This window comes from Phalacrocorax carbo, chromosome 1 (genome assembly GCF_963921805.1).
Source record: "Phalacrocorax carbo chromosome 1, bPhaCar2.1, whole genome shotgun sequence".
NCBI classification, from domain to species: domain Eukaryota; kingdom Metazoa; phylum Chordata; class Aves; order Suliformes; family Phalacrocoracidae; genus Phalacrocorax; species Phalacrocorax carbo.
This window is the reverse complement of record NC_087513.1, coordinates 211,211,607-211,283,695: the sequence shown is the minus strand read 5'-3', so window position 1 is coordinate 211,283,695 and position 72,089 is coordinate 211,211,607. Positions and strand designations below refer to the sequence as shown.

The 72,089-nt window shown below is 42.6% G+C and overlaps 1 long non-coding RNA gene across 2 annotated transcripts; it reads left to right on the top strand.

The window, feature by feature from the left end:
- The first annotated feature begins 13,961 nt into the window (after window positions 1-13,961).
- LOC135311577 (uncharacterized) lies at window positions 13,962-36,897 on the top strand. 2 transcript variants are annotated; one of them, XR_010371236.1, is made up of 4 exons: window positions 13,962-14,065; window positions 20,206-20,369; window positions 20,599-20,728; window positions 36,141-36,897. It is a non-coding gene; the product is annotated as an uncharacterized LOC135311577 (long non-coding RNA). The 2 variants fall into 2 exon arrangements; XR_010371235.1 differs by lacking the exon at window positions 13,962-14,065 and having other exon boundaries at window positions 18,845-20,369.
- The last annotated feature ends 35,192 nt before the right edge of the window (window positions 36,898-72,089 follow it).

Here is a 72,089-nt window from a genome sequence, read left to right as displayed (position 1 = left end):
CAGAGGGACAGAATCATAGAATGCCCTGAGCTGGAAGGGACCCACAAGGATCATTGAGTCCAACTCCTGTCCCTGCACAGGACAACCCAAATTCACACCATGTCTCTGAGGACATTGTCCAAGTGCTTCTTGAATATCGCCAGGCTGGTGCCGTGATGCCTCCCTGGGGAGCCTGTTCCAGGGCCCCACCACCCTCTGGGGGAAGAACCTTTCCCTAATACCCAACCTAACCCCTCCCGGCACATCTCCCTGCCATCCCCTCGGGTCCTGTCATCGGTCACCAGAGAGAAGAGATCAGCACCTGCCCCTCCTCCTCCCCTTGGGAGGGAGCTGCAGAGCGCCATGAGGGCTGCCCTCGGCCTCCTCTGCTCCAGGCTGAACAAACCAAGTGACTTCAGCCGCCCCTTGTACACTTTGTCCTCTAAACCCTTCACCAACTTCCTGTCAACCAGAGCCCCCAGGTCCCTCTCTGCAGAGCTGCTCTCCAGCCTCTTGTTCCCCAGGCTGTCTGTACAGCCAGGGTTGCCCCGGGTGTGAACTCCGGCACTTGCTCTTGTTACACTTCATAGATACAGAGTTGCATTGTGTACTGGATATTTTCTCCCAAGACTTGCTTTTTCTTGAATTATTTTTAGTCTCCAGTGTTGAACTGCAATATAGAACTGTAACTTAATTCTTTTTCTTCTTTAACATCTAAACCCCAATGACTGCTGTTTTTATTCTTATCACCATTTCATACCCAGCCTGTCTTCTGAGGATTTACCAGTGAGTTTTGGTGTGGTAGTCTGTATTTCTCATGTTGGTTTAGTTGTTTTTACCTTATAAGCAATTGTGTTTTAAGTTTTGTAAATACAGTTTGGAAGAAAATAAATATACTTGGAAAAAACTAACTCTGATCTCGTAAAAGTTGAAGTAGTCAAACCCTTTCTCTAAATAAAGTTTAGAGTGACATCTTGTGGTAACATTGATTTCAAATATACGCGTCTGTTGGCATCATTTTCTTTTGTCCACAGTAAGCGTAGTGTTTTGTGTTTCAGCATGTTATGGGTTGCTTAGCAGAAGTGTGTAATGATTTCTGAGCGTCACTAGGGCTTTTGTGAGATCAGAGACAACATTGCCGTGTGGTGTAAGAGTCCTAAGATACGCTTTATCTTTTACTGCATCAAGTTATCCCATGAATACCTGAGTTCCCAGTGTTTTGAACTCCAATTTGAGATATTTTAATGTTCTTCCAGCCATTGGCTATCTTTTGGAATTGCTCAAAAAGTTTCAACTAGCCATGATGACAAGGCAAGCAGGAGAACAACATCTCTCAGCAACATCTCTTTGTGCAAATTCATTAGCTGTCCAAAGATTTGCTTAGTTTTAGGTAAAAACAAATATGTCCAGGAAGCTAGCATGGAGGATTTTTCAACGTAGAAATGAGTAAGCCCATTTAAGATCCGTATTGCAGTCATGTGTACGCTCTCTACCTGTGGATCAACCTCCAAGGTAAATGCACCACCACCAAACCTCATCCAAATGCCTAGCACGTGCTCAGACTACAGTTTTGTGCCGTGTATCTAAACAAAATACAAATCTCTTCAGTGCAAGGTGGGGATGTAGAATGGTTTTGTGCTCAGAAACTTAAGGGATTTGGGAAAGCATGTAAGAATTGCTTTCCCTTTCAGGAAGCCCTCTGCAGAAGTGTGGGAGTAGTGGCTCTGCAGAGAGCTATTGTCAGGGCAAGAAAAGTACTGCCTGGTACGGTCTCTCTCAAATCAGCCATATGAAGGTCTGTTCCCGTTCCTCGACACTGAAGAGGAGAAAGATGCTAATATTCTGCTAGGTCAAGTTCTAACTCTACAAAATGGTAACTAAGTTACCATAGTGCCCAACAGGCAGGTTGAATGCCTGGCTGCAAAATTAACTGTTCACTGAAAGACACTTGACCTTTCTAAGAAATAAATTATTTTTAGAGGAATGGATTCATTAATGCATGTCAAACAGACAGTCCCTCTACCCCTGCTCTGTGGCACGTCACTCATAACGTATGGTCCCAGGCCTGCTGTCATGTGTTGGGAATATGGGAGACCTGATTCAGGAAAGAATTCTGTGTTTGAGTAATTTGGGTTTTTGTTGGAGGTGGTGTGGTCATATGAGAGTGCCAGCATTGGACAGTTGACTCGGCCATGTTGGACACCTTCAAGAGTTGGCTGGACAGGGTGCTGGGCCATCTTGTTTAGACTGTGCTCTTCCTAGAAAGGTTGGACTAGATGATCCCTGAGGTCCCTTCCAACCTGGGATTCTGTGATTCTGTGAAATGATTCAGGTGATGTGCTGGCAATGTTAAGGATTTTTAGGTTTGTGGTAAAGCACACAAGGAACGTGATACTGAAGAAGCCCGACTCAATGATCCTAAAAGGGCCATCTGGTGACCTCATTTATTAATTTGATGGAAAAATAAAGATGGGATGTTTTCAAATAAGATGAATGTTTGGGTGACCTGCCAGAATTGTTTCTACTTAATGACGAAGTACAAATTAAGCTGTTAATATAATCCTAATACTGAAACTGGAAGCGCTGATGTAGATTTGGTGTAAAACTAAACCAGTAATTTGGATAGCCTATCAGAATGGGCTAGCTGGTGAAATTTCTCAAATATAGCTTAGGAAAAGCCTGTAAAAATTATATTTGAAGTACACAAAGTGTGTTTAAATTACGTATTTACAGGGCTAACTCTGGAGATTTCCTTGACAAAATGCCCCCACCCATTGCAATGGGGAATACTGAAATAGTAAAGAAACGTATAGTTAGGTACCAAACTAATGCCAAACTTGTTTAAATGCCCTCTCTGTCATGACAAGAAACAACTAGTGGTGATGTTTCACGGTAAAGGAAAGCCGTCTGCTATTCCTGTTTGGTTTCTGCTGCACAGACAGCAACGTCTCTGTGGCCGTTTTTGAATGGCTGCTTGGCAAATGTTGTCTTGTTATGAATCTGAATCTTCTCTCATAGTTTTCATCTGCCCGAGCAAGAACTTAGTCATCACGCTGAGAGAGCTAGATATTAAGTAGTTGATGTGCTGTGAGACCATAAAGATATTTCCCATTTGCTACCATGTCTGTGTCGCCATTTATACGTGAGAGACATTGTGCAAACCACAGTTTTCCCCAAAACTGTGAATTCCAGGTGGTGAAGTCTCTGCCACATACAACCCGTTGATGCAACTACCAAGAGAAATGGGGCAGAAGCCCAGAGCCAGCCGGTGACCATTGCTCCTGAGTACTGTACTCCATACTTGGTGGGATGTGTCGAAAATAAGGTTGCATCATTTAGACAGTGTTTGGCTGGGAGGAATAGCTGTTTGAGGGCTTAATTATCAAATCCTCTGAACTCCAACTAGCTATTCATGTCTGGTTTCAGCAGTATAAAGTCAAATTCTTACTGCGCTGTGATCACTTAAGTCCCCTGCTCATTTTACCAGAATAAAAGCAAGATTCTACCAATTCTGGCCCAGATTTTGTGCCAGTGTTTCCCTCTCTGCAGCTCAGAGGTTACAGGCTGACTGCAGATCCTCCAGTATTATAGCCACAACAAATTTAAATTTAAAACAGAGGTGGCTGAAGGAGAACAAAGTCACCCACGGAGTCTGGGGGCCGCTGCTTTAAGTAATTGCTGTCTACCCATGTAAATCCCTCTGGTTTTCTTTTGGGTTAAGTATTCCTTACTTCTTCTCTAAAATGCTTGTTTAATATTCATGTGTGTTGTTAAAGAGCTGCTGCATCCTGCTCAAGAGCGGAAAGGGGGAATGAATTCCAGTAGCAAACAAAGTGATACTTAAATATATCCCTTGCCTACTTCAAAGCAGCAGTATGGGAGTTAATTAATATTTATCAAATGCATGATAGTTCTTGGATGAGAGGCACTATGGTTGTGCAAAGCATTATTTGTTTATTTAAAGCCCTTTTTCCTAGCCATTTTGACAAATTTCTAAATGCACTTGAGAGCCGTCACACAAAACTTGCTATAAGGCTGGCTTGGTTTCTCTTCCCATCTTTGGATGGGAACAGAGTCAGCACAGACTTTCCAAAAGTATCATAATTGCAGAAATATAGGTGCTCTACTTAACCTGAGAAAAATGCTCTTCACTTAGTTGCATGCATGGGATTTTGCAGTAGATGGTAATAAAAAAAGCTTGTATTAACACAATGCAATAGAGGGAGACCTTGTTAGATTTTATTACATTTTCTGCTTGGTAATTTATTACGATTAGAAAGCCTAATTTTTTTGCTTATCTTGTAATTATAGCAAGGTGTTTATGAGCAGGAGCCCCAGCTGCTTTTCTGTATAGAGTCTCATTAGATGAAGAATTAGAAAGCCCTTTTAGACTGTTAATTTTTGCTCTCAACATAAAGTGGAAAAAGCATTCTAAAATGGATGTATTTTGTGAGGTTCATAGGTGGATATCTGAGTTTACAACAAGGACAACCGATCTGAGAGATTTAGATGGTCTTCAGAGCAGTGCCTCTTTATTTTGACCACACCTTCACAGCCCTCATCTGGAATAGGGAGATAACTAATATTCCCCATTTCATCAAAAAGAAGTTTTAGGTGTCTGTGTGTACAGTGCTCCCTAACCCTGCATCTGGGTACAGTTCAGTGTCTCCATTCAACACCTATGCAGCATCCCAGTACGTGTGTCTGGTGAGAATGAGACTTCTAATGTCCAGGTCTCAATAACACAGAAGCTCCTGGAGGAGTCCTATCCTTGTGGTGTGGTGCCCAGCTGACCGTGGCTCTGCTGGGGCTTTGTTTACAGATTGCAAAACCCAGCTGGTCTGAACAAAGGCTTCAGTGACTGACCCAAGACCTCGTAAGACACTTGTGACTGAACACGGAGTTTAACTGGGGGATCCAAAGCTTACGTTATACCACGAGATCATCCAGATTTACACTGTCAGGCTCAAGTTGTAATGGAAAGCATTCATAGAATAGAATAATAGAATCATAGAATAGAATCATAGAATCATAGAATGTCTCGAGTTGGAGGGGACCTTTAGAGGCCATCTAGTCCAACCCCCTGCAGTGAGCAGGGACATCTTCAGCTAGATCAGGTTGCTCAGAGCCCCGTCCAACCTGACCTGGAATGTTTCCAGGGATGGGGCATCGACCACCTCTCTGGGCAACCTGGGCCAGTGCTTCACCACCTTCATTGTAAAAAATTTCTTCCTTATATCCAGTCTGAAATCTCCCCTCTTTTAGTTTAAAACCATCACCCCTTGTCCTATTGCTTCAGGCCTTGCTAAAAAGATTGTCCCCATCTTCCCTATAGTCCCCCTTCAGGCACTGAAAGGCCACAATAAGGTCTCCCCGCAGCCTTCTCTTCTCCAGGCTGAACAGCCCCAGCTCTCCCAGCCCGGCCTCGCAGCAGAGGGGCTCCAGCCCTCAGATCATTTTTGTGGCCTCCTCTGGACCCGCTCCAACAGCCCCGTGTCCTTCCTGTGCTGAGGACCCCAGAGCTGGAGGAAGTGCTGCAGGGGGGTCTCTCCAGAGTGGAGCAGAGGGGCAGAATCCCCTCCCTCACCCTGCTGGCCATGTTTCTTTTGATGCAGCCCAGGATACGGTTGGCCTTCTGGGCTGTGAGCACACATTGCTGGCTCACGTCCAGCTTTTCATCCCCCAGAACCCCTGAGTCCTTCTCTTCAGGGCTGCTCTCAATCCCTTCATCCCCTAGCCTGTATCAATACCAGGGGTTGCCCTGACCCAGGTGCAGGACCTTACACTTGGCCTTGTTGAACCTCATGAGATTTGCACAAGCCCACCTCTCCAGCTTGTCCAGGTCTCTCTGGATGACATCCCGTCCTTCTGGCATGTCAGCTGCACCGCTCAGCTTGGTGTCATCTGCAGACCTGCTGAGGGTACAGTCGCTCCCACTGTCTATGTCACTGATGAAGATATTAAATAGTACTGGTCTCACTACAGACCCCTGAGGGGACACCACTTGTCACCAGTCTCCATCTGGACATTGAGCCATTGACCACTACCCTCTGGATGCGACCATCCGGCCAGTTCCTTATCCAGCGAACAGCCCACCCATCAAATCCGTATCTCTCCAGTTTAGAGAGAAGGATGCTGCGGAGCACCGTCTCAAAGGCCTTACAGAAGTCCAGATAGATGACATCTGTAGCTCTTCCCTTGTCCACTGATGTAGTCAGTCCATCATAGAAGGCCACTAGGTTGATCAGGCAGGACATTGTCTGACTCATTTCTTTTGGAGAGAATTTAGACCCAGTCAAGGCCCTATTCTTGTTTGGTTTTACCATCTTCGCTATGGAAGGTGGGGTAGGATATCCACCTAGAGCAAGAGTGGGTCAGAAAATGGCAAGCAGTAATTAGAAATTGGAACATATGAAAATATGAGGGGACAATGAGCTTTTATTGGTGTACAAATTATTAATAAATATGTGGTTTTGTGCTTTTGCATTGTTTGTGGTAAATTGTTATTTTTACAAATATGTTAATTACTAGAAATTATTTGTCTTACAGTTTGGACAAATGTATGTCTATCTGTGGATGGAGCTGCAATCTATGACACTTTTTACTGCCAGTCTTGCTCATAACACGCAATCTGAGTGATTATGATTGAATTAACCAGCGTCATGGACTCTAATGCAATAAGGATCAATATTTTAATGGGAATACAAAATTGAAAACAGGTATTTTATTAGTATTCTACTAAACTTGCTGTTATCCCAACCACCTGCGGGTGAGGGTCCACTGATTTTGTTTAGTTCCCAGTCTTCTCTGAGCTGAGCTAGGAGCAGAGGTCAGCCTCGATGACTGTAACCTATAGTTGTGCATTATCCACAGGCCAAAAGAACCTTCAGGGTGGGATTCAGTCCCTAATTGGGTTTGCCTTTGGAATGAAGGTTATACCCCTGAATATAAGGGTATAATTCTCTGTGGGCATTGGAAAGAGGTGGTGCCTTTGAAAGCGGGAGATCCTGTTTGCCTGAGCTGAGATGACCTGGTTAGATTGGCTGAATTGCGTACTAAGAATTCAGACAAAGCAGAACAATAACAACAGCAAACATAGACGAACAGTGAAAACAACTACTGCTTTAAAACATGCTTTAAAAAAAATATCTGTTTCTGGGTGGAGCTGGCATTGTTTCTGAAACATCCTTATTTTTCTGAATGGTCACTCCTGAAGGAGAAGGAACCATCTTTACCTGGGAGGTGGTATCTAGTTGTGCAATGGATTTTTTGCATCAGTTTCAATATTCCTTACTTAAAGAATCTGAGCTGGAGACATACAAAGCACCAGGGCAAGAAAATCTGTCCTGTGAATGGTGCAAAGGTTGCATCTCAGAGGGAAGGATAAGATCTCCCAAGAGCTTTGTTGGTGATTCCTGGGGATTAAGTGAGGTGTCTTGGTGACAACATAAGAATCCCAGTTGATACTCCACACAAATTAAAATATATGCCTCTTTCATTGACTACTTGTCTGGGGCTGTAACAATTGTTAGAGTAACCTAAAAACAGGACTGTAAATATTGGATAAGGACATCCACTACTTTAATGAGATAAAGTCACTGCCAGGGCTCTGGGGGAGGTAAGGGACAGGTGCTATTTGTTTAGTTTTGCTAGGTGTTTTGTTTATCATGCAAGACATTTTGGCTTGGGACTTACTGCCAAACAGTCTTCCTGTTGGAGCGCCTTTCTATTATCTCTTATGTCACTCATGACCTTTTCTGTCAAGATCATTTCTTCCTTTGGAATTTTCACTTGAAGGAGAAAATCAATAGAACCAGTTAGTAAATTTAAAAAAGAGATTGTGAATTATCTTCTTCACTTCACTTCACTACATTTTCACCTTTGGCTTCTGCAATCGAGATGGAAAGGTGGGATTTGTGCCTTTTTGAGGGAAGTACCTCTTCATTGACATATTGCTCCTCAGCCCCAGGATGTTAAGTGTCTCCTGAAGTACCAGGGTGCTGTGGGATTTCCTTTGGCATTTGCCTACAGAATTGGGCTTTTCTGGTGTAGCATTAGGTTATATTGTGAAGGTCCCTGTAATAAGGCCATGCAGCCAGAGAACTGCTGGGTTTCCCTCCTTGTACCTGGTTTTCTTGCAGGTTGGCTTTACTTTCACTAAAGAGAGGTCTGAGAAATGAACTCCAACAGCCTTTTGTCAAACACCAGATTTGTATTTTTGCTTGTAGCTTTGTATATTGATTTTCAGGTGGTGAGGAAATGGATCTCTGCAGAAATAGGGATGAGGTTGTGAGGCACAATACAGTAATAGTGCTGTAATGATGTTATGCCAGGTATATTTTGCATTAAAATAGGGTGTTGGCATTAAATCAAGACGTCTAGGTAAACAAAAGGGCCACTTCTAAACTTTTGCTAAGCAGTGTGGGTGGTAAGTAAAGGATTAGAGATGAAGACACAGGAATGCTAGGGCATGTGTACTCAATACTTAATGGGATAAACACATTTTCAAAGTGGATTAAAAATTTGAATGGACTAATAAATAACTTGTAATAAGAATTGTGTCATATGTCCAGCGGAGAGCTACCAAGATGATCAGGGGGCTGGAGCATCACCCTTGTGAGGAAAGGCTGAGAGACCTGGGTTTGTTCAGCCTGAAGAAGACAAGACTGCGGGGGATTTCATCGATACCTATAAATATCTAGAGGGTGGGTGTCAGGACGATGGGACTGGTCTCTTTTCAGTGGCGCCCAACGACACGACAAAGGGCAATGGGCACAAGTTGGAACACAGGAAGTTCCACCTCAATATGAAGAAAAAACTCCTTTCCTGTGCAGGTGCCAGAGGAGGGGCACAGGCTGCCCAGGGAGGCTGTGAGGTCCCTTCCCTGGAGACATTCAAACCCCGCATGGATGCATTCCTGTGCCCCCTGCTCTGGGTGTGCCTGCTCAAGCAGGAGGGTTGGACAAGATGATCTCCAGAGGTCCCTTCCAACCCCTGCCATTCTGGGATCCTGTGATATGGTTACACCAGGTTTGTGAGATAACCTGTGCAGGCAAAATGCTCTCATCCAGCACCACTTTTAAGGATAAATATAAGAACTGAATGATTTTTCAGTCAAAATTCCTATTCTGCAAGCTTTGTACTCAAATGTGAACTGCAAGTTTCTTGAAGAACCTTCTTTTGAAACAGGACTTGTATCATCGTGGAAGGCAAACATATGCTAAGGCCTGCTGAAACGATAGGAGATATGGATGTTCCTGCATTAAAATCTTCTCTTCACAGTTAGGATTGTTGTTCATTCAAATTGTCAAATTCCTCCAGCTTCTTCAGTGCCAGTCCTCATCTGTTTGAAAACTACTAGTACAAAAATAGTCATGATGAAAATTAAAATGTTATAGCTTGAGGTAGTGGCTCTACCAGACCTCTTCTTTTTGCTGCAAAAGAGCCTGAGAGAATATTAGAATTCGAAAAAGAGGGCATCCCCTTCATTGCCGTCCCTGAAAATCACTGGACATGAGGGACATGGTAGTCATCTAACTCACTGATCATCACATATTGCCATATACTAGAACTGTGCCACAAACTGCAATGCTTTTTCCCAAATCAGAAGCTATTTGACAAGTGTTGGGCAAAGAACAAAGGGCGGGGGGGGGGGGGGGGGGGGCTTCACTAAACAATAGATTTACAATAATTCTTGTCTAAAACACAGCATTTTGCTTTGAAGTACAATTTCCACAGTCCAGTCCAGCAAAAAGACTTGGAGAATTTACTGTGCATAGATTATAATCTTAAAGGCTCTCAATGACACTGTGAGTGAATTTGAAATCTTTGGTGGGTGACTGCACAGCTGAGGGTGATGGGGAATCTCTTCTCCCTCTGAACCGGATAATGTTCTTATAAAAACAGCATCCAGTAGAGTGGTGTAGATCTCATGTGCAAGCAATATGCACAAGTGCTAGGACTGAACAGATGGCTCACAAATGCAGAAGAAGCTACAGTCAGCAAATTCTCAGTAGTTCGCTTCAAGTATGGTTACGTGGCAAGGTCACTGCAAGGCAAGCAGGGGTATGGATTTACAGCAAGTTAACTAATTGCCCCTGTGCACGCTCTCACTGTCCAATAAACGACTCTCTGAGAACATACTGACAGCTGAAATATATTTGGAAATGTCTTTATTAGTGAATAAACCTGGGAACAGGCATGTTTCCACACAGGAAGATTCAATTATCTATACTGTAAAAATGCTTGCATGGTTTCTTACAGGGTTTTGACCCATCCAACCATCATTCTCCCAAACAGTTCACAGCCCAGGGATCATCTCCATAAACCGGTGCATGTAGCTGCTTAGTTCTGGATATTAGGAGAGTTTTAAAGTATGAATCCAAGCTTAGTGCTAGAAGATGGTCCCAAGCATGTGTCGTTTACATGGCACAGCTTGTGCATTCAAGGTATTGGGAGACATCTCACAAGCATTGTCAGAATATACTTTCAGACACTTCTTCAGATGTTGCAGATTGTCCCCATTGATTTAATTCAAATGTGTCATATTTCATCTACCCTAAATAATTTGCCTGATAGCAGGCATCCAAAACCTTGTTTTCATAGCTAAATTTGATTTTAGTGTATCCAAGTAGATCCACTGGCCTGTTGACCTCTCTGGATGAATATCATGTTGTCTGTGAAGAAGCGTGGTTAACTGCTGGTCTATGAATACAAAATCAGGCTCACATATTCTTCACAACTACATGAAAACCAAAATCTTTGGAAAGATGTTATTAATCTTTGAAAAGAAATGGAGGCTCATAGTCTAAGTAGAGCTAAGCCTTGACACAGCCCAGAAAGCCAACTGTATCCTGGGCTGCATCAAAAGAAACATGCCCAGCAGGGCGAGGGAGGGGGTTTTGCCCCTCTGCTCCACTCTGGAGAGACCCCCCTGCAGCACTGCCTCCACCTCTGGGCTCCTCAGCACGGGATGGATGCAGGGCTGTTGGAGTGGGTCCAGAGGGGGCACAGAAATGCTCCGAGGGCTGAAGCCCCTCTGCTGCGAGGCCGGGCTGGGAGAGTTGGGGTTGTTCAGCCTGGAGAAGAGAAGGCTGCGGGGAGACCTTATTGCGGCCTTTCAGTGCCTGAAGGGGGACTATAGGGAAGATGGGGACAATCTTTTTAGCAAGGCCTGTAGCAATAGGACAAGGGGTGATGGTTTTAAACTAAAAGAGGGGTTATTTCAGACTGGATATAAGAAAGAAACTTTTTATGATGAAGGTGGTGAAACACTGGCCCAGGTTGCCCAGAGAGGCGGCAGATGCCCCATCCCTGGAAACATTCCAGGTCAGGTTGGACGGGGCTCTGAGCAACCTGATCTAGCTGAAGATGTCCCTGCTCACTGCAGGGGGTTGGACAAGATGGCCTCTAAAGGTCCCTTCCAACCCAAACCATTCCATGATTCTATGATGTGAATATTGGCCATATTCACCATGAGAAAGCTCTCTGGATTGCTCTGGTTTCATTCCCTGAATGAAAACCTCTTGTTGTGCAAACCTCTCCTTCCCTGTCAATCCAGTGGGTGAATAATTTTGACAGCCACTGTTCTTTTCTGATCAAAGGATGTAGTGAACGGCAGATCTTTAGACATGGAACCTCATCTTGACAAAATCTCCTTCTACACCACCTTCTTTTCAATATTGTAAAAAACTTATTTTTACCTAAAAATCAAATCTTTCCTGACTGTGTTATCTCTGGTTCATTGATCTGAGAAACATCAATTATTTCTCTTAAACACAAATACTGTCAATAGGGATTTTCTACGTGCCATGCAAAAGTTCAGCATTTAACTGTGCAACATTTTACAAGACAGTTTTAGTGTTCTATAACATTTTGATGATCTTTCCTCTGCTTATTTGCTGTGTTGAGAACAAACATGAGAACTGGCTTTCTCACAGCATCTGCACCACTAGACAACTTGAATTATTTTAAGGAAGTAAAATCTTCCCATTTGAAACAGCAGTAAAAGTCCACTTTGTCACAGCAGTATCACAACGATGAATTTTCAAGGGCAGAGCTTTGATTAATGACAGCTGCAGTTTGGATCTCACTGATGGTGAATTTGTACCTCCTTCCAGACAGCTGCACACTTACTGCAAGTATCTAACTAGACATATTTATTATGCCAGTTTGGTTAAATAGTTGTATAAATTAAGCATATGGATACTTGTATAATTTGCATATGCAGCATGTGACTGTATTATGCGAAGTAGGCTTCTAAGAGAAGAACGTCCATAATTCAGCTGAGATACTCCTATTTTGTTAAATTAAGGAGGTCCCTGATTAGGTTCCGTAGAAGGGAAATCCCTGTCGGTAAAGGGTCCTGGGGGTGAAGGGGTGCAGTTTTCCACTATTCAGGAGCACAGAATCTCATTAATACACTTAAAGCTGTCCAGTGTTTTCACGTGCCCTTCCAAAATGCTGAATTTAGCAAAATTTTCGCAAATTTTGGGTGAGCATGGCAAACCATAAAGCAAGCATACTGCCTTTAAATAAGCTTTTTGCTATTAAATGTCCTCTTTTTTTATAAATGTGAAGGACTAGTCAGCATTTGTACTGCTGAAGTTGTGCAGGTTTGCAGCTGTAAGTGTTAAATAGGATACTGTGTCAGCTGGGTAGGAGTAAAGCTGCAATGAGACTCCTAAATGACTGGTTTCACCTGTAGCCGGTACTGTAATGTCATTAAGCTGGTGGTTGTGCAGTGACTGTTGGGAACTTGCATTTTGCATACGAGCAAAGCTGTAGAGAAGTCATCAATATGATCCATAACCCAAATCCTGGCTATTGTATTGTACAACTATTACAACAACTGTAAGTTGGACGTCATGATGTTAAGTTTGCCTTTTTCCACTTCATGCCCAGGCATCTCCTGCAAAGTACAAGCTCCCATCTCCATTTCTATTACTCTCCTCTACCCATTCCTTTAAATATTAGCATTTTAAAGCTATCCATATGTAAATTATTTGCTATTTTATACATATGACAGAAGTTAGTATAATAAGGTTGGTTTTACACCTTGGCAGATACCAAACAGGCTTCAGGTCTTTGCTGTGCTCCATCCCCTGACCTTGCCTCTGTCTGAGCAAGATTTCCAGCCCTGCTTGGCATGACCATACTTGCCTCCTGCTTGCCCCAGTGCTTCCCCCACCACGCACTGTTACGTGCAGTGTAAATCCCAATTTTTCCTCCAATACCTTGAGGAGACAGGGTGAGAGTCTGACCCCACGGAAGGAACCTCCCCTTAAATATTTTGTGACCATATTCAGCAGTGTTACAATGCAGAGAGAGATGCACAGAGCAATTTATGGCTTCAGAATTAATTCCTATTATGAGTTACTACTGACAGGGAAGGTACAAAGAGTACGTGGCTCAAACATGCCTTTTTTGTTTTGGGACTGCAGTGATGGGGCAGTGAAATCCTACCAGGTGGTTCTAGAGGCTCACGTGCTGCCGCAGTGAACAGGAAGTTTTTGAGCTGGACAAAATGCCCGGCTCCCCCATCATCAGCAGGTTCAGATACATCAGTGCCATTTCTCCTTTTTTCCTTCGTGCACTATTAAGTGCATTCTCTTCACAAGCCAATAACTCCAAGTGTGTGGCAGTGTCTAAAATGAAAAGAAACATTTTCTTTCCTATTGTTTATTGGTCTTTCTATGTACACAATACAATACTGTCCTTAGGGCAAGTAATTACTGCAGCTGATGGAGTTCTTGTGTGGGGGGGTTACTCTCGAGGGGAACATTTCTAGCATATGAATTTATTTTTTCTTGCTTGACAAGGTATGGGAACAGCGAGTAAGACTTGTCACCAGGTGGCACCATTAAACTAAGTTATGTTTCTGCTAAGGTGAATGCAATGAAGTTTATGTTCAAAAGGAATTTAGTAGAAAGGTTGCTCTTTGCACCTTTCTTCAGAGTCTAAGTAAATACACAGCACAAAGAATAGGTCAAATTCCTCTTCTGCTCACTGGCATGTTTCAAATTATTTCATGCATTTGCAGCGTTATAATGTGGAGAAGAATTTTTGCACACTTCGTGTACGATAAGTAAAATGCACGCCTATAATTCTCCATAAAACACCTTCCTGCTTATGTATTTTGCAATATATTGCACATCTGGTGCATCAAAAAGCTGCATTTTCCCTAGTGAAATCCCAGAACAGGACCAGGGAATTCTCATAGGGAAATGTTTGTGTCTAAAGACGGTTTTAACATTTTTAGACTATTTCTGTGAACGCAAACAATACGAAATCAATTTTCCATTGCTTACTAGTGAGTAGCACCGTAGCTGTTACACATACCGAGCAGATGATGAGTCCCATCGCCGCTTGCTCTTCAGAAGCGGTGGTGGTGGTCCCTGTCCGTGTCAGGACTGCTGCAGCCTGTATCTGCTTGTGTTGCTTCTCGATACTCGCAGCATGGTGTAGCTGTCCTCTGAAGCAAAGAACAAAACTTTTCACCTAGCAGACATTTAAATAGCTTGATTCAAAAAGGTAGAGTTTCTTTTGATGGGGTTGGACTCCTTTCTAAATGGATTTGGTGAATTTTATGAGCTTGATCCGAAGATGGTAAACATTATTGCGATTTTCTTTTTTGAACAATGATATTAACCTAGTGACAGGAGTCTAGGGTGACTCTTGGGAAACAGGAAATTCTTGTTCTTCTTTTAATCAGGAATTAAATATACACAAACCATCAGCTATTCTTTCTCAATGTGCTGGAATGCTTAAAGTGAGCAGTGCTTTAGCTAGCAACCTTTGGCATTCTTTAAAGCACGGTTGTAGGATGCAGCTTGTAGTTCCTCTTAGCTCATAAAAGTAAGCAGGAAAACAGAGATTTATACTTAGGAAGATTATTTCATAAAATTTTTATTAAAGTAAAGCCATGAAATGGATATTGTTCATGTGAACTGTGAATGGTAAGGTCACATTAAAACAATAGGTTGATTATACTAGAACGTATGCTCTGGTTTCAGTGATTTCTGGGCATCACTAGGTAGGATTCTATTGTACTAAATTGCAAGTCATGCTGTAATTTAATTCATACATATTTTATGTGTTTTCTTGCCTTTACTTTTTTCTCTGGTCAGCTGTGAAAGTCAATGATTATGCAGTCTTTGTGTCAGCATCCAGCCCTTCTGTGCACGGTTGAACAGAGGCAGTAGACTCTCCGTTCTTGGAGACATTAAAAACCTGACTGGACATGGCTCTGAGGAACTTGCTTTAGTTAACCCTGCTTGAGCAGGGAGGTTTCTGTGTCTATCAGAAGAAAGGTCTTGGCAAACAAAACTTCTGAATTTCTCTAATTAAGCCTGCAAAATGCCCTTGTGGAAACTGCAGAATTGTTCTCAGGTAGACTCGTAGCTCATAGCAATAAGAGCAATATTCAGAGCATTTGGAAAGAACAGTTTGCTTGAGATTTCCATTACCATGCAGTTTTCTACTATTTGCCCATTGCAACACAACAGAGAATGTAAATGCCTATTTATCTTCATCCCCTAACAAAGCAGAAAATGTGCATGATTACCTAGTGAATAGAAAGCAGAAAGCTTCAGCAATACTTTAAGTACCTTAAAAAAAGAAGTGCCATTAAGCATCTTGCAAAAATATTGTCAGTTATAAAGAATCCTCTGTGTACAAACACACCTTTCCAAGTTTCAGTGTGCTGACTCAGCGGACATTTTACCTAGCAGCAATAATAGTGTTATTACAATGCTGGTCTAAGGAAGCAAGTGAGGCAGGGTTTGTAGAGAGAACAAGATCAGGCAAGTAGGGTTTTCTTATACTGAAGAGGAGCCTGGAAGAGTGCCCCTTTAATTCTGATTATATTGGTGTATGTAATAAAGGCAAACTGAAACAGTGACATTATCAAATGCATCTGTGGTCCAATGTTACATTTTTTCACTTTTTGAAAGATCCAAATAGTTTATCAGGAAACAGGGATATCACTCTTGAGCCGTGATATTGCACTCGTCTATGTTTTTCCAGTTTCTCTCACTTATAAATGGAGACATGGACATGGGAGCAAAAGGGAAATGAATCTGATGTGTGGATAAAACTCTTTATGAAGGATGCTGCCTTCAGTAGAATACTCAGCACCATAAACCCTAAATTCCACAATAACATAAATCCTAAACATAAATCCTAAATTCATTGGTGATATAAAACACATACTTTAACCCAATTCTTTTAACTATTTTCCTGTTTGGTTATTTATTTATTTATTTATTTTATTTTTGGATATCCTCTTTATTTATTTTTCTGTATTTTTTCACGTCTTTTTGTGGTTTAATTTGGCTTGCTTATTTTTTTTTTTTTTTTTTAATTTCCTGTGGTCAGAAACAGGTCATTGATTTTGTGCAGGGGCCTTGTCTCGATTTCCAGCAAGGACCCGAATGTTTTCTTGGGTGTGATATTTCAGGCAGCTGCCTGTATTTATAACTGATTCTGATCCTGACAGCTTTAAATTATTGCTGTTTGCTTGCCTGCAAGCCTTCACTGAAACTTAAATTCTTACACAAGCCCTGATATGTCAAGAAAACTGTGGGAAAAGCTTGTGAAGAAAGCAATTTATCCATCACTGACAGTCTAGCAGTGCATGACAATCTTTCAAGGGCTGGTCAATAGTGAACTGTGGCAGTGGCAGCTTCATTAGGCATGATTTCAGGTCAAGGTGTCTGTGTGACCCATAGACCTCCTATATGCCTTCTACAAGTATATCTGCATATGTATAGACAACCCATGGACAGTTTATATCTCTTCTTCTGTTAAGAGTCTGCATATAGGTTATTTTTCATATGTTACTCATCTAAAATCTAGAAGAACTGACAGGTGATTGCTTTAACTGAAATGGAGGAGATCTGATTTAAACTAACCATGACTTTAAATAGGGGGTTTTCAGGATCTGAATTAAATTTTTCATGAGGTTTGTTTTTTTTTTTAAAATAAATCTGAAATAACCAAATTTATTTGTAAATGCCATTCATATTCGGCAAACACTGCTGGCTGAAAAAGAATCACAATCATAGACTATCTCGAGTTGGAAGGGACCCATAAGGATCATCAAGTCCAAATCCCTGCTCCTCACAGGACTACCTAAAGCTAAATCATATGACTAAGAGCATCATCCAGATGCTCCTTGAACTCTGACAGGCTTGGCTCTGTGACCACTAGAAGAAGGAAATTTTACAAAGATTTTTAAAGTAATTGTTTTCTAAATCTGGCATTTTGCTTCCCAATAGAATGCAGCTCAATAGGGTTTAAAAAATTTACACCCCACCAGCCCAGATATAACAGAAACATCAATTCTGAAAGCAGAAGTGTTCTTCCATTTTAAGGTCAGATGAAGCCGTGAATTATGCACAAAATAAGTAGTAATCTACTTTCCTAAGAAACCAGAGCTTATGGGTCTATAAGGGTAGGGTATGTGTGTTTGTATTTCCCCTCCTCTCCTTCCTATGCCATTCTTAACATCTGATCAATTTTAACCAATTTAGACTAAAAATTTGCAGCCTGGGAGGTCTCCTGAAAGGGTGCTGCCATTGGCCAGATCTTATAGATGAAGAACTCAAGTTCAGGAGAAGAAGATGCCAGATTTGTTCAGGCACTCAGACATCTGCACACATTATCTAGGTCATCCGATGGGATTTTTAAAGGCTTCCACCACTTCTACCTGTATTTTGAAGTCTGGCCTGAGAGGACTAGTCCAAATATTATTAATGGAGTCTAAAGAAAGAAAACCATAGCCGTTGGATTATCCTTCCTTTTAAATTTTATAACCAGCTCTTCTTTGGTCATACCTCTGTGCTGGACCTGCTCCCTGCCATGCTGGTGGGAAATGGGAGAACCGGTCGGCCATTCTGGTTCATGTTGTCAGGTTTTTCTCCTCTCCCTGATGCATCCTTCCAGAGTCGTTCCCACCCCAGATATCAGCACCAGTGAGCCCATTCAACTGTGGACATTACGTCCCCCGGCAGTACTGCTCAGCGGGTACTTCAGTCCTGCTCTGGCAAATCCCTTGGGAATTTATGTCTCCTCCCCAAGATGTGTCTGTGTGCTAACCAGGGGAGCTTTTTATGTGCCCTTTTATTTCCTATTGTGCACTAGAGAGCACCATTTTAGAGGGTTGTTTTAATGCTGAAAGAAAGTGGACTCTGAAAAGATTTTGGTTTCTTTTCCAAATTCCTATGGGAAAATATAAAGGCATTTTATATATCACTGAACTAGGCAGTAGCTGACAAATAGTTTCCCATTTGGGAGAATGGAGATCTATGTACCCACTTGCTTTCGATACGTGTTACTGACTGAGCTACAAAGTGAATAGTGCAGGTTTTCCATTCCGCCTGCCTTCTGAAATGTGAATTTTCAGTCATGTCCTTCACTTTAAGTTAATTAATCCAACTTCACTGAATTCAGTCAACTGCTCTACACTTTCTCCAAGCAAGATAAAATGCAACAATGTCTGACTTATGCTTGTTTACAAAATTTTTTATATAGGTGTAAATTATATATTTGCATGTTTCTCTGCTTTGTTTTACCAGCTACACATCAGAGATATCCAAGAACTTTCTGGAAGAACAAACTCCTTAAATTTTCACAGGCTCTGTGACTCTAAACCCTTGTATCATTGGCTTGCTCTGATTTTTAATCAATTAAGAGCCTAAATCAAATTTGAAAAGGATACTGATCATCCAGATGGCTCTGAAAGCATTTTTCCATGGCCATAGCTAAAGGACCTTACAGTATAATGTAAGGAAAGACAGTGTATCAGAGGCAGGGTCTAAAGAAGATGCACAGAAAGGTGGGCATAGTGGTGTTTGGCCACATTTTCACAAAATCCAAATAAATCTAGGCTTATAAATATGCCAAAGAGCTATGTCTTCCTCATGGAAGTGAATCATTGGTTTTGAGTGTTAAGAAATGAAATTCCAACTCAGACACAGTTGTACACAACTATTTTAGTGCGGTTACAGAGACTGACTGTGTATTGAGAAGGGACAATGCTAAGTCAGTCTCTGTTCTGCTGGTGGTATTGCTCGTACCCCTGAAAACTGCGTCCTGGCCTCCTGCCCAGGAGCTTGTTCGTCAGAAAACTCCTCTGAATTTGATTCTTTCCTGTGCCAACAGATATCCTTTTGACCAAGAAGAATGTTCTGCCATCCTTAAACTGTTAACTTGTGAGATGGAATAGCCAAATCAGTGTGTTTGCATAAGTCCCCTTCTTTACAGCCGGAAGCTGTTTGCTTGCTTCCCCGTCAGGATGACTGCTTCTCACCTGGTCTCCACCCTGTTTGTTCTGTTTTACTTGTAGCTCTGCTACAAATTAAAATTTCCTTGAGTTTAGCTCTGAATCACTTGAATATTCAAACCTTTCCAGGTGTAGTTTACAGGGAAGGTCAACACTATAACTGAAAATAAATTAGTCGGGCAGAAGCGCCTGTGTCTCTGTCTCTGCATGGGTGCAGGCGTCGTGCTGGTGTGGGTGGCTGACGTGCTGCCTGGGTAGGAGCCAGGGCCAGGTAAGCGCGTTCAATGGAACAAGTCCCTCTCAATATGGGATTTGTTAGTGTACCCCTAACTATGATCCTGTGCTTGCTGTATAGGTAGCAAGTGAATAATTCTATAGAAGCTTGGTAACAACAATCAGATCTGTACAGCTGTGGATGCTTTCTGTGCATAGTGTTTGTCTGACTGCTTTTTTCCCTCAGACTTCTCTCCCCCTACTACATCTGTTCCCAAGACATTTTGTTTGGTCAACACAGACCTATGAAATGAGAGGGGAGAAATTTTACAGTGGTGTTAGTTGGTTCTAACTTTCAAACGTGTAATATTCAAAGGAAATACGACACTTAAGCATCTCCCTTTTTAAACAACCTGCCTTTAGCTGAAACACTGGTGATTCTTCATGAAGAAGCCTAGAGGATGAATACAAATAAGGAGAATAGAAAAATCCTGGGAAATAAGAGGCACTTCTTTTCATTCCTGTTGCCTACTTCTGCAAATTGGTTAAATTAGGATCTAAGTAAGCCTAAAAGACAGGATATCAGAAAGAAAATAAAACACATCCAAAATACACTCTTACATTAACAGAACAATACCCTGAAAGGGAAATCCTGAAGATAGTTGCATCTATGCTTTTTGCAAGATGGTGATAAAAAAGCAAAAGAAATCTCTTCATTTTCAAGATAGCCTCGCAAAGAAAACACCCAGACATGGAACCGTCTCCCACCCTCCACTGCCAGCGGCTGTTGCGTACGATGTCCTTGGATGCCCAAAAGATTAGGCAGTCTAGTCCATCTGGCCCATGTAACAGGGATCCAAGACATTTCTCCATCTACAAACTTAAGCTCACGGTAAGTGCATTCTTTTACTAAGTTGCACAATATTTTCATAATAAACAGTGTTGGAGCCTTTTTTTTTTTTGTAATTACGCTAACACACAAAGTTGTTAGTTTGTGTCTGCCAGTTGTTATGAATTTGTTAAATGATGGAAAGGCTGTAACACAGTGTAAGAGAGATATATTCATGAAGACTATGTATCATGAAGTGCAAGAATTGATATTCCTTTCTCTTCTTTTTCAGCTCTCTGCAAATGAAGAGGACAAATTGAAACTTATAGTCTGAGAAAATTAATAGGGACATCTGTCTCTTGAGGGGGCAAAATTGTGGACCAGCCCTCTCATGTGGCAATGTGTTACGAGCAACAAAAAAGGTATGATTTAAAATGCCTTCATGTTCTCAGTATGAACAGACAGAACACGTGCCAGTTGGAATTTTACATCCAGAGTTTTTTTTCATAAATTAGACACCAAAAGCAAAAAAACAGATTTAATTTATGTCTTGATGGTCTCAATATATTCACCAATATATTCTCTGGAAGTTTCTTCTGCGGTATTTTTATTCATTTAATGAAATGATAGCCTTTGTATGGCAAGCACATTTTCCTTCTCTCCTGAGGTAAACGCACCTCTACTCCCAATTACTAAATCTCAGTTACAATTCATTTAGAGCAGAAAGTCAGAAATTAGATGAAGTTTCAGCATCTTGGTGATCATTCGGTCAGGGATAGATTGGGCAAAGAATAAGGGCAAACTTTGACAGCTGGAAAGGCATCTGACTGTGAGCTGCAACATGGGAAAGATCAACTCAAAGACCTGAAACCAAACAAGTATTTTGCACTTGACTGGTGTGAAATTTGTGTTCATGTTTTGGTCTTGTTCCACAGACATTAAATGAGACTTTACATTTGTGGTGGCACATAGTCAAAATAGCTCTTGGCCAGCTGGATACCACATGCCTTTCTTGAATTCAGAGGATTATTACACTGGATCATTAAACTTCTAATTTAACACTCAGTATACCTGAAGAAAGTATTTTCTTCTCTTGGTGCTATGTCCTTTTTGCATTTTTCTTAGTGTGAGCTTAATAACTAAGCCTTATCTTCCCCTTAAGAAGAAAAAACTACTTTTAATCTAATGGAAAACATGTATTCTTGAGAAATCAGAATTCTGTCATCCTAAACACATTGTCATCAACACTGAAGTTTAAGTTTGATCACCCTTGGATTCCGAATTACTGAAGGTATTCGACACCAATATGTTTTCTCTAGAGACCAAAGAAGGTGGAATATTCTTCACTGGGCTTTTCTTGCTGACCTCTTACAAGATGTCTAGTCTTTACGGCCAGGAAACAGCGGTTCATGAGATGTCTGTACCAGCACTTACCCACAGGCTGTTAGTAGGGTACAGCAACTGTTTCTTAAGTTCTTCTATATCCTTCTGAAGTGTAAGGCTGGCATTTTCTGGATGTGTCCCTGTGTAGGCACGTTTATAGCTTTGCTAGTTTCCCAGCTGAATTTCTGCTCAAACTGGGTTGACAGAAGCGGGCATGAAGCATGTACACTTTAGAGCACTCCTCATACTCTTCTTTACCTCTAGATGTAGTAGCCTGTCATTGTGAAGGGACTCCATTACTCTTGGCAGAGGAATTAGCCTGTGCAAGAAAAGGGCCAAATTCTCAGTAATGAAAAAGATGTGTGTATGGAATGGGAGAGTGACATGAAGATTTCAGGGGCTCAGGTAGGTGTTGCTAGAAAGTCATGGGAGCTTGGGAAGAGTTTGAAAATAGGATTGGGATGTATGGAGATGGAGAAGGTTTGCAGTGCAAAGAGGCTATCGGGACACTCTCACAAAACTCATATAACGCTTTTGTGGTTTAGCTGTGCTCTCTATTGTCTTCTTACATGTCAAAGAGCCTTCCTACTTACCATGTCATTTTACAATCCTTGTTTCTTTCCTATAGCACTAAAGGTGTCCCAGTGCCTCAGGTTACATCACTAGGAGAAGAATGCCCTCAGATAAAGTGAAAGTAAACTGGTTACTTAAGACCAAATGGATTATATAGAAGTTAATATTTCTACAAATGAAGTGAACAAGTGAAAAACAGATTTACTCTTCTTACACTCAGATTAAATCAGAAAGGTCTCTGTCTCCCTTTATCTTACAGACTTGCTCTAAATGCTTTCCTGATGCACACCTTCTAAGGAATTCTTTTATCTGTGCATGTCTTACACTTCAGGTTTACATGCATCAAAGGGAACCTATCCCTGGGAGAAAGCATTAGCTTATCAGGGCTGATCTTAGCAAGTCCCTCAAAGGATCTGAATGGCATTAATCTTTACCCTCAACATATGTACTTCTTTTTCCCTCAGACTTATTCAGTATATTTTCAGTCATTTAGCTAAAATGCGGGGTCTTCATATCTTAGACCAAGTATCATCTCCTGCAATATACTGGCTATTCAATAGCTCATTGACTTAATGAAGATCACTTTCTCTCTGATTCTTTGTCTCCATCCATGGAACTTTATATTTTATATTTGATTATGTTGTATTTTATATCTGTGTATCATGATACAAAATATGCTTGGTATAAACTTCTAAAAGGTGCAGAGGTATGAAGGTCACTGAGACCAGTTAGGATAGTAATTAAACTGTTTAGATAGAATCATAGGTTTGGGAGAATTAAGCCTTCTTAACTTTATTCTTCTATGTAATAGCAACAGGTAGGAGTAAGATCGGGAGAGATTCCCAAGGAAGTACTGTCAGAGTCTTGCTGAAGGGTACCAAGAAATCAGAGAAGAAAGGGCAGAGGAATCACAGAGTCACAGAATCACAGAACGGCAGGTGTTGGAAGGGACCATGTCCAAGCGGGGTGTGTATGTCTCCAGGGAAGGGACCCCACAGCCTCCCTGGGCAGCCTGTGCCCCTGCTCTGGCACCCGCACAGGAAAGGAGTTTTTTCTTCATATTGCGGTGGAACTTCCTGTGTTCCAACTTGTGCCCATTGTCCCTTGGCCTGTCGTTGGGCACCACTGAAAAGAGTCCAGTCCCATCGTCCTGACACCCACCCTCTAGATATTTATAGGTATTGATGAAATCCCCCCTCAGTCTTCTCTTTTCCAGGCTGAACAAACCCAGGTCTCTCAGCCTTTCCTCATAAGGGAGATGCTCCAGCCCCCTGACCATCTAGGTAGCTCTCTGCTGGACTTGCTCAAGCAGTTCTGTGTCCTTCTGAAACTGGGGGGCCCAAAACTGGACACAGTACTCCAAATGTGGCCTCAGTGGGGCTGAGTAGAGGGGGAGGGTAACCTCTCTTGATCTGCTGGCCACACTCCTTTTAATGCACCCCTGGATAGTTTTGGCCTTCTTGGCCACAAGGGCCCAGTACTGGCTCATGGTCACCTTGCTGTCCACTAGCACTCCTAGGTCCTTCTCAGTGGAGCCACTTTCCAGTAGTTCAGCCCCCAGCCTGTACTGGTGCGTGGGGTTGTTCCTCCCCAGGGGCAGGACCTTGCACTTGCTCTTGTTGAATTTCATGAGGTTCCCCTCAGCCCAGCTCTCCAGCCTGTCCAGGTCTCGCTGGATGGCAGCACAGCCTGCTGGTGTATCAGCCACTCGTCCTAGCTGGGTATCATCAGCGAACTTGCTGAGGTTACACTCTGTCCCTTCATCCAGGTCACTGATGAATACGTTGAACAGGACTGGACCCAGCACAGACCCCTGGGGAGCACCACTAGTGACAGGCCTCCATCCAGACTCTGCTCCATTGATCACAACCCTCTGAGTTCTGTTGTTGAGCCAGTTCTGTGTCCTCCTCACTGTCCACTCATCCAGCCCACACTTCCCTAGCTTGCCTGTGAGGATGCTATGGAAGACAGTGTCAAATGCCTTACTGCAGTCAAGATAGACAACATCCACTGCTCTCCCTTCATTGACCCAGCCAGTCACGCCATCGTAGAATGCTATCAGGTTGGTCAAGCATGATCTCCCCTTGGTGAATCCATGTTGACTGTTTCTGATAACCTTCTTGTCCTCTACATGCCTGGAGATGACCTCCAGGATGAACTGCTCCATCATCTTTCTGGGGATGGAGGTGAGGCTGACTGGCCTATAGTTTCCCAGGTCCTCCTTCTTTCCCTTTTGAAGATTGGAGTGACAGGAAGAACTCAAAGAAGGCGGCAGGGCAAAAAGTTAAAGGAGATCGCCTGAGGAAACTGATTTAAAAATCAGCTCACTGAGAAGGGGAAGAAAACATGCCCAAAAAAGAAAAAAAGAAGAAAGGTGAAAAGGAGAAAAGCATAGAAAGTGAAGGAGAGAAATGTCATAAGGTTAAACCTTTGAAGTGGAATGTCCAGGAGAAGTAAAGGACATGCATAAGTGAAAGGAGGACATGAGAATTATTGTACATAGCATCTCAATTTAGATAATTTATATTTTTCAGATTTTTCTCATTTTTATCTGAAAGGGGGTAGAACTCTGCAAAGTAAAAATTGAGAGTGAAGAGATACTCTGTGTATGTATGTGTACATGTTCTAACTGCCTTTGGATGGAGTGGAATAATGATGGTTAGTGAAAGAGAAGAGTATTGTCCTGCCACAACGTGAGTTTTACTGATGACTGATGGATTTTGAAGTCATCATGGCAGGATAAGCTTCATTTTTCCAGATTTTGGAGGTCCGCATTTCCCTCCTCTGAGGTGGTTTTCTAAGGGTCCTTTTGTTACTGGTGGAAAGAAATAACCTCTTAAGGTGTGAATCATCCAATCTCCTCCATCCTCTCAGGATGAGATGAATCCTGTTGCAGAAGAGTCTATTTCTCTCCATTGTGTAAAAATCTTATCTAGACCACCAACTCAAACGTAGGCCACTTTACTAAACAAGTCTTTTCTTGCAGTGAGATGAGTCCCGTTTGAAAAGTGTACCATTAATACTTATTGTTTTACCATGTATACAATAATATTCACATTTTTCATTATAATTGTTCCATGGTGACGGTGTAGAAAGGAAATACTGTGTTCTCCGCCCCTGGGACACTCTTCTTGACTTCCCTCCTGCCTTTCTTTTAGTATGGGAGGTGCATTAGGGATTCCATTCTTGCAGCTGGGCTCAATGTAAAGGAGAACCAGTGCAGGAAAACTTCTGGAGACACCTAGGACAGTACTGTATGATTCCCTTGGCACTTCATAGCGCCCCAGGGGATTTTAGCTATGCCCATTTGTCTGACTGCGGCTGCTGCCAATACCAGTGGTGCAAGGCCTGGGTTCAGGATGACTGCTTCTTTCTCGGTGAAAACATTTATTAAAAAATACACAAATACTATGATGGCTCAAGTTATCTTGGGGGTCTCTATAGCTTCGTATGTTTGGCTGATAACCTGCTTCAGATATTGCCAGAAAATGGCTGAGCTTCAGAAATGCCAGTTTTCTTCCCCAAAGAGTGTGAATAGGAACTGTCTCCTGGGAACACCATCTGACCTCCTGAGGAGGTCTTTGGGGCCTCCACTGCAGCTCCTACTTGACTGGGCTGCTCGATGTCTAGGAGCTTTGAACAAATATTGAAGATCAAAGACAAAATAAAAAAGGAGTAGGGGTACAGGTTTCCCCCTCAAACAGTAGGATAGACAAGGATATAAACAAGACCATATTTTTTACCTTATTATTTTGGCTACAAATCCTTACATCCGGCCCTTCAGAGAAAAATGCCTCTTAGGCACAAGATAAGTGAAAGCCAAAGCTCTGTGTTTGCTTTTGACAGAGTTCTCTATGTAAATCATTCCGGCTTACACTTCTGCTTGCTTTTAATGCATCGTTCAGAGTTGTTACTTTTTGTGGTAGGAAAAATGCATTTGGAAGGTACACTGAATTTTCCCCAGCATAACACAGGTTATTTGCAAATGCAGAAAGAAATTGAATATTGCTTCCTCCCAAGACTTCCTGAAGTCAGTGTTATCATTTGTCATAATCCGTATTGAGTAGATGGAACATTCACAGTCATGATAATGAACCAAGCTATCCCCCTCTCCTCTGTTAATATTAGTTCATATCATACAGAATTGGATGGCTGCAGTAAGTTTGTAGATTCTTGCTTACACCTGGCCTTGAGGACTCTGCCACAAACCTTCAGGATGGCAAATTGTTGAAATGCATGCCTCATTTTCCCTAATTGCAAAATAGAGACCGCAAAACCTGCCTACCACAGGCAGTGTTGTGGCAGTTGACTGTAAGTCAACTTTTTATCCCTAGAGACATTTTTTAAGATATATTTGCAGCTGCAAGAAGATTACTTTTCGGAGAAACTCCTGTCTGAGGAGAGTCAGTGATAGTCTATGCTGCAGGAACTGTGAGGAGGGGGTATGAGGATAGATATAAATTATAAGTGGAGCCCTGAACTAAGAACTCAGAACTGTATCTCAGCCTGAGGTGATAAAAAACACCATGAAGAGTCAAAAATGTCTCATTTCAGAAGTGCTAACAATTTTTTTTCATATTCATAAGGTCAAAGTAAAATGCTTTGTGTAAAAATTTGAAAACATATTTTATTTTATTTTATTTGAGATGTTTTATTTAAAAGCATGGAAAGGATCAAACAGTTTGACCTGTAGCATTCAGTATATCATTCAGCGCAGGTAAGGGAAGAGAAAGCAGTCAGGATTCTTGACAAGTTTGTGTGCTGTAACGCAACTGGAAATGAAACAAAGTTAAAAATTTGAAAAAACAGAGAAGAAAAAAAATCTGAAAGGTACCTAATTCAAGTTTGAATCATATGGCAAAATTTCAAAGACTTTTTCAGTAAAACAGGCACATTTTCACAATTGTTTTCTTTTTTTGTTTGAATTTCGCCATTTTGATCGATTCCAGTAAAAACTGCACTTCCTCACAGCTCTCAAAGTAGTTGTTAGCATTGATAGGTGGGTTTTGGGGATTTTGGTCTGATCTTGGTTTTTCTCTGAGATAAATCACAGTTAAACATGATGTTTGGACATCTGGAGAGGATGCCATGTGTGGAAGAAGAATTGCAGAGGAATTCCTCAGTATTGCCAGTGAACAGAGCAGTACTCCTTGGGCTCCCTGCCCCATCCCCGATCCTTCCCTTCCTCCCATGTTTTTGTGACTGTACTGATAACTGGCTTTGACCGTGAGCTCCCACTAACCTTACACCTTGGAATCTCTGCTGACTTCTCATGGACAAGACCTTATTCAACTCTATTCACCTCTTTGCCCTTAAGTCCTTGAGATATGTGGCGTACTTACAATCGGGCAGTCCCCTGGCTGCCTGTCCCTGCTCTCTGTAAGGGGTCACACTGAACTTCAGTTAAGACTAACCTCGATGGTTTTGGAGTCATCACTTGATGTGGGTGGGATGGCTGATCCGTCCTGGCATTCATGAAACTACTCTCAAAGTCAGTTCCTACATGTTGGTATAAATATAGCTGTCAGGTTTTGCCTCAGGGCCTATGCTTTTCTGTGCATATGTAGGCTATGGATATTTTTTTTTTCAATGCGAGTGTCTTTGGGCTGATATTTTCACTCTCTGGTTGTAGCTGGAAATAGTGGAACAAATTCTTTTCTCCACTTACGGCGATACAAACATGGAGTAACTTCCCTGACTACAGAAATACTTGTCATAAATAACACTGCAGCCTGCACTTGCATCAGTTCGTGCCGATGTGACCCGCTCCCGTGGTATGCACTGCGCTCTGCTCACCAAATATTCATCCTCTCGCACCATCAGGGCTTTGCTAACTCCTTTTTCTTTTGCACATGTGCTTGTGTGTGTGTGTCGCTGAATGCTCCAGATGGGTGTAACCTTGACAATTTTGGTCATTTAGAGGACATTGAAAATCTGAAAATGCTTTAGTTATCTTAGAACACTTTCTGATTCGAGATATTCCACTCACATACGCATGCCCCACAGAGACACAAAGCTCTTTTCAAACCAGTTACTATACTTTTGCTCTGCTATTGAATTTTGCTTTCTGTGATTGTTTTTTCTTCCCTTCAGCAATCCCCTATCTTCAGTGACCCTATTAGTCTTATACTTAAAATTCTGAATGTATCCCTCTGTACATTGTAAGTCAAAGCTACACAAGTAGTAAAGTGGCTATGCTCTCACTCTTCAAATGTCCTTCAGTAATATATTGTGCCTGCGTTCTCCCTGTGCCACTCAGTGCATTCACGACAGACTGAAGCAAAATACAATGAAACCTGTGCCAGCATCTTCCTTGAGAGATCTTGAAACTCAGTGATAAAATTTTTATGTGGGAAGATTTATCTGTTTTGTTTATTCTAAAAGCAATTAAGAACACTATTAGCCACTGTTTAAGATGTCAGCATTTCCCATAACTACCACACAATAGTGCCTTGTGTGGCCACAGTTTTCCTTTGTATTCAATAATTAAAGTGTTAGTTGAAGAAGGATGGTACTATTTGGCATATGTTGACTTTTGAACACTTCCTACTTTATCTGTCCTGAGACATAGCTGTTTGCCAGCTGATCATCACTGCCTACCAGCGCCTGTCTTCAGATTGCATTAGACAGATTTGTGCTTCTGTACCATGTCAGGGGGAGTGTTTTTCATGTCACACCCTTGTCGGAGCATATGGCTTTGACCCTGAACCTGTTAAACTGGAGATGCTATGTTGAGTCAACAGTTTTCAAAGTTGAAATCAGGTTAACCAAACACAAGTTCAGTGACAAAGATTTTTAGCAGTGTCATTTACATCTGGGACCGATGCTTTTCCTTTCTGATTCAGTCTTTCTTGAATGCTAACAATTCTCTAGCTAGTAGTAGACACATTGCTAGTAGTGGGCACATCCCATTGCTTCTTGAAGCTTTCTGTAATTATACATTATTTTTATGCCTACTGAAATACCCTGTTTTACATCAGATTTATAGAAGTAATCTTTTCTAGCCCCAACATGTTGAATGTCCCTAGAAAGGGTCAGCAAAGATGGTTGCACTACAGGGAAGAGACTGTCTGCTTATGAAACTCGGCTTTGGAATGAGCTAACAGTAACAATGAGGCTTAATCAAGTTCAGAAGTTGGCATAAGACCACTAGTTTGCCCTTCTGGAAGACCTTAGAAAGCAGGGGATAAAAATCTCAGATTAAATATGCTGGAAGAGCTTCAGTTATGTGGGTGAGGCGCAGAGCTGAATCCTTTATGAAGTTCACTCCGGGCCAAACAAATGGATCAGCTTTTCTGTTCTACATCTCATCTGAAAAGTGTCATCTCTGATTGCAATGTGCTCCCTCAAGCAGCTGTTCACTACTTAATCTTACAGAAATCATCTCACCCCTCCGAGAGCATCTGGAAGCAATGATAGTGTGACTTTGCTCAACCTAGTTCAGACTGGATTCCAGAAAGGATCCCTAAACAAGACAGAGCAGCTACAAACTCGGTCAGTTATTAACTAACCTACCTTGTACTTCACACACATCTGAGAAACAAACTAGGGACAGGTCTGTGTATTTGCTGATACTTTGTTCTTCCATTCTTTGTTGTGATGAAGAACTTTGGCATAAAATAGGAGTTTTAGGCCAGGTGCACAAAAATACATATGTCTCTAGATGCCACTAATTTCAGCTTAACCTTGTGGACAGAAGACTTGACATCTTACATATTTACAGCTTCCAGATGTTTTGGTCTTATAAAACATCATGGTGGTGTATATTCTGCTCATAGCAACCTCATGGGGCCTCAGTGCAGAATGACAAAGGTGTTTGGGCACTTGTATCTGCAGGAGGATCTATAAAATACCTTTGTACATGCTGACTTTTGGTGGAAGTTGAATTCTTGAGGTTTACGTATGCTTTGGTAAATCCCACTAGCCATGTCACTTGCTTATTTATGTGCCTTTAAAAATCTGGCACAAGGATTGCTGCTGTAGCAAGGGTCATAAATCTCTATGTACAGATATTTCCACACATGTATATATAATAGTAAATACCACTGAGTCCTCCACTTTGTTGAAAACGGATATCAGACCCTGTTCAGCCTCGTGACTTAGGTCATCACTTACATCAGTACAAAGCAGGCCAGCTTTTATTCATTCATAGCTGTGATTTGGCTTCTTAAAAACACTAACATAGAAAATCAACTCTAAATCCAATTTAATCAGCAGTCAAGATACCTTTATGGCTGCTTTGAGTTTTTGGAAGTGCAAAAGAGCTGGAGCATTATCTGTTCTAATCATGTGAGTATAATGTAGGTGAAAAATGCTACTTCTGGGACAAGCAGATGAGAATTTTGGTATAATAGTGTCTTTCACTCACTGCACAGGTACTGTAGCACTGGACAACCAGTCAGTGGTCCAGGTGGTGAGCAGATAGTGACAGCATAATTCTATTTGACTAGAAGTGATGCGACCAGTCAAAAGAGTTTCGTAACCAAAGTAGGCACTCTTTAAAGCCTTCTAGTAGAGCTGTTGGAATGATGGTCCTGGGCAAACTTATCCCGTGGTTTCATCCCCTGTACTCTTTTTCTAAATTTCCTGGCTGTGGAGGATCAATTTTGTGAAGGAAACATTCAGCCAGGTTCTGTTTAGTCTTTTCCTCTGCAACTGCAATGCTGTTAGCAACTATGGCAAACATTTCCTCTCCTGGATTTTCATTGTTGTCAAATACTTGCAGAATTACATTTGTGTATGCATTAAGTTACTTTCACTAGTGTTTATGCAGCGTTACATATCATTATGTAAAGACTCATCCCCATATTCTTAATCACTGTGCTGTACTTTATTCTGAGCATTATTATTACATGAGTATTGTTGCCTTTTTTTTTCTAGTTGACTAAGTTTTATCTTAAGTTTCAAAGTCGTGTTGAGCCTGTCCTGTCCACAACTCACTAAAACAATACAACTGTTCCCATTGCTATGAGACCTGCACCACACCGCGCTTTTAGAGTTATTATTTCAGCAGCATGAGGGACTCCTGTGCATGCATGCATATATGTGTGTGTGCTTTGTGTTTCTGTGTCACCCAATAGTCCTGTCCTATTGCTTAAGCCTTAAGCCTGAGCATCAGGCTTAAATTGAAATGAATTATGTTAGGCTATATTATTTTTCTGGGTTGGTTTTATTTATTTTTTAATGAAAATAAACCTGATTAAACGTTATCTCATCTAAGATTCAGCTTTTGGCATCAGATGCTCAAGCAGAACACCCAATAAGACTAAGCAGAGTTGTGTGCATGTGCTTCAGGCGTAGAAGCCCCATTTCGTCCTTTTATTCTCGCTCACTGTCTGGCAGCCACTCTTCATTTGGTAACTTCTAAAAATATAATTAAGGTACAAGTGACTTATCTATGCCCTAGGAACATCTGGGTTCATTCATCTAGCTATACTATTTTCATATACTTTTGTATAGAGCTTCTGAATCTAGTGTTAGATCAACCAGTAATTCTTTGGTCAAAATCTATTGGTAAATTTTACATGGTCGTTGCAAGTCTTTCTAATTATTCTATGCATTTTCTCTGCTTAAATGCCAAGTTTAAAATAAGCCCGCTGCCTTCCTTTCCTTCCCTCTGCTTGGAAATTTGGCTCAGAAAAGCGGCACCCGTCAAGAGATTGAGCTGGAGGTGAAGTGCCAAGAACTTGCAAAGTCTGCGCTTGGCACAGCTGAGTGCTCGTGGTGTGCAGTCATGAGCAGGGCCCTGATTCTCCACGCTGAACTTTAAAGGAGCCTGAGGCTGGACTGGAAATTTGCAGATATGGTTTTGTCCTTTTACTTAATTGCATCCGTGTTTTGAAGCCTGTAGTGAATATTGGCTTAAATGGCAGCAATAATCAAAGAGCTGAAAACCTCTCATTTATGTCTGCGTCTACAAAGCTGCACCTGCAAAGGCATCTATACAGTATATTTTGCAGTTTCCAGCACCACATGAAGGAAAAAATCCACTTTTAAAAATAATCTTTAAAAGATGTTTCTCTTATGTAAATTTGGGGTACAAAGAAGCATCTATTTAACAGACATATTGTGAAGATTAAGTAGTTAAATATTTAAAGATATTTGAAAGTATCTGTAATTATGTTCAGTGAGTGCAGCTTAAATACTCAAAGTAGTTGTGTGTTACCTCCTTACAAAACCACCTTCACTGCTCCCACTGTATTTTAGAGATAACACATTACTAGTTTTGACCAGGAAGAATCCCAGTTTTCCTTCTATTATTAATGGCCTATGAAGAATAACTGATGTTAAATATCTCTGTTAGCTCCTGTTTATTACAGTTACCAATTTGGCAGTGATTAATAAAAGATATTTTACTTTAATTAATAATATATTGCTATAAATTAATTTTTCCACTCCTTCCAGCTCTGCATTATTCTTCACTATTGCTCCTTTGTTAAGATAAATTGTCTACCTGGACTGTCTAGAGCAATGGTTGCCAGCACTCGCATGGGTCAGATGGTGTTGGTGTGCTCTCCAGAGGTATATTTGCAGTTTCAGTCTCTTTACAAGCCAGAGATTTCAAGCTTTATGTTTTCTCCTTTTCTGTCTCACTCTTGCAACTTTTAAACTTTTATTTCTTCCTGTCTCAAAGCAGACTGGAAACGTGCATTTTTGTGCCTTGGTCTCTCAGACCAGCTAACTAATGTGTGCCCTCCCGTGTCCCTTTTTCTCGTCGCTTCTTAACAAGTTGCATTAACAGTTCAGTATGAACAGTTCAGCTATGAGATTATCTTGCAATAGTTTGCACCACGTATCTAAGCATAACTTTCAATGTTTCTCGTCATCCAGGCAATGCACACATAAAGCCTTGCGGTTATTTCCTTCCTATAGTGTCATTTGCTTCTTCTTTCTTTTTATGTTTTCTGACAGAAATTGCACACTCTACTCTGCCTTTAGGTCTTTGTTTTAAAATCTACTTTCTAGGTGTTTGTCTTCTACATCCGTTCAATAAAAACTGTTAATTTTGAGTCTTCTTTCCTCCTCCCTCCGTACAAAATCAGAAATTTTTTTTCAGGAATTCAAATGCAACTCTGTAAGAGGCAGTGGTACATCCCACTTAGATGACATCCGATTCACTTAGAAAAGACTACATGTGAAATTGTAATTTTCATAGAATTAGAAGAACCTGCTCCAGGAAACATTGTTCTTTCATTTTGTCACCGATTATTTGCTTATTGGTCTGACATCTTGCTACAGTTCTTGAAGACTCCCTGGAACTGTAATAGGGGTTACAAGTCTGCCAAATATAAGTCTTCCTATTGCACTGAAGAGAAGAGAAAAGCTAAGATATGCTCCTTCAGGGATGTTTGGCAAAACTTTCATAGGTGACCTTAAAAAAGTCATGGTCTCATGACCACTATTCAAAGACACTGCATTATGGTGGCTTTCCAGTGACTGATTTGTAATTTTTAATGGTTTAATGACCACACCACTGAATCAAAACTGGCAATAATGGGGCCAATGCAGGCAGAGAAACCAAAGATTAAATTGTCTTATAAAGTGAGTTACTGTTCAAAATCTTTTTCTCTTAATCAATGCTAACAGACATCAGCAAGGCAGGATATGGAAACTTAATCCACTTGCTGTCTGATATACTCTGTGGCAAAACAAGATTAATATTACAATTTGTTCTGGATTCTTAGAGTACTGAGAAAGTACATTTGTATCAGGGGACGAGAGCAGTGGGGTAATGAGAAACACAGACACGTGAGCAAACACGGTAGAGCGTTTTAGGCACCCTACTACTATGGGAAAGAGCGGCAGAAAAGGATTCTTGAGAAAACCCCCCACCCTTCTGTTACTTGCCAGTGCTTGATTTTAGGTGGAGCTGTTGCTCGGGGAAGACTTGTTCAGTGTAATGTGGATAGAAAAACATCTTGCTTTGTTTCACTGGTTTGATTAGCTTTTAAACCTTGAATTCAGTTCTTAGGATTCTTAGTAGAATGATAAACTCTTAGGGGGAAAAAGCTTCCTTTTAACACACAGTCTTACAGATGTTAAACTTTCCTCTGTAATGCACTGTGGCGTTAATTTGGCACTTCAGACATTTTACTTCTGGTGCTTGCTTAGGCTGTTTGGTGGGAGTATATATGGTCAATATAGTGTCTGAGCACACTCAATGCTAAATAACTTGTCAATAACAGAGTGTTAATGATGTTATTGTAAAACTCCTTTTGATGTTAATTTGGCCAAGGTTCCTTCACAAATCCCACAGAAGCAGCATGGCTGTTACGGCATTGTGGGAAGCTCTGCTCTGAACTTGTTCTGGAGAAAGCCAGTTGTGTTTGGTGTGTGTGTGTGACTGTAGTTCTAGAGGAAAGTGTTATTGGACAGGCTGGTTCGACAGTTTTTCCAAAAGGCAGCCATGCTGATGCCACCCAATTTTCTCCTCCTTTTATCGGGCTCTCAAAGCGAGTGTTGAGTTTGCAAGATGGGATGGCTACAAGCATGTGAAACGACATTGCACAGGAGCTTTCATTAGTCTTAGATCAAATACACTTACTCTTAGAGCTGCTTAAACTCTTACAAGCTCAGAGAGGCAGAACATACTGCCTCCTCCATCAATGGACTTGCCTTCCTTAGAGCAGAAGCACCCCTTTTCCGTGGCATGCATGGGTGCCATGCAGACACCTCTATCCTGTGACTTGTAAAGCCAAACTCCACTTTAGGAGGCAGAGAAAAGGTGTGGTTGCAATCCCTCTCCACCATTAAAGGGGGTGCAGGTAGAATGGGAAGAAGCAATGGCTGCAGTCCTTTTCTCTCAAAGCCTTGCAGGAGCTTCCCAGCGCTCAGCCCCATTCCTGAGGTTGCACGCTTGCCAAATGACCTGGTGCTTTAGTGTGGCAATGGGCTTAGCAGCTGCTGTCTGAACTTTGCTCTTCACTTGAGGACAAGAAATGAATAATCTAAATGGAAAGAACTTTCAGCAGCAACAACAAAAAACAAGGGTATTGTCTCTGTTCTGCTGGTGCCATTGATTTCAAACCCTACCGGTTAGAGGAGAATATGCAGAAAAATGCATGTTGCTTTCCAAATGATTGCTAAGGGTCTAAGAAGGAGAGAGAAGGACGTGTTTCTCATCAAAGCCGTTTTAAAATGGCAAAACTCTTCCTTTACTAACTTATAAGCATTAGTCATCTATTTAAATACAAAACCATTTCCCTCAGTCTATTTGAATTGAGTAGTTTTGGATGTGGATGGTATGGAGGGATGAACAGCTGGGTCAATAACCTCTAAAGTCATCTTGGAGTAAACTTATGCTTTTATTCAGTCAGTTTTCAGAAAAGGACTATTATGTTATAATTTCTCGCTCTCATGTGCTTCACTGCCAAAGTTTTGTTCCAAACAGGGAGGTGTCACAGTACTACATGATTTTTTTTAATTTTTATTTTTTCCAGCTACTGTCTTCTCAAGTTCATGTAGAGGGAAACTTTACCTAGTGTGACTTGTTGGGAAGGTGGGATGATTGAATCTGGCTGTGGTGTTTCCAACCCAGCTCAAAGAAAGTAGCAGAGGAAATTTAATTAGGAAGCAAATATTCTTTGGTTGCATAAGACAAGTCAACTGTTTAAAAAGGGAATGATTCCTCTGGGGACTCTTAAGCACTCTTAAATCCTGTTGGAGCTAGTAGGACATAGAGGGTCACAATAGCACTGGGCAAGATCATCTCAGCACATTGTGAGGTTTAGTTGCCACTAGAAAGTGTTCATGGGCTTGATGTGGTCTCCTATTTAGCATGTTTTTAATATGTTGAATTCCTACCGAATGCTTTTAATTTACATAAATACAATATTATGCTTAATTTTGAATGTACTTATCATATTCCTTCTTTGACAGGTTCTTCTACTCTGGTATTTTTCACAGTTCAGCTTCAGTCGTCAGCCTGCACTGTAGGACCATTATTGACCACACCAGTTTGCTGCTCCACTTGCACCATGGCACTTTTCAACATCCAGGAGAACTCAATCCTTCTGCTATAAAGAAAGTGGACAGGAAAACCAGCATGTGTCCCTGAATTACTTCCACTTGAGGAAAAAGCTGTGTACTCTTGGATAAGGCCCAGAAACATAATTTAAAAGCATCAGCATCAGAATAAAAAAAAAACATGCTGAAATGGGGGAAAGGCATGCTTCTTGAACATTAGTCATTTGAATCATTTGACATCATGCAGTTGACATGTGACAGAGTAGCAAATGGACATTCTGCAAGAGGTCAGCTCCATCTTCCCTAAGTCATCACTATTCTCTTAGTAGGCCATATTTTTTTAGAGAATTGCTCAGCGTGTGTATGAGCTTTCCCAGTCCTAAATTCTTATAAGCTGCATATTTCTTCTGGAGTGAAAACTGGAGACAGTGTAGCCCAGGAGTTGCAGTGAAGGCATTGAAGCAACATTCCTCACTTTTAGGGGACCGGTGTGGTGGCATGCAGGAATCTAATGTTCCATGAAATTTATGATTTTCCACTTTACTGAAGAAATAATTCTGTTTGTAGGTTTATGAAATTGCAGTCTTGAATGCACAGTACTGCAAATCACAAATCATTTTATCTATTGGCTGTTCTGTCTTAAATAAAGAAATATTACATATTGTTAATACCCTGATCTCCAAGAGTTTGTGAAAAATATAATGATTTTAGGGTGAAAATGTAATTTAAATATGTTGAACATTTATTATTAAAATTTATTTGTTTAAAAAAGCAGTGTGTCAGGTTTTGTGAATGAATTATTTTCTGACAGACACCAGAGAAAGAACTGCTATGGTGTTTCTTTTGAAAGAGGAATGCCTTTAGTCACAGGCATAAGGAAGTGACTTGCACAGTAGATGGATGGATGCTTTGAGCTTGTTTGCGCAAATCTAACTTCTTCCAAGTGAAATGTCCCGTCTGAAATGTAGAGGATTCTGTATATAACTATTACACATGTGTCTACATGCTCACGCTAACAGAAAAACTGGCCTGCTGTTATCTTTGTGCCCACAGCATATCTCTGAAGCTTTCATCCTTTGTTGTTCCTGGCCTTGGGGTGGCTGGAGCAGGAGCCTGTAAGCCCTAGGTTCAGTTCTCAGAGCTCCTCCTGACGTATTTTGAGGGCTTGTAACTGCTGTGTGCTATTTTCCAGTCTGCCATAAGAGGTGGATAGCATCTATCTTATTAGTACACTGTGGGATTTCATGCAGTCCTGTTTGTGCCCTGCTTTGAGATTTTTCTGCTGAAGATGGTAGTACTATTTCTTCCAAATCCCAATTTACCTGTGCTGCAAAGTAAGTAGGAGCTTCTTGAGATTACAGTTACTTCCCTAAAATGGCTATTTATCTCCTGATTGAGATATAGTGATTCATTTACTGATAGCCAGAGGTTTTCATGAGGGGTTTGTCTTAATAGCCTACAGGTCTAGAAGAATAATTTTTGCATCTTTGCCAGCCAGTGATACAGTATATGTATTCCATGTATTTCTGTTCAGGTTTTCACAGGGGAATTCAAAGCTTAGAAATGAAACTTTATTTTCACTCAGGTCTGAGAGAAAGATCTGTCACAAGCTGCTGCACTTGGTGACGTAGGCTGTTCTCCTTTGCCTAGAGAAAGGGAGCTTTTTGGTTTCACCTTGTGTCATAGCAACTGTTTTCTTTATCACAATAAAGGAGGGACAGCATTTAGAAACTACCCAATGTAAAAAGCGTTGGGAAAATAGGAATGCCATTATTTCTGTCCATTTTAGCAACAGGAGGGTCAGTGATGAAACATCTGTATAACATCCAGGCTTTGGGGATGGTTCATTAGTGGAAGAAGAGACTATTCTAAAAAAATGTGTGTTTTTAACCTTCCTCTCTGCCCCCAAAATGAAGGTATATGTAATGACAATGTACAGAAATTAATTACCTATATTTTATGTAATAACTTTCATAGAGACCCTAAAATGGACTATTTTGAATTTGTATCAAGTCAGTTAGTCGAAGACAGTCAGTACCCCTAATCATAAAGATGGCTTCCATCTTTATTAGTTTCTAGCCCCATGCTGGTTATGTGGAAATCCTGATAGCTTTAGAGTAGAAGCAATGAAGTGAGACTTCCCTCTCCCTGTAGCTGTGGTACTTGGGGTTGATAAGCAAGTTTGAATCCTTGTGGACTCTTGGCAAAACAGCAAGTATCAGAGGTGGGAACATGAGATGATAAATTGCTTTGTTACTTACAGGGATGTTCCATTAGTCCTTCCCAGTCAAGATCCTACGTGTGAAGGGATCTCGCCTTTAGGTACAAAAGCCCTAAGATAATAAATCGTAATCTGTAGGCAAAAGGCATTTGTTCCTGAGTATTAATGTTGAAATAATTAATGTGGCTAATCTAGCCAGTCTTAAATCTACTCCTTAGAACAGTAGGATACCTCGGACAACCCTGACCACCTGTTAGGTAGGCTCAGTCCTTCGGCCTCAGTGGGCCTGTGCAACAGAGGATGCAGATTCTGATTATCTGCTTCCTCCCAAAGGAGGGGCTGGAGGGCAGCAATCACTGTTGTTTGGGTTATTACGCTCAAAATTTTGTTTATGGCCAAGGAGAAAGCGCATGTTATATGTTAGTAAAGCCAAGAATTTGTTGTTAGTATAACTGAAATCTCAAGAGTCTAATCATTACTAGGCAAGATTTAACTGTTTCAGAAAAAATAATCAGTTACAACAGTTATTCTCACATTTTTTAGTTTCCACCCCTTTTCCTAGTGTTACGCTCACTGTTCCACTGCTTGTCTGGGTCCTAGGGTTGGTGGCTTCAGTCTGGTAGTGGTGTTGGTGACTGTGGGATCTTATGGCAAATCATCAGCATCTGGAGTTGTCTGTTGGGAGGGATATGATGTTCATGTTGGTAGTTTCTTCTTCCTCCCTCTAGGATCCACTTGGGGCTCTTTTTGTTTTCTAACATAATTTTACACCTTTGCTCTTTTTTCAGTGGTCTGTAGCTCCAGGTTACATCCAAATAGTCTATATTTGGTGCCATTTTTGTATATTAGATATTATTTCTTTGTTCTCTTTGTTACCTCTAAAACCAGGTTTGTCCAGCTTCGGGTCTGTATTTCCTTTAATTTACCATGGGTTAGTTGTTTATAGTGACAAGGTCTCCAGTGTCAGCCTGTGCCCCATCTCTTATCATCCCCTGCCTGTACTCCTGTATGCTGTGTCCTGCATCTCCCTTTCTCAAAGCCTCTGCTGTTGTGCCAGGCTTGTATTTTGCTATACCACATCATTGTGTTAAGAGTCATAAGTATCTCACACTACATGGACCATATGCTTGTTATTTCTGTCTATATAAAACTATAGTTGTACAGTATGAAAATAAACACAAGTAAAACAAATTAGCCATAGACACCTGGCCAATTAAAGAAATTGCTGTGTCAGCTAAACCAGATTAAAATAAAACTGCAGGCAAGTCAAGAAAAGTTTGGTGAGAGCAAGTGACAAGGCTCAGCCCTGAGGCCTTGAAAGCTCAATACAAAGCTAAAGGCCCGTGGCTAACAGTAACAATACCATACTATTACAGGGCTATATAGTTATGATCTTGGTAGCTCTGTGCCCACAGCACTGGGAGCTCATGGGTGGTGACACTGGACACCCCTGAGGGAGCAGCTCCGGTCCGCTGTTGCAATGAGAAGCATCCCTCAGTATTAACACCCGTCTTTGAACCAAGCTGAGGATCCTTTTCATTCATCCCTAGATGCTCTCCCACCTCTGCATGCTGGGTTTTTTGCCCAGTTCCCCGTCTCTCTTTATGCCTTTTATTTCCAGTCTGGTCCTGTTATCCACTTGCCATCTACTTTTCCTGGCCCTCTAGAAGAGGGATATATGCCTATATTCAGAGTGTCCAGGGCACAATGCAGACTTTGGAAACATAACAGGAGATCAGTGGTAGTGCTACTGTCGTTCTTGGCACTGTTAGAGGTGGGTGAGCATGGAGAACACGCGGTCAGCATTTTGAAGCCCATTAAAAAGTACTATTACATGACACACATATGATATTCACATGAGAGCTCTAAACATCTAGGACCTGGAGTCTGCTTTCAGTTTACTAATGTCTCTGTCTGTATTAAAGCCCATTTTTGGTCAGGGTTTTTCACAGCTTCCCAGGCCTGTGTCTTTATGTCTGCTGCATTTTAAGCACTACAGGAAAATTGAAGTTTATAGGTAAATTCATTCTGGGAATTGGCATTAAAGGGAATGTTAGGACATTTTAAGAATATATATTTTAGAGTGAGGGTAATTGATGGGTCAGTGATGCAGTTCCTCTACCTGAGAGTGATTTCCCTTTCATTAGGTTAAGCTTTCCAAATAAAATGTTCTGTAAAATAACATGAGACATGCCAATTTTCATGTTTGGTTTTGGTAGAAACAGAACAGAAAACGGAAAGTGGGTTTAAATTTGTCAAAGTTCAAGCTTATGCAGTGATTAGCATATTTCTTGTTATTTCTCAGCAGGTTGTTGCAAAAATCTCTGTTTCCATCAGGACAACTGCCACTGAGTCTAAATTCTTTAAATGCTAACAAAGAAACAAGTTCTTAAATATTTATGGATTTAAAAACTAACAAATGTTGTTTCTCCCCTCTCAGCCTCCTCATCCTCATTTATAAAAGCCTTTTCCTTTTGTGATTTGTAGCAAGGACTGCCTGTACAATGGGATTTTTGCCAACAGTTCCAAAGGAACGTGATGGGGTCCATGGGAACTGATTGTACAACCTCAATCACAGTTGCTCGTTCTGGCCCACTGCTCCATAAATCCCAAATTCTAGTTAATAGATTTACGAAGCAGAGGGCCACAAGGGACCATTAGCTCATCTGGCCTGATGGCCCATACATCACAAGCAATTGCACTTTATGCAGTATCCTTTAACCAAGCCCAGCAGTGTTTATGTTTGGATAAAGCATGTTTGCCAAAAAGGCATTCAGTCTTGGCTTCAATACATCAAGGTAGGAGGAATCAGCAACGTCCACAGTGGTCTGTAGTATTAATTTCTTGGTTAATTACTTTAATGATTAAAAGGTATGGCTTAATTCTGAAGTTGCCCAGTTACACCTTCCAGGCATGGCTTCTTGTTATGCCTTTGGTAAATTAGAATGTTAATACATAGCTTATTTTCACCATATACCTCACCAAACAAAAGGCAGGGGTCAGAGGAATGACTATTTAAATGTCATTAAAATGACATTTTAATGACAAACTCTTCAAGTGCCTCTCAGTGAGGCATTTCTTTAACTCAAGTTTTTGTACTATCGGTGGTTGCTCTAGCAAACCTGGGTAATCTATCCTACCTGTGAGAGTTAGATTAATCCACCCTTGGTTGCTTCTTTGCCAGTGGAATACCCAACATGCTGTAAGACTTTCAGGTACTTTCAGTTGCACAGCTAGAAGTTCCCCTGCAGAAGAAAAAGTCCAAATCTTCTATTATCTGTCTTACTCATGGGACTGGAATTCTCTCAGAGAAAATCATCTCAGTTTTCCTCTTCTGAGATCCCTGAACTCTGCACTCAGTTTTAGGGAGGTTCCTGTTCTACTCCTCTGAAGATAAGGCAATGGACTTGCTGAGAATTGGATGATGTTTTAGCATGACCATGCAGCCTGAGTTACCTCCTGCTTCCCTTTGCCATCCTGCTTAAATGTCACCATTCCAGTTCTTCAATTTCTGCTCTCTTTAGTTCTCTTGAGTATTTGACACCGGCCTCTGGGAATGCTTGGTCAGGAGTTCTGTGTTAACCCATATGGGATGTAACATGAAATTCTCATATAGTTTTCTTCCCGGGTGGAGGTACATTAAAATCAGCGCAACTCAATGTGGGATTGGGCAATTCAGGTATTTTGAGCAGGATCATTTTAGCCTTTTTAGTCATGGGTCCTGCTGTTCATAAAATAAATGGCTTTCACATATAAAGTAATTTAGACTTTCCTCAGAAAGACTGAATTACTAATCATAAGCTATTGCAAATAAAGAAAAATTATTTATCTCCTGAAAAAGAGAAATCACAGATGGAAGGACATGTAATGGTTAACATAGCAACAATTCTTGAAATAAGTGAAGTGAGCAAAAATAAATGTGGAAAATAAAACCATTTGCACAGATTTAAAAGAGTAATAAGACAAAATTGCAGAGAAAAGCAAAGCAAACAGGAAATCGGGAATGATGAGAAACATTGCTTACTATCTGTGAGAGATGAACTATTTAGACATTTCTTTCAGCATCAAATGAATGAATAAGGAATTTTTTTAAAAGTTGCTTAATTTGTAATTTCCTATTTAATTTAAAATAAATTTTGTATTATTATTCTTTATTCTATATTCATGACTTTGATGCAAGAGTAATGTCATTTACGAGATACCGGGATGATTATGTATTCTTCAATATGAACACAGATTGCTGAGTAAACTTGTTCTTGGAAACCAGAATTTATCCTGCTGATCTAATGATGATGTACTTCTGCCCAAGAACTGTATTTTTCTTATTGTCAGTGTTATCTCATACACGAATACAGGAGTTGCCATGCTGAATCACTGCAATGTCCTATGCAGTTCAGTCCGTACACAAAAATCAAACAAACAGCACTCCATAAGGATTTGTTTTTGTGGTGGGTTGACCCTGGCTGGATGCCGGAGGCCCACCAAAGCTGAGCTATCACTCTCCCTCCTCAATTGGAAGGGGGAGAGAAAGTATAATAAAAGGCTCATGGGCCGAGATAAGGACGGGGAGATCACTCACCAATTACAGTCATGGGCAAAACAGACCTGTCTTGCGGAAATTAGATTAATTTATTGCCAATCAAACCAGAGTAGGGTAATAAGAAATAAAACCAAATCTTAAAAACACTTTTCCCCCTCCCCTTCTTTCTTTCCAAGCTCAACTTCACTCCTGATGTTCTCTACCTCCTCCTCCAAGAGGCGCAGGGGGATGGGGAATGGGGGTTGTGGTCAGTTCATCACACGATGTCTCTGCTGCTCCTTCCTCCTCAGGGGGAGGACTCCTCACACTCTTCCCCTGCTCCAGCATGGGGTCCCTCCCACAGCAGACAGTCCCCCATGAACTTCTCCAATGTGGGTCCTTCGCACAGGCTGCAGTTCTTCACTAACTGCTCCAGCATGGGCTCCCCTCTCCATGGACCCACAGGTCCTGCCAGGACCCTGCTCCAGTGTGGGCTTCCCACGGGGTCACAGCCTCCTTCAGGCATCCACCTGCTCTGGCATGGGGTTCACCATGGGCTGCAGGTGGATCTCTGCTCCACTGCTAACCCCCACGGGCTGCAGGGGCACAGCCTGCCTCACCATGGTCTTCACCAGGGGCTGCAGGGGAGTCTCTGCTCCGGAGCCTGGAGCATCTTGTCCCCCTGCTTCTTCACTGACCTTGCTGTCTGCAAGGTTGTTCCTCTCATGTATTCTCACTTCTCTCTCCTGGCTGATGTTGCACAGCAGGTTTTTTTCCCCCCTTCTTAAATACGTTATCCCAGAGGCACTACCACCATTGCTGATGGGCTCAGCCTTGGCCAGCAGCAGGTCCGTCTTGGAGCCAGCTGGTGTTGGTTCTATCAGTCAGACATGGGGGAAGCTTCTGGCAGCTTCTCACAGAAGCCACCCCTGTAGCACACACACACCACACACACCCCCGATACCAAAACCTTGCCACGCAAACCCAGTACAGTTTTAAACAAAAGTCTGCTTTGTTTTGCTGAGCCAATATGTAGATCTCAGCGCCGTCCTGTAGCACTGAGTCTCCCAGTCCAGTTCTGCTCTATTCAGAATTTTTCCCCTCCATCACAGAAGTACTCACTTCTAGTTGCATTGACTGCACCTGTGATAGGTTCATGTGAGTCACAAGTATCTGCCAAAAGCTTTGTCCACAGCCAAGGTGGTACAATTTTACTTTCTGTTAAGTTTCCAGAGGAACTTGGGGGCTTGCAAAGACATGAGCCAACACCAGTGGTATGACTGCTGGAGTTTTCTGCCCTCACTGCTTACAGCTTTGCCTTGTGGAACTGCATTAGTGATAGAGGGTTCTTAAACTGTGAAGCTGGAGTATTGGCTCCTCTCTGGGATATTCCCTTTTTGGATTCAAAAGAGGGTTCTGGCTATTCTGCAAGCAGATGTTCTCAAGTCTGATTCTTTTTATGAGAACCAACCAGTTCAGGGATTTTATGTTGGCTAGAAACATTGGCTCTGTTCTGGAGAAACTGAGATGGGACGTCATGACTGCCTCAGCCAACCTTAACGTATGCTGTTGCTGGGCTGGGGGGCTGCACATTCCGGCTCCTTCTCTTCCGTTGGCAGTTGAGCCTGAGTAGCTGTGCAGGCAGGTTGTCTGGTCCGCAGTCCAACGGAGAGCTAACCAGGGAAGGGAGGAAGGAAGGCGCAGGGAAAGGGGAAGCGGGAGGTGGAAGGGATATCCATGAGATCCACCTCTGTAGCCCTCAATTCCACATGTTGGCTTACCAACAATCATCTCTAGCTTATTATATGAACTAAAGTGGATAGAGAGACACAGTCCTTCTTCTCCATCTCAGTTATTATCTTACGTATTTCGTCATGTCTCATCTTGTTTCTTTCCCCCCAGGGATGCACAATCCAAATATTTTCATCCTCACCAGGCTTGCTTCCCTTCTCTGAATCTTCCCTTCTCTAGTTCTGCTATTTTCCTCTTGACACTGAGCAATCACAATTGCACACAGCATTCCGGAGAAGAGGATAACAGTGATTTATACAAGGGCATGTAATACCTTTGGTAGTATTCAGGGTGTGTATTATTTGCACCCAAAGGACTGTCCCTTCTGTCTTACAGTCCCTGAGAAGTTCTCAATATTTAATGATGAAGTTGATACATCACCTGCTTAAACGTGCTGTAGCCCACAGCTGAAAGACAGCATTCCCTCTTCCTTTCCTTCTGCTTTCTTGGGGCTATCATAGATATAGCATTGGAAAAAGTCTCCTGCTTGATTCACCATTCCCACCACTGCCAGCTCCCAGCCTCCTGCCTGTGGTCCCTTAGCCCTGCCCCATAGCTGGGTGCTAATCACAAGGTGGTACAACTCTGACCAGCCCTGAACGGTCCAGGGGAAAATTCCCTGCTTTGCTGATGGCTTCATGTGCCATCACTGAATTATGTAGGGTCTATATTAATTCTGAGTAACTTTAGACCTCTACAGTATAGATAAACATATTAAATGGTAATCCTTTTCATTTTCAGTATGGGGAAAGAGGCTTTTTCAAGGTAAGTTCTACCCAGTTTCAGGTGCAGACTTCAGAATGAGAGGTGTTACGCCTTTAAGTGCCTCTCTTGGACACATTCACACTTCAGATGTCTACATCTGGTAAGAAGGATCCTGCCCTGACTTAAAATCTCCATCTGAATTACTACCATTCTCTCTCTCCTTCTTTTAGAGTGTAAATCTTTTATTTCTGCCCAGCTCCGGTGTTACGGTGCATTGATTTTCATTGGGTATATCAGACATAACACAGCAATAAGTAAGCAATCAAAGCTGACCTCATAGATTTTGCTTCTACCTTCTGTTAATCTTGTCCTTCGTGACATCAGGAAAAAGAAATAAATGGCCACTGGTCTCTCTCTTCTCTCTCTCTTTGCATCCACTTTCCAAGTGGCACTTGCAGATTTCATTAACCTTCCCTTTTTGAATATTACATCTCACTTTTCATTACTATAAAAGCAAACAATTAAAATAGTGTCTGGTATTTTGTATGGATAAATACGTATAAACAACATATATATGTATATTTTGCTTCACATTACTGTCATGAAAAAGGGAATATTTTATGTTACGTTGCTTTCTTAGGGCATTAATAGCATACTTATTATCCTCATATGCCTGACACTTGAGGGTTTCGCTGGCAATTTACATTCTCTTTTTCCCCAGGGGTAGGAAAGGCAGTTCCAACGACCTGATGCTGGATGCATTCATCCATCATGTTTGGCTGCAGAAGTGGCTGGCTATTTCTCTTCAGAGCTGTAGCACTTCGAGGAGTCCTTTGCTGTTAGCTCTCATTTCAGAGCAGCATTTTGCCTGGGAATAGGAACTAGGAATACCTGAAATTCAGAGGAAGAAACACGTGGAGGCACATAGTCTGAGCCTGCAGTGCCATAGTGAGGTATTTCACTGCCCAAACACATTTCTTGATTTCAGCTTTTTCCCTTCCTTCCCCCAAATTCTCTGAGCTTTGCCCTGACTCCTCCTCACCTTTTCACTTACAAGGGTTGTTCCCAGATTTGCAGTGGACCTGCACTCTCTTCTTAGTCTTTACGAATAATGGCAGCAGCACCCACAAAGATACATTTGCCTCCAGTGGCATCCCCTCTCATACAACCTGATTAAATGCCTTGGGGCTAATTTTGGAAGCTGAGATCTACCATTGCTCCTACAGGAACCATAGGTTAGAAGACCCCAGTAGCCTTTCACATCAGGTTTTAAGAACTCTCACATTTGGTACCAACACTAAATAACAGTCTCTAGAATACGTTGCTGTTAACCTTTCTGGGCAGAACTCAGAAATACCCCTGACAGCTTCTGGGGGCAGCGGAACTCAAAGGGGAGCTCTGACATGTCTTGTGCTTCTGTGTGTTGCTCTCCTCAGCCACAGCATGGGGGTAGATGTCTGCTTCCACCCTGGGATGATGTGAGATTTCAAATAAATACGTTAAAGTTTAATACCTATTGCTAGAAACCAATGTTGTTCTTTGAGGATTTAAACCTTATAACTTTTCTTGTCCACATCTTTATTTATACTGTTCTGAATATAATACTTTCTGATGTACCCTGAGAACATGTGCTGGTTTTGGCTGGGACAGAGTTAATTTCCTACATAGTAGCTAGTGTGGGACCATGTTATGGATTTGTGCTTGATACAGTGTTGATGATTCAGGGATGTTTTCGTTACTGCTGAGCAGGGCTTACACAGAGTCAGGGCCTTTTCTGCCTCTCACCCCACCCCACCAGCGAGGGGCTGGGGGTGCACAAGGAGCTGGGAGGGGACACAGCTGGGACAGGTGACCCCAACTGACCACAGGGATGTCCCACGCCATATGACGTCATGCTCAGCATAGAAAGCTGGGGAAGAAGAAGGAAGGGGAGGACGTTCGGCGTGATGGCATTTGTCTTCCCAAGTCACCATTACGTGTGATGGAGCCCTGTTTTCCTGGGGATGGCTGAGCACCTGCCTGCCCGTGGGAGGGAGTGAATGAATGCCTTGTTTTGCTTTGCTTGTGTGTGTGGCTTTTGCTTTACCTGTTAAACTGTCTTTATCTCAACCCATGAGTTTTCTCACTTTTGCTCTTCTGATTCTCTCCCCCATCCCATTGTGGGGGGTGTGAGCAAGCGGCTGTGTGGTGCTTGGTTGCCAGCTGGGGTTAAACCATGACAGAGCAGCTGATAAGAAAAATCTCTTTTCCCTGGCTGGGAAAATACAGAGCAAGATAATGAAAACATACAAATAGCACTTGAAATCAGTACATCCAGCCTGCCTACCTAAGCACTGACCATCAGTGCTGATGGGAGTTAGATGGCAAGACAAAATTCGAAAACACCTGTGCCCTCATTGACTTCAGTGGGAGGTTGTACAGAAATAGTGAGTGTTTCTAGAAAACACTGTCTCACAAAGAAGAGCTTTTGATTCATTGAATCACAAAAATGAGTTTAGCAGGAGTTGTTGTCTGAGTACTTTTACACCGCCTGAGGCTGGCAAGGAAGGTGATAAGCAGAGGGAGAAATGATAAATGGGAAGAAGTCCTGGAGAGAGGCTGCTGGGATTTGTGTTTTATTTTTGTGGAGTTGCTTCCCTGGTGAGCTGTAAGGAACCATAAGCAGCACAAGGAGGGCAAGATCATCCCTTTCCCCATGCAGATGACACGAGTGAGCTGTAGTTGGGAGGAGGAGGATTAGCTTCCATGAGGCAGCTCTGTTCCCTTTGCACAGATGGGCTAGCAGACATGGGGACTAAGGGGTGGGAGAGGGACCCTCAGCTTTAGCCCTCTGTTTCTCTCTAGCATGGCAAGCAGAAGCAAGTAGCAAGCATGGAGGGAAAAAATAATTTGCTATTTATCTATACATGTGAACAGATGCCTCTCACGAGGGAACAAATTGTTAACTTCAAGGCACAGTGTGTTCCGAGGTTTGCTTTCTGCTCAGGATATACTGTATCCCTAAATCATCAGAGGTTGCTGCCTGGCAAGGAGCTAGAAAGATTAACAAGTGGAACTGATAGAAGGGAAGGTAAGGGTTAGAAATAGGGAATAATAGTAACAGAAAAAATCCAGCTTGGAAAATGCGGTCTCATACATCTGGGGAAAAATAATCGGAGACTCAGCTGTTCCACAGGAGAGAGATACTTAGAGAGCACTAGAAATGAAAAAAAACCCTAGAGATAACAGTGGGAAACCAATTAGATGTGGGCTTGTAGTGGCACTAAAGAGTATGATTTTGGGGCTACACACAGAGGCGCAAACATTATCTTCCAGGGAGGTGATGATCCAGCTGTATATGGCACAGGTGGAACAGTATCTCTGGCTCTGGCATATCAGTGCCAGACTGACATGGATGAATTGGAGGAAATTCAGAGAAAAGTGTCATTAGAAAGGAAAGGGTTGGAGAGAATTTTTTTATGTAAGAAAGATTAAGTATGTATTTTATATAGCTTGGCAGTGATTTGAGTTGGAAAGAATAACATTCTGCAAAAACCTGAAGTCAGTAAATAGCAAGGAGGAGAAAATACATTTAAGGTAGCAGAGGTATAAAGGTACAAAGGGTAAAAAGGGTCTAGGAGAACATAGGCAAGAAAAAACTCTGAGGACGACTGAAATATATGATTGTGCAATGGCCCTAAGAGGGAAGCGGTAGATGCCTGCGATGGGCACGTTTCAGTATCATCAGGAGCACGCAGAGATGCCCAGGGTAACTCGGGTGTCAGAGCAAGTCTAGCCCAGTGGCACAGAGCTCCATGCAGATACCTCCAAGCAACACATCTCTGTTGGTGGCCAACAGACATATTTTTTGGCCCTTAATGGGGCTCTGCCCTTATACATCTTCCACATTAGACTTGATTACCTATTCATGTTTCCTTACACAAATAGAGCTCCACCTCTTTTCTTCAGTATCTTCCAGGGGAAGCCTAGTTAGTGAGGGGACATAGAGGACGAGGGTGTCCTCCTGACAAAACTCCTCAGTTCTCCTTGCTCCTGGTTCAGACTCAGATCCCTTTCTGAGTTGTGCTTGACACGACTGCCCTTCTGCTGCTTCGGAGAGCAATCCTTGCCTCCTCTCGTGCTCTCTCTTCTCATGATACCAAAGCCCACAGAGGCCCTCTGGTTTTCCTACCATGTGGCTGGTTTTCTCTTTCCAGAAGAAACAAGCAGGAAAGCAGACCTGGTCGCTGCTGCAGTCTTCAACCTCATGAGAGCTGTGCCTCTTCTCCTCCTGCCTCCTCAAAGACAAGCGTGAGTGTGAGGACCTGATTATGCCATTCAGGGCTCTGTTTTCCCTGCACTGATGCTGTTCATCTGTGGTATTTCTGTTTTCCTCAGCAGTGCTGCAGGGCTCGGTGTATGTTTAGCACCACTGCACAAATTCTCATCTCCTTGGCACCGGCTTTGCTGCTGGGGTGGAGCTGGATACCAGCATCCTATGGCATCGCTGGGGCATGAACTGGTCAATCCAGGCTGGGCTCATAGGAGGTCCTGGGCCATGGGGAGGGTGGGGGGAAGCCCTGGCTGCCCCTGCAGTTCCAGATTTCCAACCACAGGCCTTTCAGTTATTTGTGATATCTATGGAGGTTTTTTCACTTGTTTCTATGGAGACTATGATGCCTTTCTTGATTGCAACATTTATAGGGGGATTAATAAGAGCATGTGGCCTTTCACTGCAGCTTAGTGGTTCAGCTCCAGCACAGCATAGTAAGTGGAGGTCATTAACGTCTGAGAGCTGTGTAGGGACCTTTGTATTATTCAGCAATTAGTATTCTTCACTGACACCAAAAACACAAAGAACAGTAGAGTATCACTAGGGGATGAGCAAATTAACACCACACATACTTCAATGAAGTGTTTATCAATGAATGGTGTCGTGGTTTAACCCCAGCTGGCAACTAAACACTGCACAGTCGCTCACTCACTCCCCCCACAGTGGGATGAGGGAGAGAATCAGAAGAGCAAAAGTGAGAAAACTCATGTAATGAGATAAGGACAGTTTAGTAGGTAAAGAAAAAGCCGCACACACAAGCAAAGCAAAACAAGGAAATCATTCACTCCTTCCCACGAGCAGGCAGGTGCTCAGCCATCCCCAGGAAAACAGGGCTCCATCACACGTAATGGTGACTTGGGAAGACAAACGCCATCACGCCGAACGTCCCCCCTTCCTTCTTCCCCCAGCTTTCTATGCTGAGCATGACGTCATATGGCGTGGGACATCCCTGGGGTCAGCTGGGGTCAGCTGTCCCAGCCGTGTCCCCTCCCATCTCCTTGTGCCCCCCCAGCCCCTCGCTGGTGGGGTGGGGTGAGAGGCAGAAAAGGCCCTGACTCTGTGTAAGCCCTGCTCAGCAGTAACGAAAACATCTCTGTATTGTCAACACTGTATCAAGCACAAATCCAAAACATGGTCCCACACTAGCTACTGTGAAGGAAATTAACTCTGTCCCAGCCAAAACCAGCACATCTCCCACCCCTTATTCCATACCATTTATGTCGTGCTCAGGTCCCACACTATCTGGTACATCATCATTACCCACCCACCACCCTTCGCATCCTTTGATATAATGCACAGATATCATCCCCTTAGCCTGTGAGCCACCCCTATGAAATGTATGCAAAATGTCCAGAAATGTCCACAAAATGTCCAGTGAGTTCATTTAGTCCATGACTTTGGTCTCCATGTGTTGTGGTCGTTACTCAGGACAGGAGGGGTGGTGTGTTGCATGGAGTAACTGGGCAGCAAAGCCAGCTCAGGTCGAGTCACTGCTGCACTTGCACTTCTGCTTGTAAGGCTCGTCCTCCATCGGTTCAGGTGGTTCCTGCTATAGTTATTCCCATAAAGTGCAACTCAGATCATGGGTTACCACAATTTAAAGGTATATCCATCACAACCTCAACCCCTGGTCCTTTTGGACCAGACCATCAGGTTTAACATTGCAATGAACTCCTCCCCTTGCCCCTGCTCTGGCTTGGACTTATCCACAGACCGGAGTCCCTTCGGGTTGTACCTGCTCCAAGTGCAGACTTACCCATGAGCTACAGTCCATCCAGGGGTACACCTGCTGCGGCATAGGCTTATCCACTGCCACAGTTACTTTGAGGTGCACCTGTTCCAGTGTGACCTTCTTCATGGGCCACAATGCTTCAGAGGTAGATCTGCTCTAGCATGGCCTTACCCACAGCCACACTCCTTTCAGAGTGAACCTGCTCCACAGAATGACAGAATGACAGAATCACAAAATCACAGAATGGCAGGGGTTGGAAGGGACCTCTGGAGATCATCCCGTCCCACCCCCTGCTTGAGCAGGCACACCCAGAGCAGGGGGCACATGAACGCGTCCAGGTGGGTTTTGAGTGTCTCCAGGGAAGGGACCCCACAGCCTCCCTGGGCAGCCTGTGCCACTCCTCCGGCACCTGCACAGGAAAGGAGCTCTTTCTCATATTGAGGTGGAACTTCCTGTGTTCCCACTTGTGCCCATTGTCCCTTGGCCTGTCATTGGGCACCACTGAAAAGAGTCCAGTCCCATCGTCCTGACACCCACCCTCTAGATATTTATAGGTATTGATGAAATCCCCCCTCAGTCTTCTCTTTTCCAGGCTGAACAAAACCAGGTCTCTTGGCCTTTCCTCAAAGGAGATGCTCCAGCCCCCTGACCATCTAGGTAGCTCTCTGCTGGACTTGCTCGAGCAGTTCCGTGTCCTTCTGAAACTAGGGGGCCCAAAACTGGACACAGCACTCCAAATGTGGTCTCAATGGGGCTGAGTAGAGGGGGAGGGTAACCTCTCTTGACCTGCTGGCCACACTCCTTTTAATGCACCCCTGGATACTTTTGGCCTTCTTGGCCACAAGGGCCCAGTACTGGCTCATGGTCACCTTGCTGTCCACTAGCACTCCTAGGTCCTTCTCAGTGGAGCCACTTTCCAGTAGTTCAGCCCCCAGCCTGTACTGGTGCCTGGGGTTGTTCCTCCCCAGGGGCAGGACCTTGCACTTGCTCTTGTTGAATTTCATGAGGTTCCCCTCGGCCCAGCTCTCCAGCCTGTCCAGGTCTCGCTGGATGGCAGCACAGCCTGCTGGTGTATCAGCCACTCCTCCCAGCTGGGTATCATCAGCGAACTTGCTGAGGTTACACTCTGTCCCTTCATCCAGGTCACTGATGAATATGTTGAACAGGACTGGACCCAGCACAGACCCCTGGGGAGCACCTCTAGTGACAGGCCTCCATCCAGACTCTGCTCCGTTGATCACAACCCTCTGAGTTCTGTTGTTGAGCCAGTTCTGTGTCCTCCTCACTGTCCACTCATCCAGCCCACACTTCCCTAGCTTGCCTGTGAGGATGCTATGGAAGACAGTGTCAAATGCCTTACTGCAGTCAAGATAGACAACATCCACTGCTTTCCCTTCATTGACCCAGCCAGTCACACCATCGTAGAATGCTATCAGGTTGGTCAAGCATGATCTCCCCTTGGTGAATCCATGTTGACTGTTTCTGATAACCTTCTTGTCCTCTACATGCCTGGAGATGACCTCCAGGATGAACTGCTCCATCATCTTTCTGGGGATGGAGGTGAGGCTGACTGGCCTATAGTTTCCCAGGTCCTCCTTCTTTCCCTTTTGAAGATTGGAGTGACATTTGCTTTCCTCCAGTCCTCGGGCACCTGTCCTGTCCTCCATGACCTTTCAAAGATGGCAGAGAGTAGCTCAGCAAGAACATCTGCGAGCTCCCTCAGCAGTCGTGGGTGCGTCTCATTGGGGCCCATGAATCTGTGAGGATCCAGTTTGCATAGGTCTGACCCAGTCTTTCTGAAACAATGGTAAGTCTTCCTTTCTCCAGATTTGTCCTCTCTCCTCTGGGGGCTGGGATGCCTGAGGGCCAGCCTTAGCAGTAAAGACCGAGGCAAAGAAGGCATTCAGTAACTCTACTTTCTCTGCATCCTGCGTTACCAGGGCCCCTTCCTTGTTCAGCAGTAGGCCCACGGTATCCCGGCTTCCTTTTACTGCTGATATATTTGAAGAAGCCCTTTTTGTTTTTCTTGACATCCCTTGCCAGATTTAATTCCAAGTGGGCCTTGGCCTTCCTTGTTACAGCTCTGCATACCCTGACAACATTCCTATATTCCTCCCAAGTGGCCATTCCCTTTTTCCACATACTGTGAACCTCCCTCTTCCATTTGAGTTTCTCTAGAAGCTCTTTGGTCATCCATGAGGGTCTCCTGGCTCCTCTGCCTGACTTCTTCCTCACAGGGATGCACCGATCTTGGGCTTGGGGGAAGTGGTCCTTGAATACTGACCAGCTCTCTTGGACCCCCTGCCTTCCAGAGCCCTTGTCCATGGGATTCCTCCAAGCAGGTCTTTGAAGAGGCCAAAGTTGGCCCTCTTGAAGTCCAAGGGTGTAACCCGACTCGTAGCCCTGCTTCTACCTCTCAGTATCCTAAACTTGACCATCTCATGATCACTGCAGCCAAGGCTACCCCTAACTCTCACATCCTCAACCAGCCCTTCCTTGATAGGATAAGGTCGAGCAGCACATCTCGCCTCGTTGGCTCCTCTGCCACCTGCATCAAAAAGTTGTCCTCGATGCTGTGCAGTAACCTTCTAGATCGTGCATGGCTTGCCGTGTTGCTTTCCCAGCAAATATCAGGGTGGTTGGAGTCCCCCATGAGGACCAGGGCCTGCGATTGCAAGGCTACTTCCAGCTGTCTGTAGAAGGCTTCATCAACTTCCTCGTCCTGATCAGGTGACCTGTAGCAAATGCCCACAACAGTGTCACCCATATTTGTCTGTCCCTTAATTTTTACCCACAAGCTCTCAACTTGTTCTCCTTCCACTCCAAGGCAGAGGTCGATGCATTCCAGTTGCTCCCTCACATAAAGAGCAACTCCCCCCCTCGCCTTGCTGGTCTGTCTTTCCTGAAAAGCCTGTAGCCATCCATGACCACGTTCCAGTCATGCGAGCCATCCCACCATGTCTCTGTGGTTGCAATGAGATCGTGGCCCTGCGACCGCACACAGATCTCTAGTTCCTCCTGTTTGTTCGCCATGCTGCATGCGTTGGTGTACAGGCATTTCAGAGAGGTGCTTGAGCACACAGCTTTCCCCGGAGGGGTGTACGAGGGCCCACTATAGCCGTGCAAACCCTTGAGGTGGTTGGTCTCCTGGTTGCCATTGCGTGAGGCTGCTACGGCACCTTTATCACTGCTCAGGTTGTCCTGTCTTATTCCCCCATTGTGTGTGATGGCAGTAGCATTGCCAGTTTGTCCCCCTCCTGCCGAGTTCCTGAGTTCCACAGCCACAGTCCTTCCAGAACTGAACCTGCTCCAACATGGCCTTACCCATGGCTGCAGTCCCTCCAGCGGTGTACCTGCTCTGTTGTGGGCTTATCCATGGTCACATGCTTTGAGGTGCTCCGGCATGACCTCATGCACAGCCACGGATGCTTCAAGGTGTAGCTGCTGCAGCATGGACTTATCCTTGGGCCACAATCCCTTCAGAGGTATACCTGCTGTGACACCGACATAACCACAATACTTTGAGATGTACCTGCTGTGGTGTGGACTCATCCACAGCTCACAGTCCCTTCGACTCGAGTTCACACTGGAGTTCCAGCCTGTCCAGCGCCGCAGCACAGAAACAGCAGCGATGCCCTGGCCCTCTGCCAGCCCAGGCAGTTGCCCACTGCTGTTATCAGACTGTTCCCAGGCACATCACAGCAAGGCGATCGGCGGAACAGCAGTACAGCAGGCGGCGAAAGCAAAAAGCAGCCACTAACGAGCACTAGACTTCAATGTACAGGGAGGCAAGCGAGCCCTGTGGCAAGCACAGGAGCCTGCCAATTGATAGCTGAACAGCAATAACAGCTGTAAGTTCTATCCAGCACATTCCAGTCAAACCTGTTGTTATCTCAGATCCTTGGAGCCCCATGTTGGGCACCAAAAAGGACTGTTGTGGTTTAACCCCAGCTGGCAACTAAGCACCAACAGCAGCTCACTCATTCCCCCCCACAGTGAGATGGGGGAGAGAATCAGAAGAGCAAAAGTGAGAAAACTCATGGGTTGAGATAAAGACAGTTTAGTAGGTAAAGAAAAAGCCACGCACACAAGCAAATCAAAACAAGGCATTCATTCCCTACTTCCCATGGGAGGCAGGTGCTCAGCCATCCCCAGGAAAACAGGGCTCCATCACACGTAATGGTTAGTTGGGAAGACAAACGCCATCATGCCGAATGTCCCCCCTTCCTTCTTCTTCCCCCAGCTTTCTATGCTGAGCATGATGTCATATGGTGTGGGGACATCCCTGTGGTCAGTTGGGGTCAGCTGTCCCAGCCGTGTCCCCTCCCATCTCCTTGTGCCCCCCCAGCCCCTCGCTGGTGGGGTGGGGTGAGAGGCAGGAAAGGCCCTGACTCTGTGTAAGCCCTGCTCAGCAGTAATGAAAACATCTCTGTATTGTCAACACTGTATCAAGCAGAAATCCAAAACATGGTCCTGTACGAGCTACTGTGAAGGAAATTAACTCTGTCCCAGCCAAAACCGGTACAAATGGCAACCCACCTATTTTTACGTATTTGGCTCTGTTCATCCCCCTGCTCTGTTCAGTTTTATTTTACAAACAAAAAACCCCCAACACCCCACCCCGGCAAGGATTTTGACTGGCGATGAACCTGTGGGGGCTCTGAACTAAAGCTGTTCATGGTGATGTGTCTGATTTCTCAGAAGCATGGGCTGGGGTGGGAGAGTCAGTGCCAGCAAACAGATCTAGCCCCATTTTGAAAGAAACTGCACCCCAAACCTAAATGCAGCACTGCAAAGCCCCATGTGTTCACTAGCAGCAGTGACGAAGCTGCTCTTGACAACAGAAAAGTACGAAATGGTCAGAAGATACTTCTCAACCGAAAAGAAATACCTCTGGGGTTCATGTAATGTTTGTTAAAAAGCGTTGCCTAGCCACTGCCAAACAGACCATTTCGCTCACGAAATCTGCAGGGTGGAATTTGTCTGTTAAATTTTAGCTGTGTGACACATCCTGTAAGGCACAAATGAGCAACACAATTATTTCAAAGCATTAAATGCTGAAGACCAGAAAGTTAAAAAAAATCAGACCTATCTTCCCGTTCTTCTATTTTTGTAGATTTAAACTCCAATTCTTCCTGCTTTCTCAGCAATGCAGGGGCCTGCAGCACTGCAGCACGCTGTGGATGTGCTGTAAGAGAGGGCAAGATGAGACGGGGGGGTGACATGTATCACCAGGATGTGCCCCTGAGCCAGCCCCACAGCAGCCTCCGGCATAGCTTGAGGAGGCACGGGAAAATGTGAAATTTATACCCACCTTGCCCTATCACAGAAAGAGCACCTGCTGCTGGTGGCCTCAGCATCCATACCTCCAGGACGGGGTCAGCATCGCCGCTGTCGGTGATCTCCACCAGCCCCCTGAGCGGGAGCAACGCATGCAGGGGGCACCGCTCTGTGCTGCAGCAGCTTCAGCAGCCCTCAGCTGCCAGAAGTGGTGTATACCACTGGCCTCCTGAAACCTCGAGTAGGTTGCCTGTTGCTGCTGCTGCTGCTGTCTTTAATTTGCAGTTCAGGGCTTAACAAGAAGTGCACCATTTTTCTGCTGCATATGGGGAACAAGCTGTGTAGAGCAGATGTATTTTGGGAGGTATAATCTTAAGCGTTCTTGGCAAGCCAGCAGAAGGGCAGGTCCTAAATCATGTGATGATTCTTCAGTCCTTCTTCAGTCAACCTTGTGGGATTCATTGGACATTGTTTTGGCTTTGGTTATGTTTGTTGTTTTTGTTGGTTTTTTGTGATTTTTTTTTTTAATATTAAGTGCATACCAGAGACTTGCTAAAATGTGAGTTGTATGTTACAAAGGCTGGAAATGATAAAACTAGAGATAAGAAGCAATTCTTTAAGACAAGTAAAATGCTATACTTTCAATTGTAGCCATTACTTTGCAAAAAAAAACCCCAAACCAGCCAGTGGTCATTAAATAGCAGCTTGTATAACATTTCAGAAAGATAGGAAAACCTCTTTCATATAAATAGCTGAACTAGGTGTTGCTTAGGTCTGCAGTATCAGCATATGCAACCCCACAGTATCACTACTGATACTGCAGCAGGAGAGCAGTGGGGTTTGGGAAGCAGTGGAAGAGGAGGACCTGCTGTAGACCAAATGCTGCCCTGAGCATAAGCAGAGATCCTCGAGAGCAGTCTGTAGGCCAAGGAGATGCTGATATGGGTTCCCTGTGTACAGGCTGCCAGTTGCAACCGTCTCCCCTAGGGAAAATGCATGCAGCCTGCTTCATGCTTGTAACATTTAACATATGCTTGTAGCATATAACATTTGCTTAATGAAGAGGAGCGTAAGGAAGAGTGGTTAGAGTTGGATGTGCTCTGGAAAACACTAGCCAGATTTCTTGATCTTAAAAAGCATGATGTTGTCCAGTATTTTAAAGAAAAAAAGGGTTTAAAAGCTTGGATCTGTAATGACAGAAGATAAAATTTGGATATCTCAATAGTGATCTTTGCACTGGAATAGCAAATATTTTCTTAGTAACATGGATTTTTGTAACATGTAGTGTACTTGTGGTACTTCTAGATTAAGATGATTTTGGTGACAGACAGTCTTTTTGTTCTGTTTGCAATAGCCTGGGGCAGCTGAACCATGACCCATTTTTTGCTTTGATAATCCCTATCCTTGTGTTCCTCTATTTTGAAAACAGATCTAAAAAGGGATAGGGAGTAATTTAATAAATAGGAACTGTAAAGCAGAGCTAACAGACAGAATTACTTAAAAGGTGGCAGTAGTGGCATCCCTGTGCCCAAAGTGGCAAAAGGGTTCAGTAAGGATTACAGCTGTCAAAGCAATGGGCAGGATGGCTTTGACTTCCTACAGGCTTTTTATTCAGGGGCTGTTGGTTCTCAGCTGTTTCTTACCTTTTCTTGACCATCTTTTAGGCTCCATGAGAGCTGCATATTAATTTAGAGATATTTATTTTAGAGAGTTTTGTCTATTGCTGGTAGAGAATTTCTGGATACAAACAGCATATTATTACAGATTCACAGAATCCCAGAACGGCAGGGGTTGGAAGGGACCTCTGGAGCTCATCCCGTCCCACCCCCTGCTGGAGCAGGCACACCCAGAGCAGGGGGCACAGGACCGTGTCCAGGCGGGGGGTGAATGTCTCCAGGGAAGGGACCCCACAGCCTCCCTGGGCAGCCTGTGCCCCTGCTCTGGCACCCGCACGGGAAAGGGGTTTTTCCTCATACTGAGGTGGAACTTCCTGTGTTCCCACTTGTGCCCGTTGCCCCTTGGCTTGTCGTTGGGCACCACTGAAAAGAGTCCAGTCCCATCGTCCTGACACCCACCCTTTAGATATTTATAGGTATTGATGAAATCCCCCCTCAGTCTTCCCTTCTCCAGGCTGAACAAACCCAGGTCTCTCAGCCTTTCCTCATAAGGGAGATGCTCCTGTCCCCTGATCATCTTGGTAGCTCTCTGCTGGACTTGCTCAAGCAGTTATGTCGGGTCCAAGGTACACAGATGAGCATGAGAAGAGAGACACTGATAGGGGCCCTTCAGCAACTGTATCTATGTGAGGATAAATGCCTTGACACTGCTCGTGCAACGCTGACAGTTTTATGTTTACTTTTATGTTAGGTTTGGCTTTATGGAGTAACACTAAATGTTGGCATAAAATAAAACAGAGCATAAATAATTTCAATTTAAATTCCATCCACAGTTTCATCCCATATGGCCTTTCCCCTGAACCTCCAAATGACCCTAAATTCTCTAGCTTTTGGGGAAGCTGGGAACTGTATCAGAACCAAACTTAGCACCTGAAGATCATCCGGCTTAATTTCTAATATCTTATTGCACAAATAGTCCTACACCCAGCACTGGATGCCTTCTGCGGTTTTGATCAAATTTTGGAGAATCCATTTAAATGTTTAATGGCTGGTTATATAAAAATCAATGGCAACTGTATCAGATTGGGCCAAATGTTCCTAAAAACCCTGAAGACGGATTTGGATCTTACTCCAGGCTATGGTTTGAAAATGTTGATCAGAAATAGAAGTGACTAATAATACCTTTTATTGTGGATTCCAATAATGCCTGGGTACACAACCATCAAATAAATAGAATTTTTCTTTCCATTATCTTCATCTGAAAGAGGACTAAGCCATTAAACCAACCTAAATAATAAAAAAATACATAACACTTCACATGAAAGTGTTTGCAGCTGTGTTCTTCCACCACGCGTACCGTGAGGATAACATTATAGTAAATTGGAGCTGTTAGTGTCACAATATTGCCATCATTACATGTTCAAAATATGAGTCAGATCCCCAGCACTCCTTGATGTTCTAATATTGTAAATGTGTGTAGTGTTTTACTTTCAGCTCTGGTTTCTAAGACTTCAGATGAGAAACTGCCTTCTCAATAGAGTGTGAAATTTTAAGGGTCACATCTGGAGTAGTGATACAGCCACATTCCTCCCTCCCCTTGGCCACTCAAGTTACCTTTTCCTTCCAGGATTAAGAGTTTATTTCTGAGCTCTTCTGTCTCCCAGCCTCAACACCACTGCTTGCTGCCTTTCACCACTTCCTCATCTTTCTTAGTCTTTTCTCCCCATCTCCTAACCGTGGCTTGCTTAAATTCCTGTGTGCATCTCTTCTGCCTGTGGCCTTGATTCGATGTGAGAGGCGGTGGTTACCCGCTGCACACCCTTCTGGTGGACTGTAGAGAATGGCAGCTCCCTTTGTGTATTTAGCTGTTTTAATGATAAAAAGAAATGGTGGTCTTTTTCAGTGAGGAGCAACTAAAGGCTGCGGAGAGACGTGTAAGAAAATCACACTAATGTGCAACATCTGGGGCAATGAACACACTTCATCAATGCTTCCTTTTGTATTAAAAGACTTGACAAAAGGGTTTTTGAGCAGACCAAACGTATTATGTTTTAGCAGATGCTTTTACATATCCTCCTGACTCTAGCTTCCCAGTGCAGCTGCTTTCTGTTGCTGCTTCCCCTGGTTGACAAGTAAATTAGTTCTTTTCATCTCTCTGAAGAAAGGGCAGGTCTTTTTGTTTTCCTGCTGGAGGAATTTCTGAGCCATTTCCTAATCTATCTAAATTAGACATATCGCACCTATATATGGATTCTAGATATATATTAGATATATAAGCAAAGTATTAAAGCCTATTTCTAAATGTTTCCTGCAATAATGTACCAGTGTATATAGATCTTATATAAATCAATCAATCAATGAAACAATCAGTATCATCTCTGGAACCATAAGTTGTAACATCCCAAATTTGCCCTGAACAAAGTGGGAAGATTTTCACCAATAGGGCTGCAATGTGGAAATGATTTCATGTCAAATCTGATATGCAGGGAAAATTTGAGGGTGACACGGCAATCACATATAGCTCTAAGCAGAGGGCTAGAGAAGAAGGAATTGGAGCAATGAGCTCATGTTAGTGCTTCCAGGAAGCCTATGCTGATGGTTTCATACATATATCACTCCAAGCCATTGAACTTCCAGGCCTATAGTCCTACTTGGGAAAGGGAAGGACAGAAAGCAATGGAAGGGGATGCTGGAGATATTGGGATGGCTACTGAGATTAAATCAGAACATTTGCAAACATTACTTTTTTTTCCTCATGAAAATGTTCCATTTCCCCATTATTAGCATCTGAGAAATTAATTTCCTGGTTACCCCTCTGACCACTCCCATAAATGGAGATACACATGGGATTTGTCTCCCTTGACTTTACTAATAATATTTTGCTTTTTAAAAAGTACATTAACTTTCAATACATTAGAAGTGTTATGGAATTTAGCTTCATTCATCTGTTGGCTCTTGTTCTCTTGTCAATGAACTCTCAGATTATCTAATAGAAGTTCCCATAGCCACTTTATGAGTCTTTTATGGTTTTATTATGGCAGGGCTGTCTAAATTAAAGGCTTTTCAGATTTAAGAAATCACTTTTAATTGCCTATTTTTTCTCGCAATATTTTTTCCTTTAATATTTCATTTTTTCTATCTCAGATTTGTTTCTGTCTGCTGTGAGCACCCACGCTGCTTTAAGAGTGTGGTGAACACTTATTTCTATGAACCATTAAACTGTCATGATGAGAACATGATTGTAGGATTACATTACATTCCCTGCTGGATCAAAGCAGTCCCAGGGACTCAGTTTCACGATCCCCTCAGGTGCAGGTAGGATGCCAATGTGACTCCTAACTCCAGGTTGCAGCTGCTGGAGGAATGGCTGAAGGGGACACATGTATGAATGGAGTATATAAAGTGCAGACTCTAGCCCTGTATAGAATTTGCATTAATGCTCAGCTGTAAAGTGAGGGGCCTGAGCAGAAGATATCCGTACTGTTTCTGGCCATCTCTGCTAAAGGGACTTTAACTCTCTACAGCTACCTGAAAGGAGGTTGTAGCGAGGTGGGTGTTGGTGTCTTCTCTCAAGTTACTAGTGATAGGACAAGAGGAGATGGCCTCAAGTTACACCAGGGGAGGTTTAGATTGGATATTAGGCAAAATTTCTTCACCAAAAGGGTTCTCAAGCATTGGAACAGGCTGCCCAGGGAAGTGGTCGAGTCACCATCCCTGGAGGGATTTCAAAGATGTGTAGACATGGTGCTTAGGGACATGGTTTAGTGGTGGACTGGGCAGTGCTAGGTTAATGGCTGGACTCAATGATCTCAAAGGTCTTTTCCAACCTGAATGACTCTGTGATTCTGTGATTCTAACCTATGGGAGAAGGATGGAACCTGTTGTCCCTTTCACCACCCCATCTTTATCTACCTGTGATCATGAGCAAGAGCCCTCACAGTTTTCATCTTGAGCTTGTTTTTTTCATCATCAGTGCTCTCTGTTCTCTGTATATGCATACCAAACACTTGCTACCTTTGCATCTCCTTAGGATCTAAGGCTTCTGATTCATTATCCCTAATAATGTCTTGTAAGGTAAGCAGCTGATTCTTGCATTAAATAAGATAAATGATAGCAATGGGTGGCCTTGTGTATCTATGAGCATGACAGATGTGTTATACTGTGACTCTTTCTGCTCTCTCTTGTCCTTTTTATGTACACATTTCTCCAGTGACTTCACTGGATGTTCTTTAGGTCTACATCATTGCCAATAGCATGTTGCAAACTGTATCAATTATTAATGAAAAGCCAGCTAAGAACTAAAATAAAGCTCTGTTTATGTTGGACTGTGTGATAATTCTCAGCATTTCAGTAAAGTGTAACACACAACTGATTCTTCAAGTTGTCAAGACCTTAAAAGAGTGGTATTTAAGAGGGGTACTGAATATAGCAAGGCATCCAAGCTCTGTATGAAATTACATCCATGCAACTCTGTAGTAACCTTAAATGAGGTTACCTGTACCAGATTTGCACTGCCAGAGCTAGAGCAGGACCTGTCTTAATTCGAGTAAGGGGTGATGCACATCAAAGGTGTTGGCATAAAGGCAATTTAAAAAGTGATTGGAAAATAGCATGAAGTACTTTAAAAAGAAGTTTCTGAGCTGCAAAGGTCAAAAGAAAACTCAAATACCAGAAATATTGTCTACAATTCCAGACAGTTTCATATGATAATATGAAGCTACAAATACTTTCCTCTTAATATTTACAAAAGTTGTGTAACTTTCTGTTACTTTTCCCCCCCTTAATTTACAAATGTATTAGATTTGGGAAATACTGGACACCACACTAATATATGAAAAATGAGGTGTAAATTAAAGCTGTTTGGAAAACTTTGGCTCATATTTTGTCCCTTTTTTTAACAACTACAGCTTCAATTTTCAACATTTACTTAAACACAGAGTCTAAATATATATCAGTACTTTAGATAATGGTGTAGCTGCTGTTGAAGTAAATTTTCTCATTACTTTTTGATGTGAGTTTTACATAAGAAAGGATGCAAATTCAGACTCAGCACACATTTGTACAGACAGCTCAGGACAGGGCTTGGATCAAGATTTAGTTGTCATCATCCTTGCTTTTACTTTTTTGAATACAGACTAAGAGAATATGTAAACCCAAAGGCATACAAGGATAGCAAGAGTACAGAGCCAGTTTCAGCATGTGGGATTTTTCTGTAGACTAACTGATATAGTTACATTAAGGAATTTGCTTTTTTTAACATAGTTACTGAACATCTTGTTGTGTCTTAATCTGCTTCTGAAGCATATAAAGCAGCTGTGCTTCATTAGCTTCAGGTTATTATGAACATAGAATATAGTCTTGTTTTGTGAGTGGGAATACTGAATGTTCAACAAAATGTGATGACTGTAATCTGTTTTTTCTTTTTTTTTCTTTCCATGTAAAATGATATTCCCATTCTCGATCTGCCTCTAGACCTTGCTGCAAAAAATTAATACACAATACCTGTAAAAGTTGCTGTCCTCTCAAACGCACATCTTCTAAACTCTGCTAATTAACTGCACTTCCTTTGCACCTCCACATTGTAAATGTTGAGGTTCTACTAATAGAGTATCCACATCCTAAAAAGGAGGTTATATTTTAAATAAACTCATGTTTTTAGGCATAATTCCAGTGCACCATACACCAGCTGTCAAACAACTGACATTGAGAGAAGACAGTTCTGTCTGGAGTGGGAGTCTGTTAGTGGCAGCCAGTGGGAGGAACCCATGAAGTGAGTGCACTTTTTTACATATTATCCACAGGAAAAAACCCACGGGATGGGTATACCTGTGTGGTGGCTTGTAAACCAGTATGGAAATACATTGCTTAGGTGTGGTGGACCAGACCTTGTCATGCACTAGTTCACTCTGTCAAAAAGAGCTAAAATACGGCCAGGAGTAGAGTGACCTCGCTGTAAGGTAACTCAGCACTGCTACTACCGCACTGCATAATCTGCAATACAAGTGTTAACTGCAATCCCCAGTGTTGCCAACTCATGTGACCATATTTGTGGAGTATGCTTTGGATTCTGAAGGACCATATCCTGGAGCTGTGGTATTCCATGGGTGTTTTAGTTTTCAGTTAAAAAATTGTCATGCATAGAGAAAAGATTGAAAATGTGAGTTCTAGTAATCACCACAAGCAGGTGAATAAACAGGCTCTATTTATTCTTTTTAAAATATCATGACTTTAAGGCTAATGCTATGAGACCTAATGTAAAATCAGGTTGGAAAATCTCTAGCTGTCTTCACAAACCACAGAATAATTTTGGTTGGAGGAGATGTCTGAAGGTGATCTAGTCCAAGCTCCTGCTCAAAGCAGGATCAACTAGATCAAGTTGCCCAGGGACTTGTCCAGTTGAGTTTTGAGTATCTCCAAAACAGAGATTTCACAACCACTCTGATCCCTTGTTGCAGTATTTTGACAACCCTCATGGTGGGGTTCTTCCTTTATACCAAGCTGAAATTTGCCTTGCTGCAACTGGTACCTGTTGCCTCTTGCCCTACCCCTTTACACATCTGAGAAGAGCCTGGCTCCATCTTTTTTATAGCCTCAACTACATTAAGTAGCTGTAGATAGCAGTGTGATTTCTTCTTTACCTTTTCTTCTTAAGACCGAATGAACCCAGTTCCCTCAGCCTCTTCTCGAATCCCATGTCCTTCAGCCCGCTGACTGTTTTGATGGCCTTCCTTGGATTCCTTCTAGTATATCAATGTCTTCTGTGCTAGAGAGCCTGAACAGGATGCCTGAATCAAAGTGAAAGTCTAGAGCTAAGCAAGACCCAGTTTCCAATCATACTGGCTGGGATTCTTGTCTTTGAACTTCAGGACTCTCATCTACAACTAAACAGGTCACTCCATTCCTATTATAGCCAGTGGGGAGAAACAGGTCCTTCCAGATTGCTATTTGCTTTCGTCTTTCAGCTGTCTACCTTAGGATGAGATGCTTTGTGTCCCAGAGGGACCTTTTCTCTACACTGATTATGAAAGCAACACATTCAACCCTTTATATCTACCTACACTGTAATTCTCTAAAGTTAGGTGAGATAATTCCCAGCCTGACTCTTCATGGGCAAGAGATGTTAACTGGTCTAAGTTATAATATTATAGGTAATGATCACAATCTTGCACCTAAGCAAAATGCATGAAGAGTAGGTCATTCTTGACTGCACAAATATCGTCTTTGGGGTTTACTGATTTCTGTCACTTTGCAGCCAAAGTGAGATGAATAATGAAGGATTAATAAGGGCTTTCAGTGAACAGTTGCAAGGTTCATATCCTAAAAAGGCTCTTTTTATCTATCCTAAAAATATCTTTTGTTTAAATGAAGGCACTCTCGTTTAGTCAGGAATTCTGCAAATTTTATATTAGCTATGCTTTGAACACTCAAGCATTCTCCTTCATGTCAGTGTTAGAGAGGGAAGCCATGGAATGGCAGAGGGCAGGTAGTTGGATCTTGTCTGAAGATGAGACGTGTGGGTGAGCTGGGGGGGTGGCTGGAGAAGGAGCATGGTGATCCTGATGTCTCTGCTATAAGGCATCTTTAAGTCCACCATACATCACCATACATCACCATACATCACTACTGCTTGCAAAAAACCTGCAATACTAATCAAGCATTTGGAATGAAATTGTAATTAATCTAAGCGGGCACCATGCACTGAATCATGAGCCATGCCCTGGATTCTTGAAAATACTTCTCTCAGCATTCCTACTGGCAACTGAATATTTCCTTGCAATAAGATGGTGATTTAATCAAATGTATTGGTCCTGTAAACAGCAGCTTTTACCAGCCTTCACTGGTGAGGAGATTTCCCCTCCCTTTCACAGGTTATTCAAAGCAGTTTTCCACCGCAGGCTGTAGGATACTGGAAATGACTTGGTAACTCTTCGGAGAAAAAGATCTCATTCATTCAGGCTGGTAAATATTACAGGGAAGAACACTTTACTGTACCTGATACATATTTGTTGGACTGAGTGCAAGGATGAGATGGTGAAATATAATGGCCTGTGATATACAGCAGGTCAGGCTAAATGATCTAAAGGTCTCTTCTGAATACATGAATTGCTGGGCTGTGTGCCAGAAGCCAGACAGACTCCTAGTGTTCCCACAAGTCACTATATTCGTCTGTCCCTGCCCTCCTGAACTCTGTGGTGAAACTCCCATTTGCATCATTTAGAGCAGGATATTGATGTGGGTAGTTAATGGTAAGATGAAAAGTACAACAGTTTGTTGGGAACCTCTGAAGTGCTGGATAATGGAGATGCAGCTAAACTAGAAAGTTCACTCTGAAGGACTTAAGCTTCATGGGATCATTGCCCCTGTTTTTCACTCCTTTACTTAATTCTCAGCTGCCAGTTCCTGGCAGGTCTCTGGCATGGGACTGCCAGCTACGTCTTGTACCCTGCAGTGCCTCAGGCTCACTGCTGAGCAAGGCCACTTCACACTGCTCAGAGGGGCCTCTCTTGAAAGTGCTCTTTGGCACTCAACAGGATTTGTGTCACAAGCTGCAGTTTCAAACTGTAACTCAGCTGATCCCTGCATCTCTGGCAGTATGGTTGTCTTCCTTGGTCACTCTGCCCTTGCACCAGTGCTGCTGCTCACCTGGATCCGCAGTGAGCCAAGTTAGTTATAGTCAGAAAAGTATTCACTTCTGCTCTGATAATATAGGTCCTGTGCCAGCTCATCTTAGGATTACACCCGTGCCAAGGCTGGCACAAGGGCAACAGCAGAAATATATGACTGTGACTGAGAAATAGGAACAGGATTGCCCCTTTTGCAAAAGGGCAGTTGATTAGGCTAGTTGTGACATGAAACTGCATTTTCAGGGAGGCAAGCTAGTGGTGAGATTCTGTGCAGGAAGACTCATGGTAAAGCAGTGCCCCAGGCTGCATTCACCTTACTTATGTCACCTAGTTTCCTAACTTATAATGAGCTTTTTAGAGTTGGACTTAACTTTATTCATTAATGTATAGGGAAGGAGGTAAGCTCTTTATTGACTTGAGTATTTTTCTCCACTGGAAGCCCTGGTGCTAGTGGTGCCAGCCCAGACATCTCTCAGATGTATTCTGAATAGAAAATTCCAGTTTGTGTGATTAGCTTCAGACTACTGTGGTGCAATCCCCCTTCTCTTCTGGAGAAGGTGCTGTGGCAAACTAGGAACTTTTTATCAGGCGTATCTTCTTAAAAAGCTGTTGTAAAACACAGGTGGTTTCCAAACTTGTGTACTATCCTGGAAACCACTGGGAAGAAGAGGACACGGTTTTCTCTGCCCACTTTGGTGAGATAGAACCACACAATAGTTTAGGTTGGAAGAGACCTCTGAAGGGCTTTGGTCCAACCCTTTAATCAAAGCAGGGCCAACTTAGATCAGGTTGCTCAGGACCTTATTAGCTTGAGATTTTGCACCCTCTCTGGTCTCCTTTTTGAATATTTGACCACCATCATGGTGATTTTCCCCTCCTTACATTGATAGGCATTTCCCACATTGCCTGTTATGCTCTCACTGTGCACGTCTGAGAAGAGTCTTGATCCATCTTCTTTATACCCTCCAAATAAGGTTGCTGAAGGCAGCAATGAGAGCCCCATTTAGTCTTTTCTTTTTAAGGCTGAACAAACCTGATTCTTTCAGTCTGTCCTTGTAGGGAAACTTGCTTTTGAGATCTTCAGGAAATAGTAAGTGAGACTTCAGACTGTCCAATGCGCTTCAAGGAAAACCTTCAGTTTTGTTGAAGGTTTCTGATTCACTCAGTACCTCTGTTTTCCTGGAATTAGCATCAGTGACACTGATTTTTTAAAACGTCTTAAATTTTATAATTTAAATTTTAAAATTAAATGTCCTTCCCTATCTTTTAGGTTTGGGTTTTTTTTTTTCCTGACAAGTATTTTAAAAGAACCACTATTTTATTCTGTGTAGAGAAGCAGATACAGTATGCTGAAGATGAGCATTTCTCCTGTGTACGCTGTTCAGAAGTCTTTGGGAAAGAAATTACTTTTGGTTTCTGTTATTTTCTTTTTTCCAACAGCAGACTTGACACACTGATAATCTGAGGAGATGAGACTGCTCAGGCATTTTAGGTCTTTGCCAGCTGTTTCTTGTGCAGCTGCTGTCAGGGCTGGGCTCTGCTCTGACTCAAGTCACTGTAAAAGATAGTTCAAGTTTTGCTGTTGTTTTCTAGCTTGATGAATTTTAAAATTCTTGACCTCATGTGACACAGCAGAAATATCTGAATTGCTACTATGATTCACTTTCAGATACTGCATTTTTTTCCTCCTGTAAGCATTTGATAAGCCATTCTCTCCAGATATGTTCACACTGGCTTGAATCCTTCTGGCTAAGAGCTTAACATTTTTACCTGCTTCCAGGGCTTGTACACAAAAACATTTATTCTCTTGGTTTTCTGTGTTTTTTCCTCCCAGTTCTCTGTTGTTTACTGGATCTTATTTTTCTTGGGAGCCATATATACTGCTGCAGCAGGGTGATGGATCGACACCTCATCCACAGCTTAACTGAGATTTTTTGGCACTGCTTTTCCCTATTGTTCGGTGAAATAAATGTTGTGGATACTTGTTCTGTCTGAGCTGGCACAAGGTAACTGCAAAAACAGTCACTGTCCATGATGCTTTAGGTTTTTCAGCCTTTTATATGGAAGGATATCTTTATCTGTATGTACAGAAAGGTTGCATTTTACTTAAATAAATGAATAATCATATACTCTATACTATTCATGATGATCTTCTAAGACAGAGAAAAAGATCTACTATACTGAGTAAAAAATGATAGTGCCAAGCAATGCATTAGTAGAAATAACACATCAATCTTGTCTTTTCCTAAACTGAAACATGTGTTTCCCACAGCACCTAAGGGACTCGGGAGCACAAGACACACTGAGTGTGTCACACAGTCCATTCAATCAAGTTAATTCCAGACCTAACTCAAAGACTGAAGGCAGTTGCAATGGAGAGAAGTTTCCCGTGTCTTGAAAGTACTTAAGAAAATTGGAGTGGCTCCAGTGCTGGGTAGAGCTGCGACTTCTGTTTTTCAATCTCTTTGCTTACTGCAAAAGTTAGCTTTGCAGGTATTTTTAGGCACAAACTGAGGCTAAATGTGGACTTGTGTGTTAGAGTGCTTTAATGAGTTAAGGTACATTTCAGATATACAGCTAAGGCTCTCTGCTGTTGAGGTGATGGCTCATTTCTGACCATGCATGTTGGCTTTAGCATTCGTTGGTCCCTGCTGGTTAATTTGACTTGCTGAGCTACAAGACAAGTAACACCCCCCACCAAAGTGTACAATTATCTGCCAAGTCAATGAGTTGAATTACCTTGGAAAAATGTCTGACAAGCATGAAATCTGGTGCAGGGAATGATGCTGGAAGAGGTGTCTGGTGTGGGGGCAAGGAAGCATAAGGAGAGGCAGGATGAAGGAGCAGATCTGCTCCTTTGGGTAGAAGCAAGCTGTTAGGTCAGCTTGCATTGAAGCTTTGGCCAAGCAGGACTTGCCTCTCATTTTCTCTTTTGTCAGGTTTCTGCTTTGGACGGGCCAAAAAATCGATAAGTGCTTGAAGTTTGCAGTTTCAGATAGGCACAAATGACTGTGTTTTATTAATTTTTTTGTAGCGATAGTCATATAACTTTTTTCCCCTCACAAAATCTCTGAAGACACCCTCACCCTTCCCCTGTAACCAGATCTACAGGCAAGACTCTTGCTGTGCATTACTGATTTATTATATATGGTCTTTCTTTAGCAAGCATCAGTATTAATATTTGAATAGTAATCCATCATATGTCTCTAACAAATAAAGCACAAATGGTCTCATTCTCATCTCGCTTACCCTGGGATAAAGCAGAAGTAATTTCAATGGATGGAAGCATTACACTAGTGTAAAATTGCTGGAGTTAGATGAAAACTGGGAATGGCAGAGGGTAACTGTATAACAAAAAGATACCAGGTCATCCTTTGAAGTGTAGAATATTAAAAGGCTCTATTGTTGCCATGAAATTTTTCGATAATGGATGTGCAGGCTTAGTGGCTCCCCCTGTCCCCGTCAGCGTGGCACATAGTTGAGACGATCTTGCTCAGTCTGAGCACTGGATTAGAAATCAGCTGTCATTAAGGAGTGTTATGCAGTGTAAAATATTCCTGGGTGTGATGGTGTGCACGAGAGGCAGCCGTGGGGATTAAACTGGCTGGTAGCAAGCATTTGTACTTACCAGTCTGGTTAACTTCAGATCAGCCTTCTAAACATTTCCATGGAAACAAGAGAAGTTTTGGTTCACTGTAAGTGGCTTAATTTACTTTCTAACTGTACTAAAAATAGAATACTAAACAGAGACAAAACTAACTCTGAAACATATTTTTGATAATATGATTTTAATGGCATTCAGTGATTGCTTTTCCATACCTCCTGCCTGCAGTTATGGGTGAAGTTTTCATTGAGCAATTGCTCCTTGAATCTGCAACAGTGTGAACAAAATAAGTCAGGAAAAGAACTGTGGAGTAGTTGAGGGTCTTAAATATATTTCTTTTTGGTAGAAAACAATTCAATTACTTTGTTTGTGAGCTTTCCTGGTTTTTTACAAGGCACGAAACTTGAGAGATCGGAACGTGCTTACATCCTGTGACTTCTTATACATCAACTATTTTACTGAAATGTCACATGTAAATTTTGATATGATAGTCACTTGTCCAGTCAAAGAGATAAAAGACATATTGATGTACTTGGAGAAAAACATACTAGAAATGTGTTTTTCATTTTGCATTGGCATCTTTCAAGTCCCATTAAAGAAAACTAATTGTAAGTAGTTTTTTTCCTGGATTTCTAGGAAGAAGTTCAGATTTCCATACAAATAGGGGTGCTTTGGAAATCATTTGAGTGGAAACATCCTAAATGTTGTCAAGTAGCAAATTGAGGAGGACTGTAAGCTGTCTCACATGGGTGAGGTTCTTGCTCAAAGTCTGCCTCAGGATTACATGCACCCAAAGATGAACTGTTTGTATGACTCAGGAGGTGTTTTCCAGTAGAAGGGATTGTTACTCCTGTAATGCTGGTAACTGGCAAACGTATGAACTGCTTGAACAAAACCAGCTTTAATTATGCATAAATGCCAATCAGTCTGGAAATCAATTTGGCTGACTCACACTCAAAATTTAGTGTTATTCTCTGAATTTCAATAACTCTGAGTTTTTATCTTAAGTTATATTCTAAGAACAATCACAGGCAGTAGGGAAATTGGCCTTGATGTTTATCGGAGCATTGGAAATGAGTGTAGTTTAGCATCTATAACATCAGGGAGCAGCTTTTCCTTTCCCCTGGGGTGTGGAGCTAACAGTGCTGTCTGTATTAACGCTCAAGTCGGCACAGTGCACTTGTGCAGCTGCAAAGTGATAAAGTCACCATTTTACATATGGAAAACTGAGACAACGGAATACTCCACGGTTTGTCCAATGCCACAGAGGCTTTTTGCAGTTGAGGGAATTAAGTTCCTGTTACCTAAAAGCTTGATCTCAAACTTAACTTGCTGCACTTTTCCCATTGCTCATCGCTTTCATCCACGACAGATAAGCTCCGCATATCTGGTCTACCTAGAGAAGCAACAAAGTATCATTTAATAAACTCTGGGGAATTCTGATAATAAACCATAACC